Source organism: Triturus cristatus, chromosome 10 (genome assembly GCF_964204655.1).
Source record: "Triturus cristatus chromosome 10, aTriCri1.1, whole genome shotgun sequence".
Classification (NCBI taxonomy): Eukaryota; Metazoa; Chordata; class Amphibia; order Caudata; family Salamandridae; genus Triturus; species Triturus cristatus.
In genome coordinates this window covers 608,514,025-608,586,113 of record NC_140593.1, presented here as the reverse complement: position 1 = coordinate 608,586,113, position 72,089 = coordinate 608,514,025, and positions in this window count along the sequence as shown.

The following is a 72,089-nucleotide window of genomic DNA, read 5'->3' as shown; positions in this document are numbered from 1 at the left end:
CACTAGGTCGAGACACATGAGTGTGGTGGAGTTTCATCGTGACAGATGTGAGAATACTACTGGGTGGTAGGAATTGTTTCGATTACTGCAGATTCTGGATGTTTACGTCACAGAAATGGAAGGAAAATGCATGATGTTAGGCAAAGCTTCAGGTTTGCAGTGCTTTATAAGTAAGGAAAAAGTTATAATATCTGCACAAGGCAAACCACACTGGACTCCCATCAATGTCTAGTTTTTAGAAATGTGTGGTTTAGGGGGTTTCCCAGGGAAGCAACCGTCCCAAGCCTGAAAAGTCATTCAGCATGGCAAGTGGGACGATACTTGGATTAAACCCCATTCTGCTGGCCAAATGTGAAAACAATACTCAAAATGTCCTCTTTTGGAATGATAAACCAAGCAAATACAAGGAGAGGATGGACAGAGCGCTGAAACTTTTCAAACACTCACCCCCAGTCACAAATCTGGGCTGAATCCATCATTGTTCTTTAGCTCCCTTCGCCACCCCAGTTCAGACCCAGCTATAGGCAAATCAGTCTTACCCTGTTCCTCATGGGAACAGTCCAGCCCGAACTGCTAAGCCAGGTCTTCCCTGGAGTGGAAACAAGCATCCTGGGACCGGTTTCGGGGTAACAGTGGCAAACTGGGCAAGGGACGCACGTCTGGGCATACCCTGCCAACTTAGGGCAAACAAAACAAACCCAAGGAGATGATGGACGGAGTACTGAAACTTTTCAAACACTTACCCCGAGTCACAGATCTGTGCTGAATTCATCATCGTTCTTTAGCTCCCTTCGCCACCCCAGTTCAGACCCAGCTATATGCAAATCAGTCTTGCCCCTGTGCCTCATGGGAACAGTCCAGCCCGAACTGCCAAGCCATGGCTTCCCTGGACCAGAAACAAGCTTCCTAGGACCGGTTTCTGGCATTTCAGCCGTCTTCAGCCAGGCTAGCTTGAATCCAGTGGCAAAGTGAGCATGGGACCCACGTTTGGGAATACCCTGCCAACTTAGGATAAACAAAGCAAACACAAGGATGGACAGAGCACTGGAACCTTTTCAGACACTCACCGCCAGATTTTTTATTCCGAAGAGGAACAGAAAGACTGTTGAGGCTCTAGGGGTAAAGGTGGAGCCTGATGTCAGGATAGACCAGACACACTCCATTATATTATAAAAAAATATTGCTGGCATCCAATCTGCTTTCTGGGGGCAAGGGGGGCAAATCCCCTCTCTGCCTCCCAGTGGGGGCAGAAACACTGCTTTGCCACTTTTGCAATGGCGGTATGGCCAAATGCCAGGGTGAAATGTCCGCATAACTTTCTTTTGTCCCAAATGCAGGCCCTCCACTGCCTCCAAGGGGGCAGAAAGACTGAATTGCCCCTATGCCAGAATATGCTGCCCTTCCCCCTTGTTTTCTGTAAAAAAGAAACTCTCTGGGGTCATGTGAGCAGTCTTGCCCCCCCAGGAGGCACATTGTGGGCAAACCCTTCAATCTGCCTCCTGGGGGTGTAGTAAAGCTGGACGGTATACTTTGGGATTGGGGACTAGCCCTGTACTGGGTTAGCCCACCTCGCCCCTTTAAAAAAAATATATATTTTCCTTGGCATCTAGTGGGCTTTCTATTGCCCCTCCCGAGGCAGGAGACACTGGGAGTAAACCACCCAAACTGCTCCCCAGGTGGACCGAAAGATTGAATTGCCCCTTTGTGTTGGGGACTTGGCCCTATGGCAGGATGAGCTGCCCATTTCCTTTTATTCTTCATTAATAAATAGATACCCCGTGGACTAGTTGGCATTTTTCCTGGGGGGGGGGGGGGCAGATTGAGGGCAACTCCCCTATTCTGTCTTCCAGGGGTGGCAAAAAGACTCTATTGCTTAGGGGTGGGGACATGGCCCTAGGCAATGGTGGGCTGCCCCACCCCTTTTTATGGCTTAAATCTTTTATTGACATTTCAAAACACACAGAGAAACACCAACAAAGGAAATTATCAGCACCCTGTGGATTCAAAATGAATGGCCGGGCCCCTTACTACTACGATTGAAATCCAAACTGCACAATGTACACCCAGAAGATGTCATAAGGAGTTCCAGCAAGGGTGCTGTCGAACAGAAAATTCTAAACCCCCCCTACACCCCCCCAACCCCTACCCACCCCCTCCCCATGTTCAACGTCTATCAGCCCCACTCCCCCACTGCCTCTACAGGTCTTGATCCCTACTCTTCCTTCTGCTCATTGAATAAGTGCAGCAAGCGCAAATAGCGAGGAGAGGTGACCTCTCGAAATTCAGAGGACAACAGTGCCAGAAAGGGTTTCCACAGCTCCCCGTATTTGGAGCCCTCCCCTGCCAGTGTTAGCGTAAGTTTTTCCATGCCGAGGACATGCCACAACCGGTATAGCCAGCCCATGAAAGTTGGAGTGGTGGGGGTGCGCCAGTGAATAAGTATGTTCTGTGCCGCTGAGCCCAGTGCTATGGCTATCTGTCGACCCCTACGCGATTTAAGCGGGTAGGTCAGAGGATTTGGGAGGCCCATCAGTGTGTACGCCGGGAAGCGCGGTATCGCTGTATTAAAGTGCTTGTCCACCTCATCTAGCACCTGGGACCAATATGGCTGGACATGCTCACATTCCCAGAGTAAATGGGTCAGGGTGCCTATCCGCTCACAGCCCCTCCAACACTTCGCGTCCCTCGTCCGGTCCATAGCGTGTAAACGTTCAGGGGTGTAATACCAATATGTCGCAACCTTTCTAAATGTGTCGGTGAGTCCCATATGGTAAGCTGAATGTGGGGCCCTATAATAAATTCCCTCCCACTCATTGTGCGTCAGAGTTCTACCCAGCTCCCTCTCCCATCACGTCTTGCCCGAGTTGTAAGTATGTGCGAATCGAACCTGCATCATCCTATACAGATCGGAGATTAACTGTTTGTCCGATGTGCGCGTCACTAACCATCGCTCATACTGGGAAAGCCTTCGATCTGCAAATGGACGGACCCGCTCGTTGAGCGCCCAGTGCCGAACCTGAAGGTACCAGAGCCGTTCCGTTTCAGGCAGCTCGTTTTCCTGCTTGAATTGCTGAAACGGGCACATACCGTCTGCATCATACATGTGATAGAGAAAACGGCATCCGTACGGTTTCCACCCGCCGAATGCCACCGAATCCATCCCAGAGGCAAATTCTGGATTATCTAACAGGAGAGTAAGCGGGGAGGGAAAGGTAGTGAATTCACGGGGGACGTTAGTGCGGTCCCATATCTCCAGAGGGACACGGGTGATATAGGAAGCGTAGAGATTAGGGGGCCTATGCTGTTTGCATAGAAAGGGGATTTGGTTCAAAGGTCGTGCTGCTACCGCTTGATCCTGGAACAGCCAATGTTTTCCCGACTTCCAGCGGCTCCATCCAACCAAGTGACGTAACTGGGTGGCCCGGAAGTAGAGCTGAAGGTCAGGAATCCCGAGCCCCCCATTCTCAGGTGGGAGAGTGGACAACAATCGCTTCATGTGCGGCTTACGCCCGTTCCAAATAAACTGGGCAAGCTCTGATTGTGTCTGCTGTATCCATCCGGTAGGCGGCTGCAGGGGAATGGTGCGGAAGAAATATAGGATCTGCGGCAATATGGTCATCTTGACCGCCGCAATCTTGCCCAGCCAAGAAAGGGGATAATACTTCCACTGCCCGAGTTCCCTGCGGATCTTCCGGCGCAAGGCTGTATAATTGAGAGCCACCACCCGTGGAAGTGTAGAGGCCAAATGAATCCCCAAGTATGGAAACGAGTCCTCCGCCCACTGGAAGGAAAGTGATCTCTGCAAGTACTCCCGGGTGGGAGGAGACAGGGAGAGACTAAGTGCTAACGGCATTCACCTTGAACCCCGCGACCTGCGCGAAGGTGTCCAGGTCCGCCATGCAGGACGGCAAAGACTCCCGCAGATTAGATAAGGATAACAACACATCATCCGTGTAGAGGCTGATGGTATGAACATACCCCCCCAAACTTTATTCCTGAAACCTCTGGGTTTTGCCTAATCCGCTGGGCGAGGGGTTCCATATAGGCGGCAAAAAGCAGAGGCGACAATGGACACCCTTGCCTCGTGCCCCGCTCTATAGGGAAGCTGGAGGACGTGTGGCCATTCACCCGAACCGAAGCTGACGGGAACTTGTAGCAATTAAAAATATGGGTGCGAAACTTCTCTTCCAGACCCATCCGTATCAACACCCGCTCCAGATAGGGCCAATGGACGCGGTCAAACGCCTTTTCAGCATCGATCGTGAGCAGCATATATTCTCTCGTCGTACGTGAGGCCTTTTCAACCAGATGCAAAACACGTTTCGTGTTGTCAGGGGCTTGACGCTCTGGGCTGAACCCCACCTGATCCGGATCAATAAGACCTGGCATATAGGGTGCTAGCCGACTGGCCAATATTCCCGTATATAGTTTAAGGTCGACGTTCAACAGCGAAATGGGGCGGTACACCCCACAGTGGATCCGATCTTTCCCCGACTTGGGGATAACTGCTATAAAAGCCCCCGCGGCTGAGAAGGAATTGAATAGCTGGGTGAGGAGAGGCGCTAACAGATTGCAAAACTTCTTATAAAAAATGGCAGTGAAGCCATCCGGCCCAGGGGCTTTCGCCAATTTCAACCGGGAGATAGCAGCAATTACCTCCTCCGGACGAATGTCTCTGTCAAGCTGATCCGCCTGATACTTGGTCAAAGCTGAGAGCGTGACAGTCAAGAAAGGCGGCTCCATTATCAGCGTTCAATTGGGAGCTTGCGTACAGGTTAGCGTAAAATTCACGGAATGCCTCGGCTATGTCCCTGTCTTCTGTAACTCGCGTGCCATCCTCTTTACAGATCTCACGGACACCCTGGCGTTTTTGGACCTCCCGGAGCTTATGGGTGAGAAGGCGCCCGCACCTGTCCCCCCCGGTGTAGTAGGCATGCCGCAAATGCAGGGCAGCGTACTCTGCTCTATCCTGATCGAGAGCCGCAAGTTGCTGCCGTACTGCTTTGAGCTGGCGCCACACTCTGGGGGCTCCCGTCCTGTGATGTATTTGCTCCAATTCCCTAGTTTTTTGGGTGAGCTCATCCCACTTACGTCTACGTTCTAAATTGTCAGCGTCCAAGATAGCAATAAACTCTCCCCTGAGGACTGCCTTCAACGCCGCCCACTGTGTCGCTAATGTTGTGTCAGTATTGGCATTGTGCGAGAGAAAATCAGTGATGGAACGTCGGATCTGCACTATTACATCTTCCCGGTGTAGCAGAGTGTCCCTGAGGCGCCATACCCTGTAAGGCCACACCACCGGTGGTAGAGTCAAAGTAGTAAGCACCGGAGCATGGTCGGAAAGGGAAGCCCCTGATGCCATCGCCCTGACCGAAGAAGAGACCAAGAGGTAATCCAGCTGAGCATATGTCTTGTGTGCATGAGAATAATAAGAGAATTCCCTGCTCTGCGGATGGAAGCTACGCCACAAATCACACAACCCCAAGTCGTGTAGACGGTCAAGTCCCGCCGTCGAGAGCGCGCCAGTCTGGTGTGTATGTTGTCAAAAACAAGATTCAAATCCCCACCCAGGAGAATATTGCGATCACTTGTGGCCGTAACCTCCGTGAGAGCGGACTGCAAAAATCGACCTTGACCCTCATTAGGGGCGTAGAGAGAGCCAATGGTGAAGGTCAAAGCACCCAGAGCAAATCTATAGGCTAATAACCGACCTCTAATTTCCGCCTCTTTCTGCAGAACATCCCCCCTGAACCGCTGGGTATGGCTCTGCGCTTTACTGGGTTATTGAGACCCCGAACATTGAGTGTTAATATTTTAAGCGTGTGCGGGGGCATTCACGTTATCCAGAAAACCCAGGGATCGCAAGGAGAGCAGCGCATTACGTGAAAGGGGGACGAACCGTGAGCGAGCGGTGTGTGTTCCCTGCGCCAGTGAAGCCGCAGCAGCCCCATACAGTGATGGACGTGGAACCCCATAACCCCCCCAACCAGATCCCCCAAACCATACCCAAAAACCCCAACATTTGAGCAATGAAAGTCAAAACCAAGTGTCCTCCACCTTCCGGTGAATGGTAAGTCAGCAACGTGGGGTAGAGTACCACAATAGGAAGGCCACCGTCCTGCCGACGGCCGGCACAGGAACCAAGGAACCAAACAGTCTGTAAGCGCAGCCGAAATCAGCCGGATGGGGATTTGTTCAGCCCCGCGAAAACAGTCTCTAGAGCTGCTTGCTGGCCCCTGAGGATCTCCGCCACTGGAGGTTTCTTGGCGTGCCGACGGCGTCCCTGCTGGCGCCACCCGGGCCTGGTATCCTTTGCGTCCACCGGGGAACCATCATCTCCGCTGTCCTCCGCCGGTAGCTCCACCCCTAACAGTTTAGCTGCCTCTGACACAGAGCGCAATTGATATAGTTGTCGATACGGAACACCAGGCGAAAGGGATGGCCCCAGCTGTATGGGATGTTGCGCTGCTGAAGATGCGCAGTGATAGGCTTGAAAAGTCTACGTTTATGGAGCGTGAGGGCTGAGAGATCCTGATAAAGGACCGGCGCATGGTCGCGGAACACCACTGGATGTTTTTGACGGGCTTTACGAAGTATGTCCTTCTTGGTGCGGTAGTCTTGTACGCACACTAAAATGTCGGACGGAGAGGCGGACGAGGGCCTCTGGGGTCCCACTCTATGCACCCGGTCGATCCGCAACTCTGTCTCGGGTGGTCGATCCGGTATATGATTAAAGAGTTCCCTCGTGAAGCTAAACAGATCTTTCGAGTCATCAGCTATCTTTACTCAGCGTATTCATATGTTATGGTGCCAAGACCAATTTTCCAGGTCCTCGACATGGGTCTGGAGGTCAACCTGCTGATCATGGATCCGAATGATCTCCTGTTGCAACGCCGCCAGTTCCGTGTCGCACCCATCACTTTTGTCTTCTAACGCGGCGGCCCTCTCCCCGATGCCGTCCACATCCCTGTGAACTTCTTTAAGCTCCGCCGTGAATTCCTTCTGAAGGTTTTGAATGTCCGCTCTCAGGGCTGTGAACATGGATTCCAGGAAGGTCTTGGTGATCTGCTCAGCTCCCTCCGTCTGCGCGGGTAGGGGATGGGTCGCACTCGCCGCCATGTCGCCCGGCGAGGGGCTAACCTGTACCTTTGCGAACAGTTCCTTCAAGGTCTTGTCTTTGTGACCCTTAGGGGGGACCATAACTTGCCACAGGCCAGGCCAGTAGGAACCCCAGTGAGCAATGTCCTCTGGTCTCCTGCTCCTTTTGTCGCCACCGGCTCGTCAGAAGAGGAACACCACCCCACCTAGGCAGCTGTCCAACGCAGGTGCCCCATCGGACTCAGCCAGCACCGCCACCCCTGTTGACCCCCGGCTCCTCGTGATTACCGGCCCGTCTCCAGTTCAAATGTCACCAGGGTCAGGAGTAGGGGAGCCCCTCTCGAGCGGCAATGCGTCCTCCGCCCCCACTCATTAAGGCTTGACAGTCCCCTGCCGGCGTTCCGGTGCCTGGACGCGTGCTGATCTCCCCGGGCCCTCAGCCCGTCGCTCTCCTCTTCAACCGATGTCGCAGAAGCGTCCAGTGTGCGTCCCCGCTCCGTCCGGGAGGTCACCCGCACCTCCGGCTCGCACCGACGCCTCTCCGGAGGCCCGCCGTAGTCCGTCCTACTCAGAGCGTCCGCCACACCCCAGTGACCAGGCCACCCAAAGCAAACATCCCGCAGGGCAATCCTCCTCGGGGGTGGTGTAGGCGCTTCTCAAAAAGGCCACACAGGAGCGTCGTCTAGCCTCTCCACGCGGTAACAGGTAGGGTGTATCTACAGATGCCGCTCCCTATGTGCCAGGGTCTGGGGCTCGATGGCGCCCCACCCCTTTTAAAAAAAATATATATATATTTTCCTTGATGTCTTTCATAAACTGCCGCCCAGGTGGGGCAGAAAGACCAAATGGCCCCTTTGGGGTGGAGACATGGCCCTATGTGAGGGTGGGTCACCCCACCCCTTTTTCATTTTGCAAAAAAGAACTCGCTGTGCTCTAATGGGCTTCCTGCTCCGAACCTGCAGGTTGGAGGCAAATACCTCCTATCTTGTCCCCAGAGGGGTAGAAAGACGGTCGTGCCCGGTGGAGGGAGGGACCACTGACCTATTGCTATAGGGGTTATTCCTCCCTCAAAACAAATTCCTTGTATCTTGTGTGTGGATCCCTGCTTGGGGATCGCACTCCTGTGGGAATCCCCAAGCAGGGATCAACTAGGAGGGGATACATTGTTCCCATTTCAAAGATACCTCCCTCAATTAAATCGGTGCTCAAAGCACTGAGATAGGCTCCATAGCACTTATGCAGTGAAAGGAAAACGAGTCAATGTTAAAATGACATCAAAGGATCGTCAATACAAAATAAACAGCATTTGCAATGCAATAGGTCTCAGACTTACAAGGGTTTGAACTATTGACATTGTAAATGACAATAGCTTAAAGTCTCACAAATGCGAGTCCTATTGCATTGCAAATGCTTTTTTTTTTTTAAATCGCGCTATACCACGCTTTCACGTTAATGGTGACCACGCCCCTTTCTTTAGACAAGCCGCATCTAAAGAAAAGGGCATGGCCACCATTAAAGTGAAAGCACTGTATGAGGCGCTTTTACAAAAAAAAGCATTTGTCTGTCAAGTTGACAAACAAATGCTTTTTTTGTAAAAGCTCCCAATACCGCGGTGTCACTTTAATAGCTGCTGCAAACCATTCTTTAAATGCGACTCGTTGCGCGGCCTCCATTAATGTGAAAGTGCGGTATGGGGAGCTTTTTTTGTAAAAGCACCCCATACCGCGGTTTCACTTTAATAGCAGCCACGGACCTTTCTTTAGACGCGGTTCATCTAAAGAAAGGGGCGCAGCCTCCATTACTGTGAAAGCGTAGCATAGGGTACTTATAAACAAAAAAAAATAAAAGTGAATAAATTGAATAAAAAAACATGTAGCCGCGTTCGGCGCCGCAAATAAACCAAAGGCGCGGCCATGCTATAAAAAATAAATAAAGCATTACGAGAGAGCGTGTCTTGCCTGCAACAGCAGGCAGGTGAAAACCATTTAATGAAATAGTGCTCGGAGGCTGTAATTAAAGCCTACCGAGTAACAACACAAATAAGAGGGCCAGTCCTTATGGGAAAGTTACAAGATGAGACAAGGCGGTACCAAGGAGGAACTACTAAGCCTATTGACCAATAAAAAACCACAGATTACAAAGGACAATGACATAAGTCAATTTAAAATATGGGCGGAGAGTGGGCATAGATTTAAGTCCATACCTGAATACAGCATGCCTCGCAGAGCAGCGCATGCGCTGCCCAGGCTCGACCTAACAAGGGCTGCTGGGGAAGCTCTTTCCCAGCAGCCGAACATGAAAAAAAGAATTCCCTCTAATACTAGCAAAAGAGGGATTCCCAGCTTTTGGCACTTGAACGTGACCCCATAGAGCCCGTCAACATTTAATACTAAAAATATGCGTATGTATGCGGATGTCTCCACCACTGTGGCAGCGGACTATTAATATGTGTAACACTGTATTCCAGCCTCCTGCTTTTTAATGTAATGTTGTCCTATGTCCAGTAGCACCCAGAGATTTATATGCATAAACAGCATTTTCCAATTTCTGTAAGGCATCAATATATATATTGCAATGTATCTGTTGTTGTTTTGTCTACGTTATAGACAAAAGATGCATCTATAACTCACGTAAGAAGATGAGTGAGTGGGCTCATCTATGAAGAAGGGTAAGTGAACAACTTACTCTCAACTCCCTAGGGCGAGGTAGCCTGTTACAACTTGATCCTGAAGAAGGTCGGCAGATCCGTAGGGGCACCAAAGGGCCAAAACATGTCGACCAGTCATGACCTTCACTTGGTGCTGTGGAACAGTAACTCCTCCACCCAGTACCTCGTACTCTTTTAACCTTACCCAGTCCTTGAGAAATTAAAGACCCCATTGAAGAATGGAGTTCATTTTAACCACACTCCAAACACACCCTCGCACTTTCTAATCACAACTTTTGAAAAAAACAGTTGATCTCTCCAGGTGGAAAAAAGCATATCACTTGGAGAACTGAACACTCAAGTGAATGAAAAAGACTCAATGATGATGCTTTTCACGTAACCAACAGGGCGGAGAACCAAGATATACCGCACCGTATGTTTAATGTGAATGAGGGTCTTTAAACTATGAGAACCCAAGACCCTGGCAATACACAGGACATGTGATTAATTCTCCTCTGATATCTAGTATGCCTGACGGAAACCACATGAATCTCTGCTTCTCCCTCCCTCTCTTGATTTAAAGAGAACCTATAGATTATCCTTAAGGGTAGGGAAGTGGACCTATTTAGGTCAGCAGCCTTCAACAGTTGCTTGAGCATGAATTGGCTTTTATCCTGCTATATGCAAGGAGAGTAGTCATTTTTGAGAGCCCAAGTGCAATGTCACAAGGCTTCTGCTGTATCCCAACCCAGTTTTTAAAAAATCTCCCTATAGATTGTGGTTATATATGCCTTAGAGGGTGTATCTGTCTACAGACTGGAGTTATACACAAAGGTTGGTTTTGTGGATAAGGAATGGTGTCCCCAAGAATTAAGTGAACTCAGTGAAGAGTTATCAAAATTTTTGCAAAGTTGAACTTTTTTCAAGATTGTTCCACCTAAGACATGAACGTTTCCATGGGTTGGTAAATATTCCATCTATGGGTAAGGAATAGTCTCTCCAATAATTAGGTGAACTCAGGGAGAATTCTCACAGTTTCTGCAAATGTGCACATTTGTCAGCATTCTTAAACCAAGGACATGACAATATCCATGGGATGGTTAGTATTCCATCTGTCTTTAAGCAAGTGGCATCTGTGAGCAAGTCCTACTAAGTTGATACTTTTCCATTTTTATTCTCATTGTGCCCTCTAAAACACAAATTTTCTGAAATGCAATCTTACTATTTTATGTCTCTCCTGACACCATCATGTCTCTTTGAAATAAAAATAATACTTTGCTATTAAATTTGAAAATGCACTCTCAACTAACATATGACATGTAATTTAGTCTGATAAACTCAAATCTGCAAATGTATGTGAGTTGCCTATATTAGTATGACAACATTTGACACATGCAATAATATATACCTAATCTAATACCAAGGGTTTTATGAGTCCCAACCAATCAATAAAGATGAACTTATCCCACAGGTTGTAGCAAGCAGGTACAACGAAATTATGATTTGCCTTGACACAAACCGTGAACCCTCCAGTGTTACGACTGCCTTTGAGTTAATTCTGCAGGATGTAAGGAATAATGTAACAAAAACTGACACATCCTGAATTATAAAGGGCCAGGGGTAGCTTGATCAACATTGCACCAAAACGTTATCTAACCTTCACCTAGCCCTTAAGAGGAATCCAAGAGATATGGTCCAGGTCAAGCTTACCTGTCAACAATATAACATTGCAAGGAAGACTAGACTAAATATACTAAAGGAGGGAGCCTGGGAACAACTGTATTGCATCTCCGCCTCTAACAATTCTAGGGACTTTTGGGCAGTAATTAATGCCCCTTTTTAAAGTCATCCCTAGATCCTAATCTAGACAGTCATGTGGACGAGGAATCATGGGTGGCTCACTTCACAAAAATATATGAAGGTAACAGTGAGGGAACTCATTTACCCCTGAAAGACACTATGGTATTTTCTAACCCCACTCTGTCCTTTAATCTCTCTTTGAGATTAGGGAAGCCCTTTCCCAGTGCACATCTTGGCCTGTGGCGCCCTAGTTCTCACTAATATCTTTAACGTGACAGCCATCGTGGGCCTGCCCGAGTCTTGGCAGAAATCAATTTTAATTCCTATTTTCAAAAAGACTGACAAATCTGATCCGAAAAACTATAGGCCTAGTTCGCTTTTGGACAGCACTGCAAAACTCATTGGCAGAGTCTTATTGAATTTTTAGAGGAATGGGCGTCCACCAACAAGGTCATGATCCCGCCCAGTATGGTTTTAAGAAGAGTAGAGGCACCCAGGAACAGTGCCTAAATTTGAGCTTGCTCATTACTAAACACACTCAAGCCAAACAAGATAAGCTCTACCTAGCTTTAATGGACTTATCCACAGCCTTTGATTGCGTCGCCCATTGTCATCTATGGGGATCATGAAGGAGATGGGTGTCGACGGAGCGATTATCTCCTTCATCAGACAGCTATACATGAGGGCTGCTGCTTGTGTCCATTACGGGAAGCAGGGAGAGTGTACAAGGTACTTTGCCATCAACATGGGGGGGTGGGCAGGGTTGTGTCCTTGCCCCTTTTTTGTTCTCCCTATACACCAATGGAGTAGAGGCCCCCAACCTTGCGTTGACCCTCAACGCCCCTTCCATGAATAAGGTTCGCATCCCAATACTATTCTATGCTGACAACGCAGTTTTAATTGCACGCACGGGATGGGCCCTGCAAAAGTTACCAGAAACATATGTGAATTTTATGGAAAAATTGGACCTCCAAACAATCGAGGCAAAGTCTTTTATTTTAGTGACAGGCCACAAAGTTAAGAAAGCCTGCCTGATTTTTATGCTTTGGGCCACATATCATTGGCTCCATTGATGGAGCATGTATGGTCCATAGTGTCATGCAGACATACCACCATGGCATTTATGGAGTGGCAATGCTTGTGATTCCTGTATGTTTGATCATTGACTTGTGGTGGTATCAAAGCCACATGTGTACCATCAATGGAGCCAATGATATGTGGCATGTGGCCCAAAGCATAAAAGTCACTCTTGATGTCAGCAAACTGTCCGGTTGTTGGGAACTTGATGTAGCGGTTCAGAAAATGTAACATTGCCCCACACACATCACGAAGCACACGGCTGAACATTGTCTGTGACATCCCACCAGCAGTAGCCACAGCATTCTGGAAGGATCCTGTGGCAAAGAAATGTAGGGCCGCCATCACCTTCACCTTGGGGTCAGCGCAAAAGGATATGTGCATCCAGGTTGCAAATGTGGGGACAACTGGTCTGCCAACTCCTCAATGAGTGGTCTGGTGAAGCGGTATCGTCTGATGCTGTCATGTTCTACCATGGTCTATAGGTAGGGGAAGGGTCTGTGGACAGCTGGTGTCCTGCGGTACATAGGTAACAAATCAAAACATAATTTAGACACTTTCCAATGTAGTAAGGAACATGCAAAAACTCATATACAAAACTAAAGCAAGACTCAATGAAGTCAGATGTGTAAGGTTGAGCCTCGACACAAAGGACAGCTATGTAACCCTTACCTGACATTTCCTTTTATAGTGGTTTGTCAACAATTACAGTGCTGTACTGTGACTAATCACTGGTGTCTGTCGCTGCCCATGTTATCAAACATCACATACTCAACATACACCTAATAAAGTATCAAAGATAGATGTTTGTAACAACTATCACGTGGTGGAAAGGTACACAGACATGGCTCATGTAATGCCACCTAGGTAGATACAGACAGTCAGCGTGTCACCATGCACACCACTGTCATAGTATGGACACTGTCATGATGTCATGTCTGACATACATGTACTATCACATACACAAAACATTTATGATGTGTAGCACATCTATATTTGACAAGCATACATGTATGTCTATGACATAAAGACACAACAGCAACTCACATGCCAAATACAGGATGATGTCTCAGATGAATATCATTAAAAACATCAGCAATGAAGTGTCTGCGTTGTACAAGACTCAAATACTGTGGATTCACTCAAAATACCTTCACACAATGCACTTTCTCACACACAGTCCAAGAAAGCAGTGATTATGTGTGGATAACAATGATACCCTGGGACTGTGTCCAAGCCTAGGAGGGTTATCTGTGAAGTGGTCACTCACAGTTGTGATGTTCCTCACAAACAATGTATTTGGTGCACATCAAGCTTGTCTCATCATGGGAGTGTGAGCTATAAAGTACTATGTCCAATATGACATGTGAATCACTGTACCAACACATGTAATGCAGCAGAACATAAAGATTTTCTATACTATCTGCCATGCTATAAAGCTGCAAATTCCTGACGGATCTCTTGAGCCCCAGAGTTGAGTGCGTCATCAAAATGCAGATTTAAATCACCCAGCACTAATAACTTCTCATATCGTAGTGCTGGTTGTATGAGGCACTCAATCAGACTAGGTGAGAACCGTGTAGAAGGTCCGGGAGGTCTATAGACCAGAAGCCCCTTAATGATGTAATTGGTGGCTGTCCTAATCGTAAAAAGACCTGCCTCACTATCTACTATGTCAACCGGCTCGAGAGAGCACTGGATAGCGTGTTTATAAATGATCGCCGAGTCCTAATCCAACCAAGTCTCTGTGAGGAACAACACGTCTGCCTGACCATCTGCCAGATGGTCGCAGATCTCCACTCTATGTTTCCTCAGTGACCTACAGTTAATTAAAGAAAAACTAAGTGATGGGCCTACCTCCTCATCCTCCACCCGAGCATTCGCCATAAATGAGCAATGTCTACATTTCCAGCTCTTGCTCTCTGCCATTATGCTATGTCTATACTGCTCACCCGTAGTGGAACAGAGCGCGTGTAGCTGTTGGGAGCTATAGTAAAACCTAAATCCAAAACCACCAGGGGTTCTGGCCTCGGGCCCCGGTCGGCCACGGACGGGCACAGACGGGCTTACCTTCGGCGCGCTGGTGGCGCTCCCACTGCGTGCGGCCGCTGAGGCATGTGGCTTTTAAAGGAATACTCTGCCGGCAGCTAGACTGCTGACGAATATCCCCCACCCCTCAAGGTCGGATGACAATGTTAAACATTCCATCGCTAATCCAGCACCATTGATGTCCTTTCCCCCTATCCATCGAGAGGAGACTATTACATTACTACATAATGTTACCTCCGGCTCTCCTGCTGATGTTATGCCGGCAAAATTAGGAGTATCTCTGGCACACGTACTTGCGGATTCTGTTTCCACGCTGCTTAACGTTTCCCTAAGTACGGGCTCAGTTCCCCTCTCTTGGAAAGCTGCTCAGGTTATCCCTCTACGAAAAAATAATAAGCTTCCCATGGAGGATCTTACAAACCTTCGACCCATCTCCCTCCTCCCTCATTTGAGCAAGGTCCTAGAGAAATATGTTAAGAAACATATCTCTAACCACATTGAATCCACCGGCTACCTGGATCCGTCACAATCTGGCTTCCGTGCTAATTATAGCACTGAGACGGCCTTGGTGGCAGTGACCGACTGTATCAGACGGACGTTAGATCGGGGACAGTCTGCTATCTTGGTCCTATTAGATCTCTCAGCCGCTTTTGATACGGTGGACCATCGGACCCTGCTCGAAAGATTAAAAGGGGCAGGACTTGGAGGTACGGCGTTTAGCTGGGTAGCCAGCTTCCTCACTGACCGTACTCAGACATTGAATTTTGGCCCTTTTCGTTCACCCACCGAGTGTCTGTCCAAGGGTGTCCCGCAGGGCTCATGCTTGAGCCCTATACTGTTCAATATTTATGTGGCTTCCCTTGCCTCTCTTCTAAGATCTCTTGGGTTCATCCCCATTTCTTATGCGGATGACACTCAACTAATCTTTCCATTTGACACATCCTCATCTTCTGCTCAAATCCGTTTCTCACATGGTATGCTTGCCATCTCTGAGTGGATGAGTAGTAATTTTCTGCAGCTCAACACCAGTAAAACAGAAATTATTCTTTTTGGAGACGCTACCATTTCGTGGTCTCCCACCTGGTGGCCTACTGAGCTGGGGCCTGTTCCATTACCTAAACAGACAGCAAAAAATCTGGGCATCCGTCTGGATCAGGCCTTGTCTATGAAGGAGCATGTTTCTCACACCGTCAGCATATGTTTCTTCACCTTGCGCCTTCTGAAGAAAGCCTTGCCATTTCTTCCAGACCCTTTTCGTAGGACTCTGGTCCAGGCCTTGGTATTGAACAGGCTGGATTATTGTAATGCATTACTGGTTGCTGCCAATGATTCTGCTCTTAACCGTCTGCAAGTGGTACAAAACACCGCTGCACGACTGGTTATGAAAGCTCCTAGCAGATCTGCTTCTATTCCGCTACTCCAGCAATTACACTGGCTGCCAGTGAGGAAGCGTGTGAAGTTCAAACTTTGCTGCTTGACCCACAAAGCACTGTGGGGTCCCGGTCCGCTCTACCTGACTGATAGGCTCCATAGGTACATTCCAAACCGTGATTTGAGGTCTGGATCCAAAGCGTTGCTTCTTGTTCCGAGGATTAAGAGAATACGTTTGGGAGGAAGATCTTTTTCCTACCAAGCTCCTGCGGTATGGAATCAATTGCCTCTCCCTCTCAGACAATGTTCCGACTATCTCGGTTTTAGAAAGGCTCTTAAGACCACTCTCTTCTCAGAATGACCATACTTTACCTCCTTTTGCACTCGGTGTCCAGCGCTGAGAGACCCCTGCGGGGGTGATTCATGCGCTTTATAAACTATAAACTAAACTAAACTAAACTAAACCGTGCCGAGCGGAAATGCCTGGCTCTACCTTCTCCGCCCTCCGCGCAACGGTACTAGTTACCACGTCGGACAGAGGCGGGAAGGACCAGCAATCGAGCCCAGGCCTCCGCAATCAGGTAGGAACCACAAGCACCCCTAGTGCTCCCCAAAAAAGTTAAAACAGAAATAAACAATTTAAAAGATCTGAGCCCAAGATTATGTATTTAAAATGCCTTGGTATGCCGTACCGCAAAGCGGGTCGAGGAACACTGCCACTGTCCGCCTAACCGCAACGTGGCCACCAGCCCTGCGCCCTTTAAAGGAATACTCTCCCGGCAGCTAGACCACTGACTGTGCCGAGCGGAAGTGCCTGGCTCTACCTTCTCCGCCCTCCGCGCAACAGTACTAGTTACCGCGTCTGACCGAGGTGGGAAAGACCAGCAATCCAGGCCAGGCCTCCGCAATCAGGTAGGAACCACAAGCAAGTAAAAACAGAAATAAACAATTTAAAAGATCTGAGCCCAAGATTATGTATTTAAAATGCCTTGGTATGCCATACCGCAAAGCGGGTCGAGGGACACTGCCACTGTCCGCCTAACCGCCAAAGACCACCAACCAAAGTTGGAGAAAGGAAGGAAAGAAACCAGGAGAAATGGGTAAAAGACTACTGTAAAAAAAATGTTTTGAGTGGATTGAGACATGAATTGGGTGGAGAGGAAAACGAAAGGGAGAGTGAGGGTCACACATAATGTATTGTAGTGTCCCACATAAGTACCCTGAAAACAGAGTAATGTCACCCACAAGCAAACTGAAATCTTAGCAGCAATGGGAGGATCATCGGGAGACTTACCTGCCGCACTGGAGAGGGAGGATTGTCCTTATTTAGTGGTTGGACTTTAGAAGGCAGATCAAGTGTTGGAAGCAGTCTTTTGGTCAGTCTGCCATATGTTCTCCCTGTAAGCGCACTGGTGGTGCATAGGCGAAAAAGAATTACAAAGCAAAAAAGCTCTTACTGTCTCTGGGCTGGGGACTCGATTAAATATTAATCTATTTTGCTTTCCTTCTCTGTTCAGTAGAGTCAATACTTTTCAGAAAATGGATGCTTATTCTGTCTTTTTTTATTTTGCTTGTGTGGCTGGTATTGCTGTTTTGGCAGTGCTATGACAGAATAGCTGTTATCTCACACCACACAATCTAGGGTAACCACACCTTTCCTGATATCCTGATAAATAAAGTATTCCTCTGATATTTTGTCTACCATTTGGGTTTGTTGCTAGTTCACAAAGATCCTGTTATGTTTCTTGTGTTCGTAATAAGGATCAAAAACAAAATCCAAATTTTCCAGGTTCTGTCTTCTTAGGTAATCCGCTATCATCCAGTTGACAAGCATTAAATGGACTGTAAGTGAAGGAAGCGCTGTCAATCATTCAGCCTCATCTTTTTGAGCTCCCTTTTGCATAAAGTATCAGTAAAGGAATTGAATTAATCTGCATATACATAACTGAGCCATTTCTTTATGTTTGGGTTAGTAAATGTTGCTCACAGCATTCATTTATCGCATTTCTTTTTTGGGACTAACAAGGATTTCATAATATGGTGTTATGTTCTCGGGTTAGGCCCATGTAGCAAAGCAGCTAATTTTTTATATTGTAGTATTTTTCAGCAGTAACCTTTTGCACATATTGCGTGCACGACAACGTTGGATTTGTTTCTCAGAAACTAACCTTGTTTACACATCTAGCTGTGCACAACATTATCACAATACCCTGAACATCATGTACAAGGTCTCTTTTCTCACTATGTACAAATACTGTCTGTATCGTCATCCATGGGGTGACAGGCTATCTACATATACATAACATCACTAATCCATATGCACATTGCAAGGTAGCTTTCTGTTATAAAAAGATGAGCATCCCGATAGATTGGTAAAGGAGGCACTACAGCTGACACGAAGGGTCCCTGCATGCTGAGACTTCACCATGCAGCGGTCTGACATCTCCTGAGGGGTGTCCAGTTTGTGACCAAGACGGTGTCCTTCATTCTCTCCCATCACGTAATGGGGTTGGATCATCCCTTTGGGGAACTCTTGGCTTCACACCTATACCCACTTCTAGGTACACTTATTGTAGGGTTCGCATAGTAGGAGTTCGCTCTATTACTGCCTTGTTTCATATGCCTGCATATATAGACTATTTTAGCACCATGGTAGAACTATATCTACTATTTACGCGTTTGGTGCTTTTAATCACTTTTATCTCCTTCTGTCTATTAATCATTGCAGCACACGTATTTTCTACAAGAATAACATTGGTTCAATAAACTGATTGAAAGCGTCCACTTGTGTATTCTCTGTATACTTCTCTGAGAATAAATGAGCACGAGTGACTGAGCGAAAGGTTCTGTACTGTTCCCATGATCCCTGAGGGGTCAGGGTTGTCATGTTCAGTGGTTGCCAGGAACCATTTGCTCCCTGAGAAGGTTAGGGGGGCTTGCGGTGGCACTGTGATGTGAGCTAGCTGGTCTATAGGCCAACATATCCTGTGGGGGTGTCCGTAATCAGTCTAGACCCCAGGCCCTTAGTTTATGTTGTAATGATCCTATGGATTAGTAGGAACTACACGACAATGGTATATGGAATTTCTGTAATGTAATTGCAACTAGTTGTGCCAACATAACTTTGTCTTCTGGTATATAGAATGATGTTTTTTTTACCATTACAAGTAAGACCATAAAATCTTAGCAAGCAAAATGCTTTTGGCCAAATTCTCCACAGTGGCTGAGGATATCACAGATGACATACGGTCACTAGGCAGCTCTACTGATGAGTACATGTGTTTGTGTGTGTTTGAGTTTTGTGTGGCTGCATGTGTCCCTCTCTTTGTTGACTTCATTCATACAAATACTTATAGGCCCTGATTACCATTGCCCCATTAAATTGCAATGGGTCCGGTCAAGCAGCGGAAACCTCTATGTGAAAGATCAGTGGGAGGCAGGAATTAACATGCAGGAATCAAACAATGTTTAATTTGTAAAAGAATGGATGTCGGTGCCCAAAGCTCTGCTCCGTTGCGTTATTTTCAATTTACCTTGATCCTCTTTAATTCATTACCAGACATTGCTCCCCCTTTATCTCAATTTTTCTGGTCCCTGATTCTCCCTTTGTTCTGGTTTTTCTATCTTTCTCTTCTCCCTTCTTTCCCAATTCTGTATTTACCCCTCTTTTGCTCACCGTCAACATCTGATGAGGAAAAATAAGTGCCAGTTTCCAAAAATGAGTGTGCGTGGACCCCACCGGCAACCACCAACTCAAATTAAGCACTGGGAATCCACACAGAAACACCGATTCCAGCATCGTATTCCTGCCAGCTTTGTGTGCATTTTCCATTTAAGTGCAAAAAATAACTACAGATTTCTTTAGATAGTCATGGGGATGTGGACATTATTGAATTATATGAGTAATTTCCACATTGAATGATAAGAAATGTTGTGCCCGATTAATATATATTGGTGGTTAGCATACTCCATTGCAAAGGCGATGGAGCATTCTTGGCTCCAACATAATGGTCCGCCTGCAAATTTGGAGTTGGACCATAGGTTGGACATGGTGGAGACTACTCCGTCTCTGCCTTGGCCAAACTTCTCTGATAGTCCGATGGAGTAAGGGCTGTCAGAGAATTGGCAATATGTCCACCCTCACAATGTGGATGGGCGGATAATATAGCTGTTTCTTTTCTATGCCTCACTGACAGAAAAAAACTGGCAGTAAAGGTCAGTAGAAGTGTGGATTCATGGCAGGAAGACATGTTTTCTTATATTTTCAAAACAAAAAAACACTTAGGGGTATTGTTTTTGAAAATAAAAAAACTTTGGAAAGTTTGCGGTACGGCTCAATCATATTTGACAGAGTTGTACAGCAAAATTCAAATGCATCTACTGGAACTGCCTTGATGGTAGTTCAAGGGAATGCTTGAAATGCCTGTCGGGCTGATGGACATTTCATAATTTCACAGTCCGGACCTACGCCAGAGTAATAGAGTAAATCACTCCATCACCCAGGAGGACGATGGCCCGACTACCAAATTATAAATTGGGCCCTAAATCTTCTAACAATAACAATCAAACCTGATCAAAGAGGGCACTAAATTCTTTCAACTTCCTGAGTGGGAGTGGGAATTCATTATATACCCCACCAACAACCCTTCATATTTCTTAGGTATTGCCATACTCATACTGGCCCTGTCTTTTCATTTATTACAAAAACCGACCTTCAAATTAACAGTCACTGTGTAGTACACAAATACCCTCTACTTCAACAGGTATATATAGAACACAAACTTGTGAACAAAATTTGTACAAAAGATTTGTGAAAAACTTTTGTGAAAAAAATTGATAGCACCTCACGTGCACAACACCACAGGAGCTTACTGGTTAATTAACACCAGTTGTGCCCACGTTTTTCATCATCAGTCGCTATCTTGCTCAAAACAATATATGAACATTGGTGTCCAGAAAACAGTGACAAATAAATGTGTGTCCTTTAACAACAAAAATAGACCCCGTGAGGTTAAAATTGAGATAAGCCACACAGTCACCAAATAACCACTTTATTCTCAACTCGTGTGCCTATTCAAAATAAAAACAAACTGCATGCTTGCAGCCTATTTAATGATGGGCCGACATGTTTCATTGCCTGTATAACGTAGTGGCAATTTCTTCAGGGCATGAGGTCTTAATCCACCTTTCTGGACCCTTGTTACGTACACACAGTGACAGGTAGTAGCCACGGCCCCTCGTACCAGCTATCCACCTCGTCACGCAGGAACTCAATTCTATTGTGAGCCCTGTCTCATTAGAAAGACACTTGTGTTGTCCCAACTCGCGTTTACCGCCGGACGAGCATTTTCTCGTTCCCGTGTCAGCGGTGGGTATCATCAAGCCATCTTGTTCAAGGGAGAAATCGTTCCTAATTGAAGAGATACCTGTGATCTCTTTAGGACATAGCACTTAATATATCATTTAATTGTTTGTATTTTGTAGATATTTGTCCTTTGTATTTGCGTCCAGGTTATAATTGCTACTCTACTTTGACAAGGTCCTTGGCGCAACATTTACTTTGTACTACACCATTCTTGGACACTACCATTGCCTTCGGGCGATTTTTAATAAACATTGTACAAATTTTAGTTTGTTTTACAATGCACATTTTATTATGTATGTTGTACCTTTCACTGTTTGTGCATTAAGCAATTTTCCTAAATAAACTTATTTTAAAGCCTGTGTGCAAAACCTATTGACTTTGACAATGATTGTTTCGTAATCATACACTATCCTGATAAATATGAGCATGTTTGTTAGTTTTGCAACAAAAGTAGGGGCTGAGCTATCAATTGTGCAGCAGGTGCAGTGGAACCAGGGCCCAGGTGGGAGCGTTTCACTCTTCGCTCCAAGTTTGACTATTTTCATCAACTAACCAGGGGCTAGGGGATCCATTTTTTTCTTGCTCATATTAGGGCTCCTGGCACAGTTGCTACGCTACTGAGGAAGGGACCAGGTATAATAAGAACAAAGCGTAATTTACATTCGCAGCTAATCACCAGTTAAACCTTTAAAGAGATAGACCAAATATTTGTCTTCTATGACACATGTTTAGTTAGTGACCGTGACTCAAATGTACTGAGTGCAGTTCTGTGGAACAAGGAACCTCAAAGAGGAAGGAAGCAATTCAGCTAATTTTAGTAAACTGCAAGTCACACAAAGAACAGAAATGACAAATTTTAATGCAAGCAAGTCCAAATGTAAAACACATAGGGAAGTGATACACCTCAGTCGAATGTAGCGGAATGATAAGCACATTTTCATTGGTCTCTTGAATTTAGTATTGAATTCCTAGAGAAAAAAATAGTGCTAAAAATAGTAAGTCAAGTTTATGTACCGTACATATCTTAAAGATAAAGTGCATTGCCTCATGAACAAATGTAACATATTGTTAATTTTTAATAGGCATCTACAGCTTGAGGTTATTACTGTTTTACTTATGCACTGAGTAATCTGCATACATATTGTTAAATGTAAAAGTCAAATTTGTCTTGGTAGCATTTGCCATTTACATCAGAATGGATGTTTATACATTATTGAATTTATTTTCAGAATTTTGGTAAGCTATTATGAGGTCAATATTCTAAGCTGTAAAATCAAAAATTGATAATAATCACACAATCAACCCTTTTCTTTTAATCCATTTCCTTTTCCGGTGATGAACATGACCCTTTTCATCAGAAATGTATCACCCTTACATGTGTTTATCACTGTCATTTATTTATCTGTTCAGAAAATTGTAATTTCAGGTGATATCAAGACAGCAGGAACAGAAGAGATCACAGGAAACTGCAAATAACATGACTCGGTGTCTGACTTGCTTAAGCATGCTGTCCCATTTTTTTGGGAACAGTAACCCGAGTTTCCTTTTTAAAATAATATCGATCTGTTATTTTAGTAGGGTTCCTTGATGTTCCACACCTGCTGTTTTCCCTTTCTGTAAATAATTAAATTGAATGATATTGTATATATTTCTCAAATAATATTTACATACAATTGCAATTAAAACCTTCAATGTACAATGAATTGTAAAACTAACAAAAATAAAATTATTTCCTTATAAAGGTCCGTATTATTCTCTTAACTTGCAAATTGTGACAGCTAACTTCTCTCCAGAGAGGTACATTTCCCATGAAACCTGATTCAACCAGAATTAGACTGAGTTGATATTCTGAAATCCATGATAGATCCGTTCCTCTGTGACGTTTCATCTGATGATTTGATCTGACAGGTTAAACACACAAGATCAATGAGTATTTACCAGGAAATTGTGACCAGAAACACTGATTACCAAAGTAATTTCTCATTCCTTAAGGGACGCCTGAAGGTCCTACTGGCAATCCCTGGTTACTCCACCCCGGAGTTATCTATGGCCCCCGGCTTAGTAACTTTGGTGGGTGGAGTTACAAGGGGAAATGTTGGACCTCTAAATGGGGCCCATAAAATCCTTTGTGAAAGTACTTGGCGGTAGACAACTGCTAGCCAGACTTTCGTATGTAATGTGTCCTTTTGAGCTGCTCTGTAATGTTACATGAAACTGGATTTCTATAATTTTAGCTCAGAACACGAGGGAGTGAATATGTGTGTCCCCTCTGCTTTCGTGCAAGTCATCGCCTTTTCAGAAACTCATCCTAAAAAAATCTTTAAATTGTTTTAAAATGTAACTTTTCGCCATGCTCACACTGATCGTCTGGTCATCTATCAAGGAGCATGTCCCATATAAATATCACTTCCATGCATGAATTTATGAAAAAAATAATTTACTGTTTGTCCATTTTATAAAAAAGAAAGGCATCCATTATTCTTTTCATCCCAATTTTACCCATTTTTTAATTTCATATACGTTTTTAATGTGTTAGTTATCTCACTCCTATTCTCTGTATTTACTTCCATTTACGCTTTCACCTCATCCCTAAAGCAGATGCACTTTGCCACTCTGTATCAGTATGCCCTTTACACCCACTTTAATCCTATTTCAGTCAAATTTAGGGTTATGAAATTAAATTTCATCCATGCCAGTCATCCAATTTAATCCAATCCTCTTGAAGGCACTCCAATCCTCTTGAATGCACACCAAACAAATTTGTGTCTATCCCATTTCATCTCACCCCATCTCATCCAGTCGCATCCCATTCCCCATCCAGACCAAGCCCCATTTTATTCAAACCCAAACTAGTTCAACCCTATCTCATCCCATCCAAAGCAGTGATATTTAAGAATTAGAATCAGAAAGGCATACTTCAGCTCTATGAAAAGAAGCAAGTGTTTACTGATACAGATGCATTGTGCTTTAGTAGAATTTCTGTGTGCCGATTAAAGTATGAAGGTCAATGGCCTGCATGCCGCAGTGCATCTGAAATCCTACTTTCATAAATAGGGTAAAGTCAGTCTTTAGGAAGATAGAATATACGAATGAATGGCCTTGTTAACAGCTTGATGGACAGGGTTACGCCATCACAAACGTGGTGGATGTCCCATTCGCCATATTTCAAGCGTATTTTAACCTACAATACTTGTACTATGGTGGACAGGATATCCATCACGTTCTAACAGAGTATCCCATCCCTCGCACTCTAAGTAAGGCCCTTAGTTTGTGAGTCAAAAGATCAATAACACAGAAGCTAAGGAAGTGCATTAGAAATGTTCAAAAGACCCCTGGCCCCATCACGGGTTGCCCATTTCTCTACCCTTTTCTCCCCACTCAGACAGCTGGGCATGGAGAATAAATAGATGAGTGGCAACGAAAGCAACACCCGATTCAACTAAGTGCCACAATTTACTAAAATAAAAGCTGGTTGACTCTGAAACCCAGGTTGAATGAAAGGATCCCCCCAAACCTGTGTAGAAACATACCACAAACCTACAAAGCTCATCTTGTCCATAGCTAAGGACATTCAACATATCACCTCAAGTAATTTAGGGAGACATATCTGTGCCACTGGAGGGTAGGGAGATGTATTTTCACATTTAGGATGCTTGTGGAATTAAGCTCCGCATTAACCAAGCACAGTGCATAAAAACGGCAAAACTTGCTATCCAAAAGTAAAGTTCCTCAAATCTGAAATTTCTGGTTGGCAGAGGTAAACTTGTCCAAAGTCAAAGGCTGTGTCTTGTGGTGCAATGGACTAATGCATCAACTCCAAGCAGCTGGGGCTAACCCCTTTGACAGAGGTTTGACTGCTGACGTGCCCAATAACCCTTTCATCTGAATGTGGTTGATAAGATTTGTACCATCATGTTGGGTAGCAATAATTATCTGTTATCTGTCATTAGCACTAAGAGATCTCATTGTGGCTGAATATTGTGCTCTAAAAATACACATATTACATTACATTATGTTATTGGGATGATGGTGGTCAGTGAATGAGCGTTCACACACCAGACAGATTAAGGGGCTGAGTTAAAGCTTGATATGGGTCGACATTCAAAGTTATTATTATTATACCTAAGAGGGTTTCCCAGCGCTTGGTAAACAGAGAAGACAGAAAAAGTAAGAACTAGAAAAGCCATGCCTTCAAGAGCTTCCTGAACATACCAAGAGATTTACAAGATCTCAACGAGGCGGGCAAAGAGTTCCATAATTTAGGACCCAAATAGGAGAACAGCCTACCACTTAATCCTATGGACTATTGCAAGATTCAGATTACTAGAGGGAGCGATCAACTGGAACAATAGGATACCACCAGAGATAGAGTGGACCAGAATTTGCCAAAGATAAACACATAACATTGTGCTTTGAATTGTACTTGTTTGCTAATTGGGAGTCAATGAAGATCTTGAAGAAGGTAAGAGGATTAAGAGTGTTTAGGAAGATGAAAAAGCTACTGAGCAGTAGCATTCTGAACCACCTGTAGGCGTCTAAGTGCAGCCTTTGATGGCCCCAGGTAGAGAATGTTAACATAGTTGAGCCTAGAAATGAATAGAGCATGTACTATCATCCTTTGAGCTGAAGGATACATAGAATTTTCTAGGTGGCTAAGGATACATAGAATTTTCCTTAGCCACCTCAGGACACCAAAACAGGTGGAAGCCACCTTGCTAATTAGATGATCCATCGAGACCTTGTCATCTAGCCCAAAACACAGGTTTTTAACCACCTGAGCTGGGGTGGGAGCAATATCCAGAACATCAGGCCAACAATGAGGGTCCCAAAGACAAGGTTGATTATCAATCAATACAATTGCAGACTTACTCCTATTTCACTTAATAAAATTAGTCTTCTATTAAGGACACCACTTTAGTGAGGCAAGAATTTAGGGTAGCAGAGCTACGATCTTCATTGGGGAAAAAGAGATACAATAATCTGGGTATCATCATATAATGTAAGACTGCAATCTTCCACCACTTCAGCCAAATGCCGCACATAGTTGTTAAACAGGGTTGGACTTGAAGCCAAACCCTGCAGCACCCCAGAAGTGAGAGGGATTGAGTTTAGTTTAATGAGATTAGTGAAAACTTGGAATGAACGATCAAGTAGAAAGGATCGTAGCCAGGCCAGTGCCAGGTCTTGTGTGCCCAGATCCTCCAATTTTTGAAGAAGTAACCTTTTGAAGACGTTGTTGAGAGCTGCGCTAAAATCTAACAAAATCAAAGCCACCATACCTCCGCTGTCAAGCTGGGGTCTAAGCTATTCGGTGACTCGCAGCAAGGTGGATTCAGTGCTATGATCAGCCTTGAATCCCAAATGTGAAAAGGAAAATACATTTTTGCAAGCATTCCCTATGTGTTCCTGTGGGCTACCAAACTCATGGAGATGTCCCCCTAACAAATGGCTCATTGCAGTCAACAGTTTGTGGTGGTGAATGTATAAATAGAATGTTGCCATACACTGGACTGTTTGGTATCCATCAGAAAAAAGCACAGACATTGATTTATGGTTAGGTTCCTAACCATACCTCTGAACAGCAAACTCCCCAGAGCCATAAGTATAAAGAGGTTCCCACAAACTCAAATGAGTTGAGAGATAGTGCAGTCCAAACAACACAGCAGTATTTCGATGTTTCTACATGTGTTAGACCCTTAGATGATCAAGATGTAGTAACTTCAGGTTTGGTTAGACTCCTGCAGGTCGTCATGGCTTCTTGGTAGGGTCTCGTCCTCAAGTCTTCCTCTATGCATGTCACAGTAGCTAGAATTTGTGTTTGCCATCAGGCTAAGGAAACTCCACTCCTCTCTTGACAAGCTTTTCAACACATTTTGAAGGCATGGAAAAGATTCAGTGCTCCGCTAGTGTCTGAGGCCTTGTGCTGGCTTTGCTGGTAAAAGTTCTACAAATCCATGGTCAAATGCAATGTCTGGGATGCACAGTACAATCCCTTTTGTAGGACAGTCATTTTTTTCCCCCTGATCAATCACATTTGTTGACTGATTTTGGTAGTTACTGACTCTGAAAGTGCCCTGCTCTCAGCCAACCAGGCCCAGGGCCAGTGCTCTGCCCTCTAAAGGTATATAGTAATTGGTATAAGTGTAAATGACGAAGACAACTTTAAGAAATTGGGTTTTTGGTTGAATGGGCTGTGAACCCAGGTCAAGCAGAAACCACACTCCTTTTCAGGGTAAGCAACAAGCAACCCCAAATTAACCTGTGCGTATCGCTCTGGTAGCTTGACATAGATAAGGCAGGCTTAACTTAAAGGCACTTTGTAAAGATTTTTCCTACACTTCAAACAGTAAAAGAGTGAGAACACACCACAAAAGGAGCTTACAACAGATTCAGAAAAATAGAGTAATATTTAGTAAATAAAACAAGACCAAAAGGACAAAAATTCAACCAGTAAACCACAGTTAATACATTTTAAAATGTTTAGAGGAAATTGCGCCAAAAAGCACAAAACACCAAATATGGAAATCTGTTCACTCCAGACCAGGACAAAGTCCTACATTCGGCCCAACCCCAATGGCACGTGGGCTGGCTACAGGGATCCAGTACGGCTCGCTGAAGACAGTACCTTAAATCATGGTTGCCGGGCATTGTTGGGATCCTCGTTAAAGATGTGCCACGCAGCCGAAGCGATGTGAGAAGCGGCGAGGTTGTGGTGTGAGATCCTGTTGCATTGTCGTAGAGGATCCCGTCAACGGGGCTTGCAATGCAAAATTTGTCATCAGGGATGTGGAGAGAAGCTGGTGATGCTTTGGTTCCAAGGAGCTGCGAGGCGATGCGGAGCTTTGCGACGGGTCAAATCCACGAAGAAACAGCGATGCGTTGATTCTGCTTGGGGATGTGCCGCTCAGCAGAGGAGATGCATCAGTTCTGCTCGGAAATGCGTTGCTTAGCAGAGATGATGCATCAATTCTGAAGGGAAGCACCATAGGCTCACTTCCAAGGGTCCAGGACTGGGGTGGCACCACTTTGAATGGGTTGACTCACATATGGCAGAGTCCAGGTACAGATACAAGTTTGCTGGAAGCTTGTTATGTCCATGAGGCTTCATATCAGAAGGACAGCTAACTAGCTCTTGGATAACTTCTGGGTTCAAGAGATGTAGGTCCAGTTCTTCTCACCCAGGCAAGAGGGCAGCAGGTCAGTACAGCAGGGCAGCAGTTTCTTCAGAGCAGCAGTCCAGCAGAGTGGCAATCCTTCAGCAGCACAGCAGTTCTTCTTCCCGGAAGAGTATCCACAGAAGTGTACTGAAGAGTTGGTGTCTGAGGTCCTTCTTTTTGTACCCTGGTGCCCTGATTCTGGAAGGTGGGAGAAGCTTCTATACAGTGGCTTTTAAGTGCACAGATGCCCTGCTCTCCCTGCCCTTGCTCTAAGCTGGCTGATGTGACAATGCATAGTCGTTAGGCCATTTGCGTGAAGACAGGAGAAAGGAAACAGCCTATTTAAGTGTAAGTGAGGCTTGGCCCAGCTCCTCCCACCAATCTTGCCAGTAATGGCCCTACCAGTTATATCTAAGTTCCCATTGTGTGTTGCTGTCTTGAAGGATTACAAAAAGCCCAGCTGCCAATTACATCCAGTCATGTGACCAGAGACAGGCTGCAGCCACAAAATGGTTGAGGCAAGAAAATGCAAGCTTTCTAGAAGCGGTATTTTCGGAATTGTAATTTAAAATCAAACTTAAGTTAGGATTTTTAATTATGATTCCAGAGACACCAAACTTGAATGGGTCATCTCTTCCCATTTGGAAATTACACTCGTACACATATAATAAGGCAACTCCAATGTTATCCTATGGGAGACAAAGGCCTTGCAGTAGTGAAAAACAAATTTAAGAGCTTTTCACTACCAGGACATGAAAAACTTAAGAGTATATGCCCTATTTTTTTAATACATTGCACCCTGCCCACTGGGCTATATAGGGACTACTCTAGGGGTCACTTATATGTATTAAAAAGGATGGTTTGGGCATGGCAGACATTTATATTGCCAGGTCGAAATGGCAGTTTACACAGCACACAGAGGCTCTGCTATGGCAGGCCTCAGATATGTTTAAAAGAGCTATTTAAGTGGGTGGCACAATCAGTGCTACAAGCCCACTAGTAGCATTTAATTTACAGGCCCTGAGTACACAGTGTACCACTCTACTAGGGACTGATCAGTAAATTAAATATGACAATTGGCTATAAGTCAATATTACCATGATTAGAGGAGAGGGCACAGATACTTTAGCACTGGTTAGCCATGGTATAGTGCTCAGAGTCCTACGGCCAGCAAAAACAAGCTTTGAACCAATGGAGGAGGAAGGCAAAACAGTTGGGGGTAGACTAACCTAAGACTGACAGGTCTAACAATAACCTACCTGTAAGTCCCTAGTATATAGTAGGGCATGTAGATTTAGAAACCTTGGTTGATTTAATGCACTTAAGTATGCACTGATGTAATGTCTAACATCAATTTGAAGCCAGGCTGCCTTGAAAATAAAACCATGTCCAAATTCAACTTTCGAATTAAAAGTACTTCCAATGCCTTTTTATCACTTATAGGTCACCGCTAAGGTCTGCCCTAGGTGCTCGAGGGTAGGATGCATAGTTATAAAAACAGGGACAATATAAAAGATGTTTTATATGTCCTGGTAAGGAAAAACAGCCAAAGTTGTTCACCCAATTGTAGAGCTGCTAGCCCCAATAAGGTAACATGGGGTAGACTTTATTACATTTATTAAAGTCTATCTATGCATTGGAGCTTGCTAGCAATACCATTCAAAGTACCACATTAATGGAAACATTAAATCCAACAGCTTGCCAAAATTGGATTAAACGTAACTTTTAGAGTAAAGTAGTTTTAGAACTCACTATCCTGAAGTTACCTATAGCAGCCCTGTAGACGCCTCTTCTGATTGGTCAGCCTTCAACAGCCTCAGGCAAGCTCCTCCCTGAGTTGGTGTGAAGAGGCCTGGGGCTGAAACAATACAGCCATTTGGTGGGAGGAGATTTGCTTCTTGAAGAAGCCAGGTAGAGGGAAGGGGGTTGAGGACATAGTCGGGATTCAAAAGCAGGAGAACAGATGTCATAGGACCCAGGCCAGCCCCCACTTTCTTGATCCCCCGCTAGATTGGAGCCTGCCCAATTTGAATAGGAGAGGGGCTGGAAGGGAAGAGTAGTCACTCGTCAGGCCCACCTTTGGGTTTGGTTATACAGACACACATACTAAAAAGAGATTTTCTCCATTTTGAATTTTGGGAGAATAGTGCATTCTAGGTCATAAATATGCCACACTTCCGATTAAGTGGTCATAGCAGAGAGAGGTAACTTCACCCCTATTGGTTAGGGTGTTCCTCCTCCTGCCATCTCCTAATGGAGGCTAAATATGGGAGAGCTGCAGGAGGTTCTCAGAACACTGCATGCAACAAAAGAAGAAGGACTTTCCTGCTGGAATCTAGGACTGCACCACAGAAGGCTTGCACTTAGAAAGACTACCCTTTCTGCACTCACCTGCTGCCCTCACAAGGCTCCACAAAAAAAGGACTTTGCCTGACTCAAAGGAAAAGGAGGGGACTCCCTGATAAGCAACAGGTACAACAAAGCTGTCACCTTCAAAGCCAAAGAGAGGATCATCTCAGCTTACCAGTTACAACTGGATTTTTCCTGGACTGTGCACCTACATTGTTAGAAATGTATTCCTAATGCCCAAGAGGCAAACCAGAGTCGCTGAACACTTGCTGGTGCTACTGCAGCCTTGTTTTCCCCAAAACCTTTCTGCAAAGTTCTGAATAGCTCCAGGAGAAGACCGTCTCGACACTGAGAGTCAAGCCGCCGACGTGGACTCACCAATCGCATTAACCTTAGTGGTTCATCCTGCTGAAGGATTCAAAGCCTGTCATTTCACCAAGCTGCGGAGCTGCAGCAGGCTGCTGTCGTCCTCTCAAACTTAGGATGCAACAGGCCAGAGGACCCACTGACCAGCCAGGCGTCGAGAGAAAAGCTCCAAGAAAAAGACTTAGGGCCTGATTACAACATCGGCGGTCCGTCTGCCGGACCGCCAATACTGCAGTTGGGAGAACACTGCAAAGCTGTATAACAAGTGGACCTACAGGCTGGCGTTCCGAATCGCCGGTCTCACGGCAACAACATGGCTCGCCCATTGAGATGAGCCGTAGCAGATGCCGCCGCATTCTAGCGCCTTCTGCCCGTCCGTGAACCGCGTGCCATGTTGTCCACGGCACTCAGTGCACGCACGACAGAGACAAGAGAGAAAAAGAGACAGCATCATGAAATCTGAACATGTTGTAGCAGAGGCGGAAGAGAGGCACCTTGTGTGCAGTGTGATGGTATGCAGAACTATTGACAAGAGGAGTAGCAGAAAAACACCTTGAAAGTGGAATCATAGGTGAAGAGAACTGCGGAGACAGATATAATGGTATGTAACCATGATGGCAAGAGGTCTGAAAGAGGAATTAAAACTTTGGCCCATGTGGGTTCTTGGTAAAGCAGCATCTGAGACAAGGACTAGAAGAATATTCAAGTTCTTGGAAAGCAATGTGAGAAATTTTGCAAAATTGCGATGAATGTAAGGTGATAAGAGCACTGGTGTATGAATGTGTAGCATACTGAACTCCCCTGTCACAGGCAGTAGTCAGGGATTTGTTGACAGAATGTTTTTTCTTCTCTGCCTAGGGACAGAAAAGAAGTGCAATAACCTGAGTGTGTCAACACCGGAGGGCGAGAAAGCAAAACACACTCAATTGATGGACGGAATGCAGAACAAATCAAAACATTCATCCCCAGTCAAGAGATCTGGGTTAAATCCATCATTTTTTTGCTCACCATGCCACCCAGGTTTGCCAGGTTGCCAATTGACCTCCAAGAGCGGTCACAGCGTTCAGAGCGCGCTGCGTTTATTGTGGTCTTTGTGCCGTTTTTTTGGCGTTTTTTACAAAATTCCTGTTTTCTCTATTTTGTTTTATTCTTGAGTTCGTTTTCCCCTGTTTTTACTCTTGTCCACTTACCTGCACTGTAATCTTGTGGAATCACCGCGCTTTGCGGGTCCTGTCCCTGGCTACTCGGCACTCTGGCGGCCATATTGGGTGAGTCAGAGTCTCGGGCGGCACTAGCCTCTTTCTAGCTTTAGCGTCATAAGGACGCTCGCCCTCTACTTAAGGAGGATAAATCAGAGGGTCAGTCTTGCCAGGTTGCCAATTGACCTCCAAGAGCGGTCACAGCGTTCAGAGCGCGCTGCGTTTATTTTGGTCTTTGTGCCGTTTTTTCGGCGTTTTTTACAAAATTCCTGTTTTCTCTATTTTGTTTTATTCTTGAGTTCGTTTTTCCCCTGTTTTTACTCTTGTCCACTTACCTGCACTGTAATCTTGTGGAATCACCGCGCTTTGCGGGTCCTGTCCCTGGCTACTCGGCACTCTGGCGGCCATATTGGGTGAGTCAGAGTCTCGGGCGGCACAAGCCTCTTTCTAGCTTTAGCTTCATAAGGACGCTCGCCCTCTACTTAAGGAGGATAAATCAGAGGGTCAGTCTTGCCAGGTTGCCAATTGACCTCCAAGAGCGGTCACAGCGTTCAGAGCGCGCTGCGTCTATTGTGGTCTTTGTGCCGTTTTTTCAGCGTTTTTTACAAAATTCCTGTTTTCTCTATCTTGTTTTATTCTTGAGTTCGTTTTTCCCCTGTTTTTACTCTTGTCCACTTACCTGCACTGTAATCTTGTGGAATCACCGCGCTTTGCGGGTCCTGTCCCTGGCTACTCGGCACTCTGGCGGCCATATTGGGTGAGTCAGAGTCTCGGGCGGCACTAGCCTCTTTCTAGCTTTAGCGTCATAAGGACGCTCGCCCTCTACTTAAGGAAGTCATGCCTACGCGCAGCGGTTGCGCGCAGCGGTTGTGCCGGATCCCCGCCGGAGTCACGCCAGAGTCCAGCCCGTCTGTGCCCGTCCGGGCCCAGACGGGCCTAGGGCCAGACCCCCTGGCCAATCCTCGAGACAGTGTACATATATATTCGCGTGAGGATATCTTATTATTACGCCCTCCTAAGGACACTTCATGCAAGTATATTTACAAGGGCCCTAAGCTATTCACTGGATGCAAGATATGTCAGTCGACTCACTCAGTGAAGGGTAAGAATGTTTTGGCCATGGCCCTATTGTCGATCACTCCCGAGCCATTCATTAGAAATGTATTTCCTCTTACAAGACCATGACCTGGATGTTCTGTTTCTGACGGAAACGTGGATAACATCTGGCTCTGGGGTGGATATAGTTCGTGCCCTCCCACCTGGCTTCCTTATATTCCATCTGGATAGGCCTCTGGAGCGAGGGGGCGGTATAGCTATTATATATAGAGACACTTTTGTATGCAGGGCTCAGACGGGGGGGATGGTAGACTGCGAGAGCTGTCAGTTTTCCCTACGGATTTCTAGTACGGTGTCGGTGTCGATCCTACTGGTTTATCGTCCGCCAGGCGGCGTTGGGAATATTGTCGGCTCGTTGATGGAAACAATTACGCTACTGGCATCCTCCACGGCCAATTTTATGGTACTAGGGGACTTTAATCTCCACTTTAATGATCCAGCTGACTCTGTGGCAGTGGATTTGCAGTGTGACTTAAAAACCTATGACCTGAGTCTAATCAACGCGGGAGCCACGCATAATAGGGGTCATTTGCTGGACCCCATCTTCTCCAACATATCCCGTCTCAGAACTCTGCCCTCTTATTCTCTTCCCTGGTCTGACCATTTTTTGGTTCCGGTAATGTGGCAAGTGGATTCATTGGCCACCCCCCTCCCTAGGGTTCACACTCTAGAGAGAGTTTGGTCTAGGTTATCAGTGGATGACTGGACGATTACTCTTGAAGAGATGCGTCCTCCCCTTGTGTCAGACCCGGTAATCGCAGATACCAACTTTAATCAGTGGCTGACCAGCTCTCTCGATGTTATTCTCCCCAAAAAGAGATTGCATAAGAGGGAGAAGAGAAGAGGTTCGGCACCTTGGTACACATCCGAGTTGAGATCACTTAGGAGGGGTTGTAAGAGGAGGGAGAGGGCGTGGACAAAGGAGGGGAGGGAAGACAGGCGAAAGGAGTATCGCTCTGCAATCAGGCTGTATAAAGTTGCTCTTCGCCATGCTAAGGCCCAATTGTTTGAGGAAAGAATAAAAAGTGCTTCAAACTCACCCAGAGAGACCTTTAGAGTGGTAAAGGAACTTCTTACAGTTCCAGAGCCCTTGGTATCTCATGATAGCCCTGGTGAGAAATGCAAGGAGCTGGCTAACTATTTTCATAGGAAAATTGAAAATATTCTAAGTGCCCTCCCCCAGGCTCGCCAGAGTACAATCACTGGCAGCCAGGCTCTAGGAGCTTCTGCCCATCTGGACTCCTTTGGGGCAGTTTCAGTGGACGAAGTCCTTAAGGAAGTGGGCTCTATGAAGAGCGGATCACCTAGGGATCCGGTGCCAATGAGATTTCTTAAACAGGTAGCAACTACTATTGCGGCCCCGATTGCACATCTGATCAATGCCTCCCTTGCCCAGGGTTTGGTGCCATCCAGTTGGAAGAAAGCAGTGGTAAAGGCGCTTCTAAAAAAGCCAAATCTAGATCCAGCTGACTTGGCAAATTTTAGGCCTATATCCCTGCTTCCTGGACTTAGTAAAATCGCTGAAAGACTAGTAAATCGTCAGTTGTCGCACTTTATGGAAACCAATGGCCTGTTGCGTGATTCCCAAACTGGGTTTCGACCTGGCCAGGGCACCAATACCGCTTTGCTGGCAGTCGTTGAGGAAGCGAGGAGCATTCTCGATGCAGGAGGATCAGTGGCAGTGATCCTCCTGGACCTGAGTGCGGCCTTTGATACTGTGAACCATCAAGTGCTGATCCAGCGGCTGTCAGCTATAGGGGTTACGGGTGTTGCCCTGAAGTGGCTTACATTATTTCTTCATGACCGGACGTACCAAGTTTGGGAAGGCAGTGCTCGCTCGGCCTCTATCCCCCTCCAGTGTGGTGTTCCACAGGGCTCTTCGCTTAGCCCTACATTGTTTAATGTATACATGGCCCCCCTGGAGGACGTGGTGGCCCCATTTGGTTTCAAAATCGTCAGCTATGCTGACGATACGCAGCTGGTGATTGCTCTCTCCCATCTTAACGACAACCCAGACTCTCTGCATTCCTGCATGTCCAAAATTCACACTTGGATGTGTGACTCGGCTTTAAAGCTGAATGGCTCAAAAACGGAGCTAATAATGCTTGGGAACAAAACCCCTTCTCTCCCTTTGACCTGTTGGCCTAGCTGTATGGGAGCTCTTCCGAGCCCCATAAAGGAAATCAAGAGCTTGGGGATTTGGCTAGAGCAAGATCTCTCTTTCAGGACTCAGGCAAAGAAAACGGCGGGAGTTTGCTTTGGCCTTCTTCGTTCTGCGCGTAAAGTTATCCCCTTGCTTCCCTGGGCTTCTAGGAAGTTGCTCATTCAGGGGCTTATTGTATCCAGACTAGACTTTAGTAATATAATTTTTCTAGGCGCCCCTGAAGCGACTCTTAATAAACTCCAGCAGGTTCAAAATACTGCTGCAAGGCTGCTTATGAACACTCCCATGATGCAGTCAGCCAAACCCGCACTGAAGGCCTTGCACTGGTTGCCGGTGTGGGAAAGGGTCAAATTTAAGGCTTTATGCACAGCGCATAAAATTCTGCAGGGTAAGGGATCCCCCATTTTGAGGAACCTAGCTGTGCCTTATAAGGCTAATAGAGATATCCGTTCTAACCAGAATTATCTGCTCCAAGTTCCTAGAGTGAGAAGGGCGCGGGCGGGTGGACGCAGATTTTCGGTTAACATAGCCTACTTATGGAATGCGCTTCCGATGGGTTTGCGCTCTGAAACGAGCTTGGACCGGTTTCGGAAACTTCTGAAAACTCTTCTTTTCCCTGCCTGACGTTGTGGACATCTTTAGCTGTTTTTGTGGTTGTTTGCCCTGGACAAGCGCTGGGATGCCCTAGGGTAACTATGCGCTATATAAAAATCGCATTCATTCACCCCAGTTTAGACCTGGCTATATGCAAATCAGTCTTGACTATGTGCCTCATGGGAACAGTCCAGCCCGAACTGCCAAGCCAGGTCCTCCCTGGACCGGAAACAAGCATCCTAGGACTGATTTTGGGGTTTCACCCCTCTTCAGCCAGGATAGCTTGATTCCAGTGGCACAGTGAGCCCAGGACTCACGTCTGAGCATACCTGGCGCACTTAGGGCGAGAAAGCAAAAGACACACAATTGATGGAAGGAATGCAGAACAAATCAAAACATTCACCTCCAGTCAAGAGATCTGGGTTAAACCCATCATTCTTTTGCTCACCATGCCACCCCAGTTTAGAACTGGCTATATGCAAATCAGTCTTGACCCTGTGCCTCATGGGAACAGTCCAGCCCGAACTGCCAAGCCAGGTCCTCCCTGGACCAGAAACAAGCATCCTAGGACCGGTTACGGGGTATCACCCCTCTTCAGCCAGGATAGCTTGATTACAGTGGCACAGTGAGCACAGGACTCACGTCTGAGCATACCTGGCGCACTTGGGGCCAGAAAGCAAAAGACACACAATTGATGGACAGAATGCAGAACAAATCAAAACATTCACCCCCAGTCAAGAGATCTGGGTTAAACCCATCATTCTTTTGCTCACCATGCCACCCCAGTTTAGACCTGGCTATATGCAAATCAGTCTTGACCCTGTGCCTCATGGGAACAGTCCAGGCCGAACTGCCAAGCCAGATCCTCCCTGGACCGGAAACAAGCATCTTAGGACCGGTTCGGGGTTTCACCCCTCTTCAGCCAGGATAGCTTGATTCCAGTGGCACAGTGAGCCCAGGACACACGTCTGAGCATACCTGGCGCATTTCAGGCGAGAAAGCAAAAGACACACACAATTGATGGACGGAATGCAGAAAAAAAATCAAAACATTCACCCCCAGTCAAGAAATCTGGGTTAAATCCATCATTCTTTTGATCACCATGCCACCCCAGTTTAGACCTGGCTATATGCAAATCAGTCATGACCCTGTGCCTCATGGGAACAGTCCAGCCCAAACTGCCAAGCCAGGTCCTCCCTGGACCGGAAACAAGCATCCTAGGACCGGTTTCAGGGTTTCACCCCTCTTCAGCCAGGATAGCTTGATTCCAGTGGCACAGTGAGCCCAGGACTCACGTCTGAGCATACCTGGCACACTTAGGGTGAGAAAGCAAAAGACACACAATTTATGGACGGAATGCAGAACAAATCAAAACATTCACCCCCAGTCAAGAGATCTGGGTTAAATCCGTCATTCTGTTGCTCACCGTGCCACCCCAGTTTAGACATGGCTTTCTGCAAATCAGTCTTGACCCTGTGCCTCATGGGAACAGTCCAGCCTGAACTGCCAAGCCAGGTCCTCCCTGGACCGGAAACAAGCATCCTAGGACCGGTTTCGGGGTTTCACCCCTCTTCAGCCAGGATAGCTTGATTCCAGTGGCACAGTGAGCCCAGGACTCATGTCTGAGCATACCTGGCGCACTTAGGGTGAGAAAGCAAAAGACACACACAATTGATGGACGGAATGCAGAAAAAAAATCAAAACATTCACCCCCAGTCAAGAGATCTGGATTGAATCCATCATTCTTTTGCTCACCATGCCACCCCAGTTTAGACCTGGCTATATGCAAATCAGTCTTGACCCTGTGCCTCATGGGAACAGTCCAGCCCGAACTGCCAAGCCAGGCCCTCCCTGGTCCGCAAACAAGCATCCTAGGACCGGTTTCGGGGTTTCAACTCTCTTCAGCCAGGATAGCTTGATTCCAGTGGCACAGTGAGCCCAGGACTCACGTCTGAGCATACCTGGCGCACTTAGGGCGAGAAAGCAAAAGACACACAATTGATGGACGGAATGCAGAACAAATCAAAACATTCACCCCCAGTCAAGAGATCTGGGTTAAATCCATCATTCTTTTGCTCACCATGCCACCCCAGTTTAGACCTGGCGATATGCAAATCAGTCTTGACCCTGTGCCTCATGGGAACAACACCGGAGGGCACATAACTGGATTCAGGTAATTTATTAAATAATGGCAAACATGTATAAGTCTTTGGCATTCGAAACTCTGTGTTTTCCGAGTCTTTTGTTGGTCTCTTTAGTCACATTGTAGTCTCAGTATCTGCCTCTGGAAAATCTCTTAATTTGTACCTCTTCTTTGATTGAGACAAAGGAAAAGAGTGCCTCCAATTAAACCTATCGCTCTTACGTGCAAAGACATTATTTAAAAAAAGAATATAGCAGTTGTCAGAATATGTTCTGGTGATTTAGATTCTGCCACACCCTCGGGGGGAAGCAACGACACACAGGGAACTCCAGCCTGACTCATGCAAGCATCTCTACCAGAGGTCCCATTAACTCAGAACCATGATCCAATGCATTTGCTCGATCATGCTTGGTCCAGACACGCAGTCACGCATGTACCCTACTGACTACCAGATACACTACATAACCACGTGTGTTTAACCATGGTGAATCTACTTGTAAGAAACAGATACAACTAGCTTTAACTTCCATGCCCTGTCGGCCCTAGTAAGGTACTGCTATTAATGGAAAATAATGAAGCCAGACAAGAGTAGATTGTCTTACTGATGCGTGGGACAGGATTGGGAATATTAGACTAGGGAAATCAGTCCATGTGAGCATGCAACATCACAGCCCTCTATGGCCCGCCCGAAATACTGTCCAGAATTCCGACACCATGTCTCCTTTATCCCATAGCTTGATCGTTGGGACCGTGCAGCAGACGTGTCACAAATCAGGAGGGATACTCACCAGAGGCTCACACAGTGTACCCCCTGTGACTCACTGTAAGACATGCCCCAGCCCTGGTAGAAACATATGCACTGGATCCTCCTTGCTTTTTTTACAGTCATGGCACAAATGCTTGGGTGGCATCATCTTTAAGACAGGAGATGTTCCCCAGAGAGCACAAAGAGTAATAGTTGCTTTGTCTGTCATCATTTTGAACCATTTGTAATTTCTCCAGGCAAGATCCATTCCATCTTTTTAGCCAGCATATGTCGCAGGTCAGACCTGCCTTTTTCAATTTCTCTCATCGTTGAACTACATTTGACTTACTGCCCACAGTCGACTCATCCAGTAACCCACTCAGCTCACATCAGCTCTATATGCTACCAACCAGGTTATACAGCACAAAATCCTCAACTGATTTCTGAATAACGCACACCTTTTCCTGGAGAGAATTTGTGTCTACAACCAGGAAGATCTCTGTCTAGTAGTGTCTTGCCAGCCTCTGTAGGAATCAGTGGCAGCCACACAAACAACATGTAGTGCTGATTACATACATCACTCTTCCTATCGGTAGATACCCAGAAAACCTAAGAACATTCTTACTAAAAAGGACTTCGATAATTAGAGTGTGGACCCCCAGGATTGTCTGACACAATGTTTGAAGCCAAAGTCTATTCATAATTCAAGGCAAAGAATCCACACTCATGGTATAAGGAGAAGAGTTGGCTTTGGCATGATGAAGACAAATGAATTACTCTTGGTAGCATTTCTCCCTACTGGCTACCTACATAGGTTGTATATGCTGCCAGATGTGCAGACAGTAAATCAGATGGTTTCTTTGTAGATGATGTGGCACTGGCCCCCTCTGTATCATGCCATTGACTGATTACACATGCAGATTTTAGAATGGCCGGGAGGAGTGGGAGAGTTCTATTCCTGTTTCAGTATTAAATCAGCCAAAGGGCTAAACAATTATGCCATTTCCTTTGACTTTTGTGCTGCTTAATTTAGCCAATCCTGTTGCCTCACTAAGTCCCCCATTGCCACATAATTGCCACATGATTCCAGTCATCATGTCGATAGACTATGAGGTGGACCTTTCAAATGTACTGTCACAACACTTGTTAGGAAATATTTTGTGTTCAGCCTTGTGACCACTTTTAACTGGTGGTTGTGTTGTTCAGCTTATAGTCACAGGAAAATGGCCATATATGCCTAAGAAGTGTTATCTGTACAGCTGCCTAGAAAGAAGCGTACCAGGAGGCTAATATCACACCAATGTAATTAGCAATCATTTTTCATTGGCTTATTTGTGACTTAAAGTAAGGTTTTTAACGGCATTGAACCGAAAAGCTTTTGTGGATCCTTCATTAACTGTCCAGAATTGGCTTCATGGCAGAATAAAAAACCATAATGCATTGTTACATGCATGTGACAGATTTAAAGCGAGCAGACTACTAAAAAAGTAATGAATTAAAAGTCCTAGCCTATAGACTAATGGGCTTATTTTTGAGCCCCTTGCACTGCCGGTACGTCACTTGTTCCCCATACTACCAGTGACGCACTGGCGGTGCAACGGGCTTGTAAATAAGCCCCTAACAATGTAGGAACATTTCTTACATTTCTGAAATTCATGAACTTGAATGAGCCACCACCAGTTACAATAACAGTTTATGTGTAAAAATTACAAAGACTTCCCTTGAATGTCAGGTTGGTTGGTTTGATCAATCTATCCCGTTAGGCCATATGGTAGGAGTTGCGGTACTAGCACCTTTTGGGGGCAACTGCAAATATTGACAAGTATTGAAAGCACATGCGAGACACAGCACACCACAGGCACTGAGTGCATCAAACATTGAACCTGCAAAGGGAATGTGAGTGGGATGTTACAGGTTTTTGAGCTATTTTGAATGCATGTTGGTGAATAATATTCAACATAAGCTAGTCAGACATATTTTTTTTGTGTGTTTAAAAAGCTTTATTTGAATAATAACAGAAAATACAAAAAGCCAGCAATACAGAGAATAGCATATTGAAATAAGCATATAATGATAAAATGGCTAGCAGGAGAGGAAAAAGGAAAGCTGATTAAGTTTTATAAGGAACTAAGAGAGGGAAGGAGGAGGGAGGACAACTCTTATGTATTGGTAAAATATGAAAATTGCATATCTACAAAAGAATGTGAACAATGAGTATAATATAATATACTCATTGTTCACATTCTTTTGTAGACCCCTGTGCCCCACACAGCCGGTCGCTCCTCGCCCTCTCTGCCCTGCTAGTGATGCCTGCCTGACGCTTCCTGCTGCCTGCTTCCCGCACTTTTTCGCCGCCGACGCCGCCCAGTGACTTCTTTCCCGCCGCTGACCCTGCTGACCCGCCTCCCCTTCCGGCCCATTGGACACCCCGCTCCCGCCTCCCAGCGGCTCCTCCCCCCCGGCTCCTTACTTATGACGCCCCCAGAGCGACCGCGCAGCGGACGCGCGCAGCGGGAGCACCGATTGAGCGCCGAAAGTGCGCCAAAGGTAAGCCCGTCTGCGCCCGTCCGCGCCTGGACCGCACCCAGTGCCAGGACCCCTGGCCCCCGCAGTCACCCGCCCACCCGCCGGACCTACGACGCCACCGAACTCAACGCACTCAACGCCGGCCGAGTCCCGAGCTGCTACCAAGCCACCCCGGGAGGCACCCACGGACCCTTCTACTGCAACGCCTGCAAATTCACCTGCATCCAGACCTGCACTACACCAGCACCAACCAAGACCAAGACGAGCAACAGCCACCTGAAGTGCATCCTGCTCAACACCCGCTCCGTCCACCGACACGCCATCGAACTCTGGAACCTGCTCGACACCGCAGCCCCAGACGTCGCCTTCCTCACGGAAACCTGGATGAACGCCTCCTCAGCACCCGACATCGCCATCGCCATCCCAGACGGCTACAAGATCATCCTGTCATGATTCGAACCGCGCCCCGCACCCAAGCGGCGCTAGGACACCAACATCCAGAGTCCCCGGAGACCGCCGACAACACGTGGTCTCCAGAATGCACATAACGCGGCTCCTCCCAGGAGGCGGGGCCAATGATTCCATTCATCGAGGCTGAACGTTTTGAACACGGACGCTTTCTTGGCTACCCGCTTTCCTCCGTTTCCAGAGTGACTTCCCGCTTACTAGTGAATCAGGTAACGTTAGCAGTTTTCGGAAAGTGCAGCGCCTCGTGGCCCTCCCTCGCCGAAGACGCTGTCTGCACTACCGAAGACCTGTCTCTGCGAGGCTTCCAGTGCTGTGACCGAGACCTCCTCCAGCTTTCAGGTGAGAAGCCCTCACAGCGCTCCTCCGCCCCTGGATTCTGGGCGTGACGTAGTAGCGCCGGGCTTCCTCACCGTATTCCCTGCTGATTCCATCGCTCCCGGCTCGGGAGAATCCCGATCCGGCTCCTAGCGCTCCTCCACCCAAGGATTGAGGGTGTGACGTCGTAGCGCTAGGAATAGACATAGTGCACTCTGGGCTTCTCCGTGACGGAACGGTAGAAAACCAGAGCACTCCCAGCGCTCCTCCGCCCTTGGAACTCAGAGAGGCGTAGAGTGGCAGCGCCTACCTCGACTTATTTCGAACACCTCGTCGTGACCCTTGACCCACCACCCGGCTACCCGTGAAGTAACGAGGTAGACACCGGACCCAGTTCCGCGTTCCACGGAAGGCCTGGAGACGATCCCCTATCCACGCACGGGACTGAGCAGTCCTGGTGTGAAACGTAAATACCACGCAGGGGGAAAATAGAGCTCAGGTGAGCCGTGGCCTCAGGCACAGGGTGGGGGGAAACTGTACCCGAAAAGACCGCCTTGGAGTAACCGGTCTTCTTCTTCTCTCTTTTCAGATCTCCTTCCCCGCGGTCCCTACCCTTCCTTCCCTCGCCCACCTGTCTCTCAAGTCCGAGAGTGCTATACATACACCGGACTGGGGACGGATGGGAGGTGGACCCATAACTAGCATCATCGTCATCCCGAGGAGAGGATCCCAGGGCAGCATAACAGAATCATTGGCCCACGAAATATCCTCCTCCTGATTTCGGTGGTGTTGGTCATGGCGGCTACCTTGGATGACGTGTTAGCCGCGTTGGCCCAAGTGCAGCTGGAGTTAGCAGCTTCTAGAGCTGATTCCGTAGCCTTACATTCACGATTGGATCGCTTTCAGCGCAACCCTTTTGACGCCGGTCCAATCCAAACGGCCCCTGTCCCTCCGGTAGTGGTAGAGATGCCCACACAAATACCCCTGGCCCCACCGGAAAGGTTTCAAGGGGATATACAGAAGGTGCAGGTCTTCCTAACCCAAATACAACTGCACTTTCATTGTAAACCGAAACTATTCGCCACCAACCAGGCTCGAGTGGCCTTCTTGATATCTTACCTAACCGGAGAGGCAGCCCAGTGGGCAGTACCTCTAGTAAGAAGAGATGATGCACTCCTCTACGACTGGGAGGCTTTCCGGCAAGAGTTTGAAAAAACCTTCGAACGCCGGGCAGACACCTTCTCGGCTGATCGGGACCTCCTTAACCTACGACAAACCAGCTCGGACTATTTGGGGTACGTGAACAGCTTTCGTCGGTTGGTGGCGGAAACCGACTGGCTGGAGTCCAAACAGACCGCGATTTTCTACCGCGGGTTGACGGAGGACCTCAAGGACGTCATCGCCCAGATCGACCCGCAACCAGTCCATTGCGCTGCCATGATAGAGCTGGCCTCCCGCCTGGAATACCGGCTTCGGGAGAGAAAAGGGGAGAATACGCGAAGGGACAAGCACCCCTTGCAACGTGAGACTCCTCGGATGTCGGAGTCACCAGTGTCCCGAGGTGATCCCATGGAGATCGGAACGGTGAGAGCGTCCCTGACCCTGACCGAGCGTGATCACCGCCGAAAGCAAGGCCTCTGCCTCTACTGCGGCAAGAAGGGTCATTTCTTGCGTGAATGTCCGGTTCGTCCCAAGAACAACAGGCCTAAAGCCAGCCTAGCCACAGTCGGAGTGGGAGAAACGACGTCGGGAAACCTACGTGCTTGAAGGATCTGGGAAGGAAGCCTTCAAGCTGTCACTTCATTCCTTCCCTGGAAGCAGACAGTACCAAAGAACCCGACCACCTGTTTCTCACCATACAGGTAACCCTAGACAAGGATCCTATGGCGGTAAGGGCCATGATCGATTCGGGAGCTACGGGCTGCTTCATGGACATAACCGAGGCAGAACGGTTGGGAATACCTTTGCGCAAGAAACCCGTGCCCGAAATGGTATATGCGGTAGACGGCAAGGAGCTGGACTCCGGTCCCATTCGTCAAATAACCCCGTTATTATGGATTACCATAGGAGAAGACCATGGCGAATGGATGACCCTAAACATCATCCATGCACCTAGATGCAAGCTCATCCTAGGGTTACCTTGGCTGCGGCGACATGAACCAACCATCCACTGGTCCTCCAACTCCATCGCTTTCGACTCCTCTTATTGTCAGACCCAGTGCCGCTTCCGAGGAACCCCGGAAGAGGAAACAACCAGGGCCTCCCAAGTCGTGGCCACCGCGGCAGAGAAGGAGGTGGCTCTCCCAGAGTGCTATGCCAGGTACGCGGCGGTCTTTTATAAAGTAAAGGCCGAGGAGCTACCACCCCACCGGGAGTATGACTGCCGCATCGACCTGGTTCCCGGAGCCGAACTGCCCTGCAGCCGGGTATATGCCTTAACGGGCCCGGAAACCGACCACCTAAGAGCATACCTGGACGAGTATCTCCGACTGGGGTTCATTCGCCCCTCAAGCTCACCAGCAGCTTCACCCCTGTTTTTTATTCCCAAGGCGAACGGCGAACGGCGATGCTGTATCGATTACCGCTCGCTCAACGCCCAGACCGTCAAGAACCAATACCCCTTGCCCCTCATACCGGTACTACTGGAACAAGTACAGGGGGCGAAGATCTACACGCGGTTGGACCTCCGGGGGGCGTACCACCTGGTTAGGATTCGTGCGGGCGACGAATGGAAGACTGCCTTTAAAACACGGTTCGGCCTGTACGAATACCTAGTGATGCCTTTTGGGCTGTGTAACGCCCCGGCCGCGTTCCAATACTTCCTCAACGAAGTATTGAGGGAATTCTTGGACCGATATGTCGTAGTTTACATCGACGACATCCTGATTTTTTCATCTAATCAGGAAGAACACGTCGGTCACGTCCAAAAGGTGTTGGCGGCTCTGGAAAGACACCGACTGTTTTGCAAGCTCACCAAGTGTGAGTTCCATGTCACCACGGTGGAATTCCTTGGGGTCCTCCTTACGCCAGAGGGGCAGGTCATGACGGAGCGTAAAGTACAGGCGGTAGCCGAATGGCCCCGGCCCACAACAGTGAAAGACGTTCAAAGCTTCCTGGGTTTCTCAAACTTCTATCGAAGATTTATACTTCAGTTCTCGCACGTGGTAACGCCACTCACCAAGCTAACGCGGAAGGGAGTTCCCTTTACATGGTCGGTAGAAGCCCAAAGAGCGTTTGATCATCTGAAGAGAGCCTTCACCAGCGCTCCCCTATTGCGACATGCAGACCCTGATCTGCCTTTCCTGGTCGAGGCGGACGCTTCGGACGAGGCAGTCGGAGCAATCCTGTCTCAACGACAACCCGACACAGGAGCACTCCACCCGGTCGCCTACATGTCCAAGAAGCTGAGTCCAGCCGAACTCAACTACAACATCGCGGAGAAGGAGCTCCTCGCCATTAGGGAGGCGTTTCTGGAATGGCGACACTGGCTGCTGGGGGCCCGACATCAGGTGACGGTGTATACGGACCATCGAAATCTGCAATTCCTACGATCGGCCCGACACCTCTCCCCCAGGCAACAGAGGTGGATGCTCTTCTTTGCTGAGTACCACTTCTTGGTCACCTATCGACCTGGAGCGCTCAATCGAAAGGCCGACGCCCTATCCCGCCTAAACACCCGGGACCTTCCCAGGAGCACCCCCGAACAGTCCCTTGTCTCTCCTGACCTGGTCATAGGTCGGGTAGAGACCGACTCCTTCCTCCAGAAGGTGAAACAAGGACTCCGCACCTTCGCCTGGACCACATGGTTGAAGAGCCATATGGAATGGCGCCTCCATCAGGGTCTTCCCCTGTGCGGATCCAAACTCTTGGTACCCACGCCCCAGCTTCGCAAGACCGTTTTCTCCTGGTGCCATGAACAGCCCTGTGCGGGGCACGTGGGAGGGACCAAGACCCTGGAAAGAGTGCTAAGACAATTCTGGTGGCCCTCTGTTAGACCTGACGTGCTGCGATGGGTCCAGCAATGCACAATATGTGCGCAAATGAAATCCGACCATCTGAAGAAGCAAGGACTCCTGATGCCTCTCCCCACGCCGATGAACCCCTGGGAAAGGATCTCGATAGACTTCGTGGTGGGGCTACCCAAAGACCAGGGATGCACCGCCATCATAGTGGTGGTGGATTACCTCACCAAAATGGGCCACTTCATCGCTTGTAAACGAGTACCGTCAGCCGGGGGGTTGGCATCTCTTCTCTTGAGACACGTGGTGAGACTGCATGGACTCCCGTTAGGAATAGTGTCTGACCGAGGCTCCCAGTTCACGGCTAGATTCTGGAAGGTGTGGTGTGAACAGCTCGGCATCCGCTCTTCCCTCTCCACAAGCTTCCACCCGCAGACGGATGGCCAAACCGAGCGGCTTAACCAAACGCTGAAACAATACTTGCGCTGTTATGTGGACCGGGCGGCGAACTCATGGGTGGATTTGCTTTGGGTGGCGGAAGTGGCATACAACAACGCACAACACTCCGCTACACGTCACACCCCCTTCTTCCTGGCCTCAGGGTTCCACCCTCGCTTCATCCCTTTCCTGCTCCCTCGGGAGGGCACGTCCCTTCCTGATCTCCAGGAACGACTTGGTACCATCCGCACTGCTCTCCGCCAAGCTCGGTCTCACCTCCTTGTGGCAAAAGGGAGGTATAAGGCCCAGGCCGACAAACATCGCCGACCTGCCCCGGTTTACCACAGAGGGGACAGAGTGTGGTTGTCCACCAGGAACATCCGATTCCGGAGGCCCAGCATCTTCAATCCTAAATTCATCGGTCCCTACCCTGTGGTGCGACACGTGAACCCGGTGGCGGTGCAGCTCCGATTGCCTCCTCATCTGCGCATCCACCCGGTGTTTCACGTGTCCTTGCTCAAACCGTCGCTGTGCCCCGTTCGGAAGGCGCCGGCTCCAGTGTGGGTCCACCAGGACCAGGAGTACGTGGTGCGACGTGTCTTGGACTCCAAGGTGGTGCGGGGCAAGCTGTGGTATCTCTTGGCCTGGAAGGGGTATGGCCCAGAGGAGGACTCCTGGGAACCAGCTTCGGACGTGCATGCTCCTCGTCTGGTCGCGGCTTTCCACCGCCGCGCGCCCTCTAGGCCGGGGGGCCCTGGCGGTCGCTGGGGCGCCGGTGTGAGGAGGGGTGTGCTGTCATGATTCGAACCGCGCCCCGCACCCAAGCGGCGCTAGGACACCAACATCCAGAGTCCCCGGAGACCGCCGACAACACGTGGTCTCCAGAATGCACATAACGCGGCTCCTCCCAGGAGGCTGGGCCAATGATTCCATTCATCGAGGCTGAACGTTTTGAACACGGACGCTTTCTTGGCTACCCGCTTTCCTCCGTTTCCAGAGTGACTTCCCGCTTACTAGTGAATCAGGTAACGTTAGCAGTTTTCGGAAAGTGCAGCGCCTCGTGGCCCTCCCTCGCCGAAGACGCTGTCTGCACTACCGAAGACCTGTCTCTGCGAGGCTTCCAGTGCTGTGACCGAGACCTCCTCCAGCTTTCAGGTGAGAAGCCCTCACAGCGCTCCTCCGCCCCTGGATTCTGGGCGTGACGTAGTAGCGCCGGGCTTCCTCACCGTATTCCCTGCTGATTCCATCGCTCCCGGCTCGGGAGAATCCCGATCCGGCTCCTAGCGCTCCTCCGCCCAAGGATTGAGGGTGTGACGTCGTAGCGCTAGGAATAGACATAGTGCACTCTGGGCTTCTCCGTGACGGAACGGTAGAAAACCAGAGCACTCCCAGCGCTCCTCCGCCCTTGGAACTCAGAGAGGCGTAGAGTGGCAGCGCCTACCTCGACTTATTTCGAACACCTCGTCGTGACCCTTGACCCACCACCCGGCTACCCGTGAAGTAACGAGGTAGACACCGGACCCAGTTCCGCGTTCCACGGAAGGCCTGGAGACGATCCCCTATCCACGCACGGGACTGAGCAGTCCTGGTGTGAAACGTAAATACCACGCAGGGGGAAAATAGAGCTCAGGTGAGCCGTGGCCTCAGGCACAGGGTGGGGGGAAACTGTACCCGAAAAGACCGCCTTGGAGTAACCGGTCTTCTTCTTCTCTCTTTTCAGATCTCCTTCCCCGCGGTCCCTACCCTTCCTTCCCTCGCCCACCTGTCTCTCAAGTCCGAGAGTGCTATACATACACCGGACTGGGGACGGATGGGAGGTGGACCCATAACTAGCATCATCGTCATCCCGAGGAGAGGATCCCAGGGCAGCATAACACATCCGAAGGGACCACATCAACCAGATCGGAGGAGGCATCGTCATCATCCACTGGAACACCATCCGTATCACGACCAACACCGACGACACCCTCACACCCACCGAGCACCTGCACTTCCAGATCCACATCAACCCCAAGACCACCCTCAGAGGCACCCTCATCTACAGACCCCCAGGACCACGCACACAATTCAGCGAAGAAATCGCCGAGTTCATCAGCCCGCACGCCCTCGCCTCCGCTGACTACCTCCTCCTCGGGGACCTCAACTTCCACCTGGAGAACAACAACGACCGCAACACCACCACCCTGCTGGACAATCTCGCAAACCTCGGACTCAAGCAACTGGTGACCACCCCCACCCACTACGCGGGACACACACTCGACGCCATCTTCTCATCCAGCAAGGACATCTCCTTCAGCCACGCCACCGGACTCCACTGGACGGACCACAGCTGCGTCCACTTCAGCTTCAGAAGGACCACGATCCACCACCACCAGCAACAGGTTGCACGCCGCAGCTGGAACAAGATCACAGCCGACCAGCTCGCAACCTCCCTGAGCAAGAACCCACCCACCAGCGCAACGAACCCCAGCCAAGCGGCCACCAACCTCACGAAGTGGATCAGCGACTGCGCAGACGACCTCACCCCTCTGAGGACCTCGCCTAGCAGACCCAGCAGCAAGAAAGCCCCATGGTTCACCGACGAACTCAAGAGCTCCAAGAAGAACTGCCAAGCCCTCGAGAGAGACTGGCGCAGAGACCCAACACCTGACAACATGACGGCCCTGAAGCTCACCACCCGAAAACACCACCAACTGATCCACGCCACCAAGAAGACAGCATTCAAAGAACGACTGGACAACAACGCACACAACTGCAAGGAACTCTTCAACATCGTTAAAGAGCTCTCCAACCCCAACGCCGGAAACAACGACATCACCCCTTCGCAAGACCTCTGTAACTCCCTCGCCTCCTACTTCCACAACAAGATCGCGGACATACACAACAGCTTCAGCACTCTACAGTCGCACGCCACATCCGAACCACCGCCCCCCACCACCACCCTCCGCGCCTGGACCCCGATCAGCTCCGAAGACACCGTCCGCACCATGAACACCATCCACTCCGGGTCTCCGACCGACCCCTGCCCCCACCATGTCTTCAACAAGGCCGACGCTGTCATCGCACCCCACCTGCGAGACATCATCAACACCTCCTTCGACACCGCTACCTTCCCGGAGAGCTGGAAGCACGCCGAACTCAGCGCTCTACTAAAGAAGCCATCAGCCGACCCCACCGACCTCAAGAACTACCGCCCCATCTCGCTGCTCCCGTTTCCAGCAAAAGTCATCGAGAAGACCGTCAACAAGCAGCTGTCCGCCTTCCTCGAGACGAATGGATCCCTCGACCTCTCGCAGTCTGGCTTCCGAGCCAACCACAGCACCGAGACCGCCCTGATCGCAGCCACCGATGACATCCGAACCCTGCTCGAAAACGGAGAAACAGCGGCCCTCATCCTCCTAGACCTCTCCGCAGCCTTCGACACGGTCTTCCACCGTACCCTAGTGCAGCGCCTCAACAACGTCGGAATCCAGGAGAAGGCACTGGAGTGGATCATCTCCTTCCTCACCGGAAGGACACAGAGAGTCTGCCTCCCACCGTTCAGATCAGAAGCCACCGAAGTCATCTGCGGCGTTCCTCAAGGCTCCTCGCTTAGCCCAACCCTCTTCAACGTCTACATGAGCCCCCTCGCAGCCATCGCACGCCAGCACAACCTCAACATCATCTCTTACGCCGACGACACCCAGCTGATCCTCTCCCTCACCAACGACCCCGACACCGCCAGAGCCAACCTACACGAAGGGATGAAAGAGGTAGCCGAATGGATGAAGAACAGCCGCCTGAAACTGAACTCGGACAAGACGGAAGTCCTCATCCTGGGTTCCTCACCCTCCGCCTGGGACGACTCCTGGTGGCCCCCCGCCCTAGGCAACGCACCCAAACCAACAGACCATGCTCGCAACCTGGGCTTCATCCTGGACGCCTCCCTCTCCATGACCAGACAAGTCAACGCCGTCTCCTCAGCGTGCTTCAACATCCTGCGCATGCTACGCAAGATCTTCCGGTGGATCCCCACCGAGACCAGGAAAACGGTCACCCAGGCCCTCGTCACCAGCCGTCTGGACTACGGCAACTCCCTCTACGCCGGAACCACCGCCAAACTCCAGAAGAGACTCCAGCGGATCCAGAACGCCTCTGCACGTCTCATCCTGGACATTCCCCGCCGCAACCTCATCTCCGGACACCTGAGAGACCTGCACTGGCTCCCGGTCACCAAGAGAATCACCTTCCGTCTCCTCACCCACGCACACAAAGCCCTACACAACCAAGGCCCAGGATACCTCAACAGCCGCCTCAACTTCTACGCTCCCAAACGCCAGCTTCGATCGACCAGCCACGCCCTCGCCTCCGTCCCCCGTATCCGAAGAGCCACCACAGGAGGAAGGTCCTTCTCCTACCTCGCCGCCAAGACCTGGAACTCCCTCCCGACTCACCTCCGCCTTACCCAGGACCACCTCGCCTTCAGGAAGCAGCTCAAAACCTGGCTGTTCGAGCAGTAGCGGACCCCCTCCCCTAGCGCCTTGAGACCCTCCGGGTGAGTAGTGCGCTATACAAATGCTTTGATTGATTGATTAATGAATAAAAAACATTAAGCCAACGAGGTTTTGAAGAAAAGAACAGAGAAGATAAATATTTAAGGAGGCTTAAAAGTTTCCGCATTTAAACGAGAACTATATGTTAACGCCAGTTTGTCTAAGAAAGCAGTAAGTGGCAGCCAAAAGAGTTCCTTGTTATTCATCGGCGTGCAAGAGGAGGCAAAAGCAATATCAAGTCGGAGAAAATAGCATAGACTATTCCACCAATGTTGGATAGAAAGCATTGCAAGTGTTTTCCAATTTAGAGTTATGTGTTGAAAAGCTAAAGCTAATATAAGGTCAAAAAGACCATGTTTATGAATAGGAAGGTGTAAGTAATCAGGCAAACTTCGAGAGAAGAGCAGAGGAATAGAATAAGGAATGAGAATGTTAAACAAGTGAGAAATGTAAGACCATATCTTACCCCAAAATAGAGTAACTGAAGGGCAAAGAAAAAGAAGGTGCATGAAATCAGCGTTAGGAGAGCCACAAGTCCAGCAATTTGCATCAGTAGAGTGAGTAAACCTAGCTATAGAGACAGAGTGAAATAAAGCCTATGAAAAAGGAAAAACATAGATTGAGTAAGAGAGGCAGAACAAGAGATTTTGAGAGAGCGGGACCAGAGTTTGTCCCAAATGTTGATAGTCCATTCACATTCCAGGTCAGATTACCATGCACGTTCCAATTTAGTTTTAGTACGATCAGGATTAGGAGCTAATGAGAGTTTATAGATAAGAGAAGCTTTGGGTAGAGCAAGAAGAACTTTGAGAAAAGGATTTTGATCAGCGGGAGGAGGGAGAGAGGTAAGAGAGTAGTAGTAGTAGTAGTATCAAGAACAACCATCATTAAAATAGAGAATTTCTGGAAGAAGGAGCGGGGAGAATGAAAAATAGTTTGAAATTGGGGGAATGGGCACGGAGATAAGCCATCAAATAGGTCATTAACCCAAATTATTCCCTTTAGTCTCCAAGATTTCCAAAAGATGGGTCTATTTTTGATAGTAATAAGGGGGTTATGCCAAATTGGGGATTCTAAAAAGGATTTGGTTGGGTTAAAGGCTTTAACAGGGAACAAGTGTGTTTGATCAAAGGGGAGAGAGGTGTGAGGGGTTTTGACAGAAAAGGCTAGAGCTTCCCTTAAAGAGAAGGGCAAAAGCAGAGCACATTCAATTGAAAGCCACGGGGAGTAAAATAAGAAGGTTTGATCAGGAGCAACTTTGAGGCCTGACGGAGGCAAAGGGATTTATGGTAAATACGAAAATCAGGGAAATTCACACCTCCATTAGATTTGGACTTGCGAAGAAAAGATAAGGAAATCCTGGCTTTTTTGTTTTTCCAAAGAAATTTAGAAAGGCAAGAATCAATTTTCTTAAAATAGCAGGCAGGAATATGGACAGGAAGCATGGGAAGAACATAAATCAATATAGGAGTAATCATCATCTTAATTGATGCCCTGCCACGAAAGGAAGAGAGGATTCCAAGAGGAGAGTAATTTGTCAATCCGAGAAAGAACCTCAGTCATATTTAATTTAACAGAAGAGGCGATGGAGTTGGAGAACCACACACCTAAACATTTGATTTTGGAATTATTCCACGTAAAAACGGTAGAAGAGAAGGAATGTGGAAGGCAAAATTTCGTAAGAGGCAGAATTTCTACTTTGTCTGAATTAATTTTATAGCCAGAAACTAGGGAAAATGTAGTGAATTCATGTAATAAGGGAGAAATAGAGATTTCGGGATTAGAAATTAAAAGAAGGATGTCATCCGCATACGCGGAAAGTTTTAAATGTTGCTCACCATAGGAAAAAACAGAAATAGAGGCATTGTTACGAATTGAGGATAAGAAGGGTTCAAGAGCTACGATAAAAAGAAGGGGAGAGAGAGGACAGCCCTGGCGAACCCCACGTTGAAGGGGAAAATAAGAAGAAACACATCCATTGACTAGAACCGAGGCTCTGGGGGCAGAATATAATAAAGAAATAAGTGAAATCAACTTGGGACCAAAACCATGCCATTTCAAAGATGCAAATAAAAAAGACCAGTCAACCCTATCAAATTCTTTTTCAGCATCAACAGAAATGGCCGCCAAGGATGTGGAGAGAGAAGGTATTTTGTTCAAAACGTTCAGAAAGAGACGCGAGTTATCCGAAGTCAATCTACCTTTGACAAAGCCACACTGTTCCTTACCCACCAGATGAGGCATAAGAGGGTTGAGGCGTAAAGCAAGTATTTTGGCTAACAATTTATAATCTACATTGACCAAGGAAATCGGGCGATAATTTTTACAAAACATAGGGCCTCGGCCTTCTTTATTTATGAGGCAAATTGTGGCCTCTTGAAAAGTGCCCTCTGTCTTACCGGAAAGAAAGAATGAATGAAAAAGATGTAAGAGTTTAGGAAGTAATAAGTTAGAGAAATGTAAATAAAATTCAACTGAAAAACCATCTGGACCGGGGTTTTTCCCTTTCTTTAAAACATTTAAAGCATTAGATAATTCATTAAGGGATAGATATGATTCAAGTTCAGAAAGATGAAGATCATTAGATGGGGTAGGGAGTTTACTGAGATAAGATTGAATAATGGTGGAGGAAGGGGGAGTTTCCAGGGTATAGAGATCTTTATAAAATAGCATACACTCATTAAGAATGTCCTAATCTTTGTGCATGAGGGTACCCTCAGAGGAGTAGATAGTATCAATTAGAGTGCGATCTTTACGGAACTTGAGATAATTTGCTAAAAGTTTACCCACTTTATTATGCCCACCGTAGTATTGAGCACTACGAAGAAGAAGTATGGAAGATGCATTATCAGTCGGGATTTTGTTAAAGGCTAACTTAGCACGGATAAGAGGTGGTAAAACTGAGTCTGGTGACGAAGAATAGAATTTATGTTCTAGGGTTTTAATGTGTGCTAGGGTAGCTTTTTGTTGTCGGAGGAAACGTTTCTTTTTTTTTTAGACAAAGTCTATAAGAAAGCCTCTTGCTGTATCCTTAAAGGAATCCCATAGTATATGAGGAGGAGAGCTGGGGTCACTGTTTAGATCAAAAAATTCATTAGCAAAAGTAATAAAAGAGGAAGAAAAAGGCGGGTCAAGGAGAAGAGAATTATTAAAACGCCAGCGGGAGGTCCTGGGATGTGGAAGGAGCAAATCAAGATCCGCTAGTATTGGGGCATGATCAGAAATAACAATAGGTTCAATAGAGGAAGATAATAGATTTTGAGATAAAGATTGAGAGAGAAAACTATAGTCAAGATGGGAGAGAGAGTTATGAGGAGGGGAGGCGAAAGAGAAGTCAAGAGCATCAGGGTGGGAAAGTCTCCAAGCATCTACAAGGTGTGTTTGGGAGATAGTGTCAAGAAAGTGTTTATGTGTTTTATGAGGAATAAAGCGTACCTGAGATTGGCAGTCAAGAAAGGGGTCAACAACTTGATTGCAGTCACCTCCTAGTATAAAGAAATCATCTTTAAACTGAATACATTTCACTGTAACCATAGGCCAAAAGGAACAGTCAGGATCGGTAGGGCTATAAACATTGAATACGGTCAAAGAAATGTTATCAATTAAAACTTTCTGTAACAACCATCTACCTTCAGTATCAGTCTCTTGCGAAATAACTTTACAATGCAGCTTCTTGTGACATAAAATCACAACTCAATTTTTCTTCTTGGAAGTATGGGAGACTAAAACTGAACCCACCCACCCTTTTTTTTTTAGTTTTAATGCCTCGGGTTCTGTCAGGTTTCTTGTAAGAAAACCAAATCAGGATTGTAAGAGGCAAGATGGGATAGTATTCTCTGTCTCATAATTGGGATAATAAGACCTTTCACATTCCAGGAAATAACTCTGAATGCAAAACCATAAAAAATGAGGATGAGAAGCGGCAACGGACAATGGAGACAGCACACCCAACAAAGGGAAACACATCACACCAGGACATCAAATAAAACAAGATCAGGAGCGGGAACATGGAGAGGACCATAGTAAATTTGCAATAAACCTGTAAGAGGAAACAAAAAATTATACAAATAAAACAAAAAGAATAGTGGAGTCCAAACAGAATAAATTATACCATCAAATTCAATGCAGTAGTCTAACAAAAGGAACATTAGAGTCAAGATTCAGAGGAAGGATGAGTTGTCTCCATTGAAGCAGTAGAGTGACAATGAATAAATCTTGTGAGATCAGCAGGCTCCTCAAAGGTGGAAGTCTTGTTAAGGAAGGTGACCTTGAAGAGGCAAGGATGGAACAAACCATAGCGTGCACCCAAGGAGCGAGGAGCCGGACGAAGATCCAGAAATTCTTTTCGCCATTAAGCAGTCGTCGAAGAAACATCTTGGGAGATAAACACTTTTGTACCATGCCAAGATATTTGCTTTTGTGACTTAGTGGCATTTAGTACCAGCAGAAGGCCTGTGAATTGTAGAAATAAAATAATTATGCCACGAGGTTTAGATGGGGCGACTGAGGAAGATAGACGAGGACCCAGTCTAATTGCTCTTTGTAGATTTAATTTGGTTGTAGGAGGGAGACCCAAAAATTGTGTCAAAAAAGAAGTAAAGTACGCAACAGGGTCGTCACCTTCGAGTCCCTCAGGAAGACCATAAATGCGTAGATTATTATGACGATTTCTATTTTCCAAATCTTCAGTCGCTCTTCTCAGTTGTAAAACTTCCTTCTCCGAAGAGGAAATTCTAGACGATGAGTCCTTTACCTCGTCAAGGTGTTGTTCCACCACAGTGAGACGGGACTCCATAGATGACCATTTATTGTCCAAGGTTTGTAGACGAGAGTTGGTTTTCTCAATAAAGGGTTGGAGGGCACGTATTTCCTCCAGAACAATGTCCAAGGAAACCGGAGAGACAGATTTAGGAGGAGAGGGAGGATCTTGTTTAAGTCTCCTGCCGGTAGACGAAGGTAAGGGTGCCTTAGATTCCATGATTGTGAGATTCTGTGCACTAGCAGGACAAACCCCCTGTGAGGATATCTCAGATAGATATGAGAACTTGTTAGGGGTAGTGTTGTTGGTGTCACAAGTAGCAGGAGCGTTCAACTTCGATTTTTGGGTGTGGTGAAGTAAGTGTTTGCTTCTACCCATGTAGCGTGGCACGAAAAGCACAGGAAAGTACTGGCATCATATATCAGAATGTACAAAAGTACGTCACAAAAAAACAGCAAATGCAAGAAATAATGAAGACCTTCAATGGTAAGTAAAAGTCAAGAAAATGCACAAAATACGCAAGAATCATCCAAAAAAAAGAAAATGAATAGGAGGGCGCCATGTGAGGAAACACAAAGAAAAACGTCTGAAAGAAAAACAAAATGGTGGCTGTTAAGCAGTAAAAGATAATCACCTGCAGAACTTAGACAATACTCCATGAAGACAGAGGGTCAAAACGATACCCTTCTGAAGAAGAAATATTATGATTCTGAAATATGCCATTATAATGTGTGGAAGGGCGCTGGAACGCTTCCGAAATGAAAAACGAAGTCCGGCACGATGCGGAGCTCCGTCGTCAGGCGGCCATCTTGGGTCGCGGTGCACGCGACCTCCCGACACATTGGGGTTTAATATAACTGCGTGTGTCTCTGTCTGTGTTTAAGTATTTGTAATTGATGGTTGGTTTGTTAGTATATCTGCCATTCCTTGTATGTTTTCTTAATATTTTTATTTACCACTAATTTTAGAGGACAGTATACTGCTTTTTAGGCTTCCGGGAACTTAGAGAAGAGAAGTGGGAGATCACATTGGGTGCACGGAGATACCACACATGATTAAGTAAAAGGAGTCCGTGACTGATAAACACCACTTGATGTGGTTTTGGGGAAGCCTCAGTGGAGGTGGGCTTTCTGGGGCTCAGTTGACAACAGCGAGACAGCACATTCGAGCCACGTCTTAGCCCTATGGCTGGTAGTAATATCAAGGCCAAGAAAGAAGAGAGTGGGGCCCCCATGGGCCCTAGGGCTATGCTCGAACATTAACTGTGTAGGCAGAACGTTGCACAAAGTAGATCTTTGAACTTGCAAGAATCCCTCTTCAAATCATCTGTGTCTTTGTGTTTCTATGCTTGTGTCAAATGCTGGGCACTGTCGCACAAACTGTGGTTGCATAGCAGGGCCGGCGCTAGGCATGGGCAGTGTGGGCAGCTGCCCAGGGCCTCGCACTCAGCCGACCAGCATGGGGCCCCACACCGATCGTGTGTCCTGTTGTTTCCCTGACGATCCAACTATAAGAAAGGTGTCTCCTTGCACTTAGGGTCCATGGGAGGGGTCCCCTTTTCAGGGCCTCTCGGGGATGGTGTCTAGAGGCATAGGGGAGGGAGTTGCTTCCTCTTGTCCCAATTGCAAGGAGACCATTCAGAGACACTGCAGGACGCCCATTGTACAGCATTTTAGAGCCCCCACAGGTTTAACTTTTAGCCCACAAGCAATTCTCACACCCATCCGGCTGAAGGTGTGAGAATTGCTTGTGGGCTGAATGTTAAAACTGTGGGGGCGCTAAAATGCTGGACAATGGGCCTCCCGTAGTGTTATGTTATGTTATGTTATTTATTCATTTCTATAGCGCACGGCTACTCAAAAAGAGTGTCCCGGCGCTTTAATGGAGAAAGAGATAATACTGCAACATAAAAAACATAACACCAAATAGAACTAACAGAAGAATGGGCCAAAGATTCACGGAGAACAAGCTACTGAGAAAACAACCAGGTTTTAAGGCCTTTCCTAAAAGCTAATAGGCTGCTGGCTCCCCGCAGGGCCAGTGGTAAAGAGTTCCACAGCTGAGAAGCCAGCAATCCAAACGAGCGGCCTCCGAGGCGCGCTTTCTTGACCCGGGGGACGACAGCAAAATGCAGGGCTTCCGACCTCAGAGACCTGGTTGGATGGTAAAAAACCAGTCTCTTTTGGAGGTACTTGGCTCCCTCCTTGTGAAGAGCTTTATAGGCCAAGGTCAGCGCCTTAAAAGCGATCCTCTTACGAATAGGAAGCCAGTGTAGAGTTGCCAGCAGGCCCGAGGCCCTGGATCGCCTGCTAAGGCCAAAGATTGCCCTTGCAGCGGCATTCTGTACCACTTGAAGCCGCTGCAACAAGTACTCTGGAAGGCCCAGGTAGAGAGCGTTGGAATAATCCAACCTGGACCCAATCAGAGCCTGGACAGTCAGCGTCCTGTGTTCCATGGATAACAGAGGAAGAAACCTCCGCAGCATCCTGAGGACGCCAAAGCAAATGCCCGACACCCCCAGGATCTGGGATTTCAAGATAAGCCTGTTATCCATCTTCACCCCCAGATTCTTAGCAACCTGAGAGGAACAGGACGGAGGGAACATATCCCGTGGCCACCAGGCCTGCCAGTCTGGTTCTGTATCACACCCAAAGAAAAGTACTTCGGACTTGTCGGAATTGCACTTAAGGCTGTTTAGATGGAACCAATGAAAAACAGCCCCAAGGCAATCCCGAATGCTCTCCCCATCAAAGTCGCCTCCTCTCTTACAAGAGAAGAGGAGCTGGGTGTCGTCCGCATAGGATACGATCTGGGCACCATGCGACTCCACCAGTAGTGTCTCTGAATGGGGTCACTTATTTAAATTGGAGTGGCCTCCCACATTCCCTTTTGGCCCAGGGCCCCGCAAATCCTAGAACCGGCCCTGTTGCATAGTGTTCGCAGTGTTTGTGCACATGCTCATATGTGTGTCTTTGAGGTTCATTATTGGTGAGTGAATGAGTGCAACAGCTTGTATGCGGTTGCGCGTATGTGTGTGATTGTGTACATGTGCTTCTGTACAAGTTTAACTGTATCAGTGTGTGTAATTTTTTAAATGTTTTTATACATGTTTATCTGTTTATGAACTGGCGTGACTGTGTATCTGGGTTTGTTAACATGAACAGGTGGTTAAATTTAGAAACCCTTTGTTTTATAGCATGTGCTATGATATGTCTGCAGAAATGTGAACTCTTCAGCTGATAATTAATTTAATGTATCATGATTAGTGTATCAGTGAGCAAAGAAAACTATGCCATGGTAAGGAGTAAATCTAAACTTGTGCATAGAGCAAGATGTAGCACAGAACTGTAGGTACATTGCCAAGCCATTTTTTTCAAATGGATGCGCATTGTAGGCATATTTGGTAAAATGTGTCAAATGCCAGTCAGGCGCCTTCCTCGGTTGTAAAATATGTTCCAGAGTATGAGACGTTGCAAAGATGCGTGAATGGCTAGTGTCCAGACTAGGGTACCAATCAATAGCTATATGTCGATGATCAGGTGCGCAACGCCCATTGGGCTCAAAGGGCTTCAGCCAAAACCCCTGTCGTGTGTTTCAGCCCGGGCTGAGACAGCTTCCTGGGCACACACACAGCTGCAACTGAGTACTTCACAGGTCTTTAAATGACCATTAACTTGTTAATGAGGCTTTGTTGTTTTTCACCCCTTCTTAGAGCCCCTGCAGCTCCACTCTGCCGATTGTTTGAAGAATCAGGCCCCCCCGAATTCTTTTCTTAGCCCCCCCCAAAATTTGGCTCTAGTTGCGCCTCTGTCGTTGATCATGAAAAAATATGAGCAGCACGATGTACAGCTACATAAGGGTGCACGCAGAAGGCACTTCCTTCTTGCAGACAAGTTGCCAGACGTTCGTGGCAGATTTCACAGCTGGTAGTTCCTCATGTTTCCCACTGGGGCTCATTGCCCAGCCACAACTGAGGATTCGGGTTTAGATGAAGCCTAGGGCTGACATGAAAGTGTGCTCAGCAATAGCACTCCGCTGTCAACACTGGCACTTGTGACAGCCTTAATTCAATATACATTCAAAATATCTATGATCTGCCGCCCAAGCCATTCTTATAGCTTTGGGGCTGAACTAGTCAGTATTGTCACCACCAGTGGCTTAGCTAGCCCTTTAGTTGCCCTTGCCGACTGCTTTGAGGGGGTGGATTCTGACAATTGTTGCCCCTGAGGGCCGGGGGTAGCTGGTGATTGCTGCCCTGAGACAGCAGGTAAGAGCAGGAGGAGGCTGCCACCCCCAAAACTATGCCCCCGGGACGGACCGCCTGCCCCCATGCTATGCGATTGATTGTCACACCTGTAGGAGTGTGATGTTAGTAGTTGTGTTGTTACTATAATTGGCTGCATCACAGGGGCAAATGTGTGGTGCAAGCTGCAGTGGCCTCCTGACAAGAGCCCTGGCACTTCTTTTATTCAATTTACAATTTAAGCACTGATTACCCTGCACACAACCTTTGGGGAATCTAGGAGCATTTGAGCATTCGAACAGTGAGCCAGTCACCTGAAGCATAACTTCAGTCATCCAAAACTCTGCTCAATTATGTCAAATATTAGTATGGGTGCTTTGTTATTCCTCAGTTGGACTATGAGGAGGGTTCAGTAGAAGAAAGACCATTTAAAGGGACAGAGAGCATAAGCAGAGCCTGCTGTATTGGAAACATGTGCATTAGTGTATGGGGCTATCACAAGATACATTTATCAGAAGGTGGCATATGCATTCCAATATGCAATCCCTTACTGGTGTGTATATGCTACAATGCACGAGATCCACGTGATTTAATTGAGACTTAATATACTATGAGCTGAGTCTGGAAAACAAAACTAATCAGGACCCCATTTTATGGAAATGTGTTCTGTGAGAATGAATTTTCAAAAGTGGCTAGGGTGGAGATGGGTTGCAGACATTTTGAGCTAACACCACCCTTTAAGGAAAACATTTTTCCCTGTAGTTTCATCTGAGCATATATTGCTTCAGCGTAGTGGAGGAGAGGAAAAGGGGCAAAGAATAGTCACAACAGGTGACAGAGCACCCTTGATGACTCTGTCTACAGGGGTATGTCCCCAGCTCTCCATAAGAAGCTTGGCTAATTTTAGTAATAGGGCAACAATATGTGCTCAGATTAAATAATTTTGGGCATCTATGCCCAATTGTCTGTAGTAGGGAAAGGACAGCCAGTGTAGAATTTCCAGGGTCAGGTTATTAGTCCTGGTGAAAGTTTGGGACCCATAGTGGCTGATTGGGTGCAGTCTGAAACATGGTGCCTATACAGCGGGTGTAGGGACATTATTTCCCCCTGACACCCATATATACTAGTTTTTAACTATACCAAGGGTACCCTATATTAAAGGAAACCCCGGGTATACCTGAGGTATTTTTATTCAATAAGACCCAGGTTAGGAAATATCAAAAGTGCTCCCTGGAACATGGTTGAGCCCACCCTGGTTTACAGGGACCAGGATGAGACCTGATGATGAAGCATGCCACTAATAGAGTGGGTGAGGGTCTGAAAATAAACATCCATGGTGTCCCTTGGAATGTTTTCCGGTCATCCACTTCTGTGGGAAGGGGAAAATTAGTGATGAGGGTTATAATTTAAAAAAAATTTCAGCACACACTTAGATCAAGTGGTAGTTCATAATGGGACTAAAAAAATAGGTGTGGTCTGTTACCGTCTATTCTTTAGGTGACCTGTAGCATAGACAGAAAAGATGCCCTCTAGGGAAGTAGATGGCTTGCAGTCAGGACAAGGTAGCGTTTATTGTTACAAAATGGTGGAAATTGCATGGACTCAGCTATTTGTCATCTTGCTAGAGCTATACCTGGCCTAGGCATGAATTGGTAATAATCCTTCTGAAAGAAATTGCTCTAGATGTAATGATATGTGGGATGCTGCAAAATAGGGGAGTTCATTTAGCATACTTGCATGCAGAGCTGGGTTTGATTATGTTGATTGAGTTTCTTGGCTGTTACTTAAAAGAGATATCTTAATGAGGTGCAGATAAACATCTTCTGTGGAGACCTTCCTTGGTGAAACACAAAGAAGCAAATGTCTCAGCCACTGGTAATCATGAGAGCCTGATCCCGGTGTCTTATATCTAGTACACCCCTTGAGATAGACACCAGCCATATGAAAATCATCCTTGACCTTTCTCAGATAGAAGTCCATTCTGAACTACCAGAATCTATCTGAAAGAGAACGCAAGCAACCTGGGACCGGTTTCCCCCGACATATGCCTAATTAGTGAGGTGAAGCTTGGATTCTATAACACAGCAAGCAAGGGACCTAAATCTGGGCATACCTGTTATGCATAGGGTGTTGGACTGAGGAAAACATAAAAGCTATGGGTGGAACACTTTGCTTGGTGCTAGAAAACTACTAGGATCATACAATGATTTATATTGCTTATTTCATGATTAGCTTTAGAAACAGAGCTATATTTAGACCGCCTTTCCTCCTTTGAGCTGATAGGCTGCAGGGCCGGACTTGCCGTAGTGGGCACAGGGTGTTTCCAGGTGGGCCAGAAGGGTGGGGCCGTTGTTTGAGTTGTGAGGGCTGTTTGTGTTACTGGGGGCCAGTTTTGCAGCAGTGGTGCAATATCGTCCCTCTGTAACAAAAGCAGCAGAAATGCTTCTCTCTATCCCCACCCCCTCTCCAACCCCACCCTGGGGCCAGTCCAACGGAATTGCCAGGGCTGGGATGTGTTCCCAGTCCGGCCCTGATAGCCTGCCCTTTAACTAGTTATGTTAGTAAGAAGATACTACAAAAGATGAAATAGCCTGAAGCCTTGACTTGGGGCTTATGAGGTCTGGTAAGGAAAGGTGTTGGCAAAGAGATTGGTGAGTGACCATGAGGACTGGAGTAGGGTGTTCTAAGAGAAGTTCTGAGGCATGGGCAAAGCAGCCCATTTCCCTGGGATCCCGTCTACCGAAGGAGCTCACAGATGAAATGATTGGGACATTAAAAATGTCTGCTTTCTTTGTCTCAACAACGGACCCTCTTTCTGACTACCTCTGACCCTGTCTCTCTACTTATCCCCAACTCACCACCCTCTACATTTCTATTTGCTTCTCTTTCACTAATTCGCCAAACTGTTTTTCATTCTTTTCCTCTCTCCCTACCTTGCTCACCCCTCTTTCTCTACTTCTGACTCTGTCTAACATACTCTTACCTCCATATGTCTACCTTGCCTCGAAAGATCCACTCCCCTTGCATTGTCTCGCCTCAAGAGGATCGGCCCACCCTACTGGGAGCAGGCACCGCGGTTCTGCTTGACCTGTACATTAAATGTGCTGCCCATTTGGTGCTAGGTGAGCCAGAGAGTGACATGGATAACACAGTGAGTGATCTACTACATAATTAAGGGAGTAGGCACCAAATAGCACTTTGGGGAAGTGCCTGAATGATGTGCTCTGTCAGGGGCATAATCAATATGTGCATGCTTCAACGCTTTTATGTGTGTCGCCGTTTCTGACAGTTTAAGCTATAATTCTGTGGTTTTGCAAACATTTATTGTGCAGTGTGAATAACAATCAAGGGGATAAAATGTTAGAGACATATTTACAATGCCCCTGGGGCACTTTTACACCACCGGAGGCGCAGTGTGCCCGCCCATATTTACAAGGCCATGCAAAGCTATCCTATCTGTCTTTTTACGGCCTTGTAAATAGGGAGTAAGTCAATGACTTCCTCTGCGTGGAAGGAGCATTCCATGGGTGTTGCTGTGGGTGTTCCTGCATTACACCCATGGTTTTTGACACTGCCCCAGATTTACAACATATCGTAAATCTGGGGCGCGTTGTAAATATGGGGCAGCGCCAAAACTAACACCTTCCCAAAACAGGTGTAACAAGGAGAAATATTTACATTTCTCGTTTTTTCCTCTTTCCAGAGTTCACATTTCTGCAGCACACATAGAATAAGGAAAACACCTCCTTTGATTGATTTTGTGCAGGAAGATGTCCCTTCCTGCAAAAAAACAATCATGCCAACAATACAGACACCCTTGTACCATGGCGCAAGGGTGCCTGCGTTGGCGCTTGGCTAGAGTTTGTGCGCCCTGGCAGAAAGGACAGGGATGCGCTGTATCTTTCAGATACGGCACTGTCATGCCCTTTTCTTTTAGCGTAGGGCAGCACAGCTAGAGGGATTGTGGCACTGCCCTACACCAACATTTTGTAAATATGCCCCTTAGTTTTGACTTACCTCTCAAATCTAGTGGTCTTTGATCAGAAAAGCACACCTACCTTTAGCAAGCCTTTTGGAACGGTTACCCTAAAGTATGGACTTGTAATGGGTGGCTGTGATTTCTGAGTCTGTTGCTGTCAGACCCACTAACTAAAAGTGTCGATTACACTACAGCATTTCATGGTTTAAAGTTGTGAAGTCAATTATAGCCAAATGCATGATCTCATAAATCGTGCTACCTTTTTCAGAGTCCCAACTTAAAGCAGTCCGCTACCATTTCGGCAGGGCGTATCTATCAATGGTGCAGCAGGTGCAGTTGCACCAGAGCCCAGCGCTGTAGGGCACCCATGCACCACAACCAGAGATGTTATTTCTTTATCAGCATGGGAATACGTGGGAATAGGCAGCACGTTTTTATGCTTGCATTAGCAACTCTGGTGCCCTTGCTTCTACGATGCATTTGGTAGGGGATTTACAGTTGATGAAACCACAATTGCCACAAGAAAAAAATAAAATTCCATAATACAATGAAAGGTTTTCCAGGAACCAGGCGTCTGTCCGCTTTACTGATGAATGGCCTTTCTTGGAATAGTTACTGCGCCCCCCCTGACCCCCGACCCTATTCCTGGAAAAGCTTGATTTATCGTCACTCTTCTAACAACATCGGTTTGCACTTTGCAACTGGCAGGCCTATAACAAAACAAAAACCGAAAGAACTGAAACTTGCATGCACACACTAGAGCTGATAGTTATGACCCTGATAGCATCTGGACGACTTACGCAAGAGGTAACCTCTCCCAAGACGCTATCGGTTCCATCTGTGTGCTCATTTCCTATAACTCTGCCATTTCTTTGCAGTGTCCTCGAGGAAATGGCGCTTTGTGTTCAGTGCAGTGAGTGAAAGGCAGCAGTATATTAAACGAGCAGGCTGCAGGTGCCTTTACAACCAGCAGCTGAAGATCTTTCACAAGGATATTATTTAGTTACTGTGTTCTGAAATCACTCACAATTTATTGTAAAATTTGATACTGTACAAATAGACCTGGAAAGAACATAAACTGAAGCCAAGAGTTGTGACTGATTTGATTGGTATTTTGTGATGATGTAGCTGCTTGGCGGCACTATTATAAGAAAGCAGGGGGCACGTGCCGTGCTTGATTTGGAAAGAAAGTAAGAAAGAAAGAAGGGATGGATGGGAAGAAAGAAAGAAAGAGAAAGAAACAAGGAAAGAAAGAAAGTAAGAAAGAAATTAAGAAAGAAAGAAAGAAAGAAAGAAAGAAAGAAAGAAAGAAAGAAAGAAGGGAAAGAAAGAAGGGAAAGAAAGAAAGAAAGAAAGAGAAAGAAAGAAAGAAAGAAAGAAAGAAAGAAAGAAAGAAAGAAAGAAAGAAAGAAAGAAAGAAAGAAAGAAAGAAAGATAGATGTGCAGTGGACCTAAGTTTTGCTTAGTATTCCTCGGCCAAAGCCGCAGTTGCTGGGGGTTGCCTACTTTTGATTTCACAGCACCCCTCTTTTTTCTTTCTTCCGTTCTTTTTATCTCTCTCTTGAAAGTCCTTTTTTTCCTTCCCTACTTTTATCACTGTTTTTCTATCTTTCTCTTCCCATTTCCCCTTTTTCTCCCTTTCTCTCTCTTGATTTTGGTCAAACTAAGTCTTATGATGATAAAAGTCCCGGTCCATAAAAATGGATGCCGGACTCCACCACTAACAAAGACCTTCAGAAAATAAGCACTGGGCAGATGTATAATTTGTCATGACAAATTACAGATGTGTGGCTGCACGCATCTGTGAAGGTCCTTCACCATTTCTTTACCTTATCTGGGTTAGTAAGCGCTATATAAATGTGTAGTAAGCTGGCTCTTTATATAGTGGCCAAAATGAGGAACACTGTGTAAATAGTCCAGGCAAATCCCAATTGGTTTACAGAGGCACAAATGATATCCCAAATGCTCTCTTTTGTGATAGTGTGGGTGAGTAGTAAGCCATATCAGAGGGTAGTGCTAAGCATGTGTTGTACTTAAAGAGGCAATAAATGAGAAACACAATCAGAAATAGATCCGGGACTAATTTTGAAAAATAAGTTGTATATTTATATCTTTATTATCAAGTAAGTACTTTTGCAGTTATGAATTTATACAGGTAAGTGAGGGTTCTATATATTGGGGCTTTACACAGCAACTCTCCCTATGGGAGAAAAGGCATATGTTGCATACAGTTATTTGCGATCGATTTCTGGGGATCTCGTTTGGGACTTAAGGTCGTAGGGGGCCAAGGTCCAAAGTACCACCAGTGGTTAATTGTTACCTGCCCTGGGGTATCTGTTTGCAGAGGTGCTGGTTGAGATGGTAGTTGTGTATGCTAACCTGGTGGGAAGAAGGGGGCCACCAAGAAACAAGCTGCAGAGGATGACTCGAGAATAAGTCTGCGAGCTCCCAATGGAGGGCTCAGGTCACAATGGTCCTGGGAACAAGGGGGCACAGTTGGTTCGTTTGTAACTGGGCAGGGGTGCTCGGGTGCACAGTGAAAAGGTTGGCTGGGCTCGGTGCATCCTAGGGCCTTGCGGTTTTCTGTGTCACCTGTTGAGGGTGCAAAAATCAGGACAGCTTGGCCAGTCAGGAGGTGGGTCTCTGCGATGCTGATGTCCCTCAATGACTGCTCAGTCTTTGTGCAGTGGGAGCCCAAACTGGACTCCCACGGGCTTTGTTTGTTGCAATGGGTCCGGTACCCCAAGTATTGGTTCTGTACAGCTCTGGGTGTTCCTGGTGTCATTTCACTTGATGGGGGAACAGATCTGACCTTCAGGAGCACAGGGTACTCTTCCTGGGGACCGGCTGTATCGGGCTATCAGGAGCGCGTCAACTCAGTTTGACCGGACATTGTGTTTCGGTGCCTGCGGAGAGTAGCTCCTCTACTCCAAGGGAGATTATTTGGCAATTTGCGAAGGGCTGGCAGTCCCCCAGGGATCCTGGAAGCTGGTCAGGTGCAGGACGAGTCACTGGCCACGAATGTCGAGACTGGGTGCAAACAGGCAGGATTTGGCACCAAAAGTCCACACCAGTCTTCAATCTTTTCTCGTGGCTCTTCTTTGTCCACTCTTCTTGATCCATCGAATCTAAGTTCCTGGTGTCAGGGGTACCACCTAAATACTCAATTAGGGCAGTTACGGAGAGCAACAGGTAGTAGCCAATGGGCTACTTACCTTTAGTGTGTATCACCTCTATATGACCACTTCCTGTGGGAAGTGGGCATAACCCTGACCCAGAGTGCCTTATTCTGCCAAAACTAAAATGGTGAAATCCTAAAAGTCGTGCCCACTTCAGGTAGTCCACCTGAGGGATGGTACTAGCCAAAGAGGGGGGACTAGCTAATTTACCCAAATGTCCTGGTGCCAAATTTGCCCATTTACATGGGTTGGCATTTCCCCTGTCAGGAGAAGCGTTGGGTAGCATATCAGAGAACAATGCCAGAGCAGGCATTGTTTCTGCCCTCTGGGAGCATAGGCTCTCACCAGCAGGGGGCCAGAAACCTCTCTGTGGTGGCAGGCTGGTCTGCACCATGGCATGCATCCTGCAGTGGCAGTTTACATGTTGGTGCTGCATCCCTTAGAGACCCTCTATAGCTTCCCCACCCTAGGTACCAGGGGTACCATTTACTAGGGTGTTACAGGAGGTGCTAAAGATATAGCCAATTGGGGGAACCATTGTACAGTTTTAGGAAAAGAGATCTGGCACTGGGGACCTGGATAGCTGGAACTCAGTGCACTTCTGTCAAAATTGCACCAGATACCAGGAAACAAGATGACCATGTGAAAAAGGGTCACTTTCCTACAAAATGCAATTTGAATGCAGTGTGCTAGATGAATCAATCCAGTGCAGCACAAACAACCTAGTTGTAAGATTTTGGAAAAATGCTGCCTCCTTAATATTCATGAGGGAGGATTATGTTTGTGAATCCTGACAACCAGTTGCCAATACGGGGAGGGATGCTTGCAGGGTACAGTATAGCTCCATGGCTGCTTTTAGCTGTGTGGTAACCCAATCGATTAAGGGTTGCATTGTCAAAAAAGTGGAGCATTATGAAAGGGACAATGGACCACTGTCTAATTGCCTCTAAGGCCACAAATGTTATTTGCACAGTTGATGCAGTCCATCACGGACAGATTATGCTTTAAGTATGGCTACTGACTGCCAAGGGCAGTCACAAACCTTTCAAAGCTTTGTGATCATAGAAGCCATTACTAAGCAACCACACATTTTGTTGAAACTTGCATGGAAGGGGTAATCATCCTTTGCATTCAACTTTCCTTGCTATTTGCAAGGAATCACTGTCACTGTTAATGTATTGTGGCTAGTGAGCTGCCAAAACGTTGTTTGGAGGTGTGCCTAAATTATAAATTTAAGGTATAACTAAAACTAATGTTTGTGTGATTTAGGTTTGGTTTGAATAGAAAAAATAAATAAACTTTTCCTAACTATAACTAAATTTTAACCTTTGGTATTTTCATTGAATACGAATGGTTTATGTAATAAAAAAGTATTTCAAATCAAAGTGTCTACTGTCGTCGTGTGAAATGTTGTTGAGTGAAGTGTTATAGAGTGTTGTGGAGGATAGTGTCACACAGTGTACTGTTGTTCAATGGAGTGTCGTAGAGTGAAGTGGCGTACAATGGAGTGGCATAGAGTGGAATAGCAGACAGTGGAGTAGTTTACTTTGATGTAGAATGAAGTGGCATACAGGAGAATAGCGTACAGTGAGTGGCGTACAGTGGAGTAGCATACCCACACTTACTCACCCATACAGTCCCTCACAGATGCACTCAAAAACCCATACAGCCACTGATTCACCCACTCACTCATCAATGCAGGGAGTTACACACACCCTTACCCACCCACACAGACACTCATATACCCATACAGGTACTCAGACAACCAATCAATAGCTCATACAGCCTACTCACCAACCCATACAGCCAGTTACACACTGCAGGTAAGTAGAATCTGCTTCTTATGGTTACCCCCACTTTTTGCTTGATGTGATGCTGTTTTTGACTGGTCTGACTGGGATCCTGCTAATCAGGACCCCAGTCTATCTGCTCTCTCCTTAAACTGTTGTGTTATGTACACCCAAGATTGGATACTGGGGTACCCTTGCCAGACCCTAGTATATAGTACCCATGTACCCAGGGCATAGGTACCCCAGAGGTCTCCCATGGGCTGCACCATGTATTATGCCACCCATGAGAGACCATTCAAAATGGAACTACAGGCCTGCCATTGCAGCCTGTGTACATTGGTGCGTGCACCACTTACAAAAGATATAGGTTTACTATATTTAAGTGTCACTGCACATGAAACCTATAAATCACCCCTATAGCAGGCCTTTACAATCCTGAGGGCAGGGTGCTTGGTTCTAAATGAGAGGGTGGCCCTGCATGAGCAGGACACTCCTGCAGCCTACAGAGTCCATTCTCCCAGGTCATCAGTGCAGCAGTCATATACTATATAGAGGGGCACCACGTAATCACACGACGACCATCTCGAAAACACCTGCAACAAATCCTATCATGTTTCGCACTCTGCACCTCTCTGGACTTCTTTTGGGCCTGACTTTGTCTCCCTTCCAGTCTGCTGCATCGTCTGTGCCTGTGCATCATACAGGAACCCTCTAAGGCCTGTGATGCATTAAGGACAACCGAAGTAACCTCCCTTGGAGTGAAGGAGTCACTCACCTGCATTTGCAGGCACCACAACTAAGTCGACCAGTCTACAGATCCCGGGCTCCTCTGGACTCCGTGGGCTCTGCAACACAGGTGGTGGCTTTCCTCAGCTCCTGAGCCCTCCCCTCTTAACAAGTTTGATGGCAGTAGTCGTTGTGGGGTTGCAATAACTGAACCCCTAGGTACTTCGTCCCCGTTCCAGTTGCAAAGGCTTGTTGACATCTTTGCAAGAAGATCTTCAGGCTCCAAGTAGCCCCAACCTCGAGCACCTCCAGTTACCGGAATCTTCAGCCACACCTCACTGTGTGCACCGTGGCCTGCATCTCTTGGTGAGCTGCTTGATGTCCTCAGAAACTTCTGTGCCGTTGGCCTGTGAGTCCATTTGAGGGTCACCTTTGTTTTCCTTGGGCTCCCCTGATTGCTCAGGGCCTGCCTTGACTCCACTTCTTGTGGTGAGTCTCCTGGACCTTGCTGGTCCCCCCGGGCACCTTCTTTTAAAAAAAATCTTTTTATTGAAATTGAACAGAAAACATACATCACATGGTAAATAGTTTTACAGAAGGCACCACATTTATCACATCCACATGGTCAATAAATGCAATAGGAACTTAGATCTGTGTTCTGCTCTCAAATCTGACCCCTTGACTCATTTCCATATCAGCAGCTGGCGAAGTACACAACCCACCCCGATATACATTCCATTTACACCCTTTTCTATCCCATTTCTTAGGACAACCCAGAGATTTAAACACATCTTTCTCAGCTTTCATACATTTATCGAGTTCCTGCGCCCAACGTTTTGGTGATGGCTCCTCCCCCACTCCCCATTTCATTGCAACAGCCCTCTTGACTAGTGTGTATCCCAATGCAGTCATTTGTTGTTCCACCTCTGTTATATCTGTTGCCTCCCAAATATTAAGAAGTCCTAGGCGCGGCATAAGGCTAATCTCTTTATCCAACGCCCTCTGCATATGTCTTGTGGCTCGTTCCCACAGAATTTGTATACGGGGACATTCCCAGATAATTTGATAAAAGGTTGCCTCCTGGTTGCTACGATGAAGAAACATCAAGTCTGATCTGTGCCCAATTTTTTCTAGCGTGACCCCAGTGAGGTATGTTCTGTGAAGGACTTTTAATTGGATCAATCGGAGCCTTAGAGAAATGGCTGCTTCTTTCTGGGACATCAACGCTGTTTGCCACTCATCATCGTCAATCTGTCCCATATCGGCTTGCCACCTCTCCTGAAGAGTGTAAAACGGATCAGGCAGCGTATTGCATAATTTCTTGTATGTCAGCAAGACGGCTTTCTCTGACATAGGCTTCGATAGCAGTCGATCTTCTAGAGGGGAAGACTCTAGGAGATTGGCAAAGTCAGAAAGGGCTCCTGACAGGGCATGGCGATTCTGTAAATAATGAAATATTTCCCCTTGAGCTAGTTGATATTAATTCTTCAGTTCCGCGAAAGTTAACATTTTACCTTTTTTCACTAGGTGACCAATGGGCAAAATGCCAATGGTATCCCACTTATCGAATCCTGGTTAGTGACATAGCAAGGTAACACACAAAAAGAGAAAAGGGGGGTCCAAGGGAATGAGTTTAGAGACCTGCAAGAAGTTTTATCCCAATTAATAGTCACAAAACACACAAATAACCTCTCGGGTCTGAGCAACCTTGAACCATAGGCATGGATAGGAAGAATGTTGTGATTAAACTGTGTCTTAAATGACAGTGCCCTAATAAGGAAAGGAATCCCTTTTAAGGTGACATGCTTCATCATTTGGGCTTTCTCCTCTCAGTGGGAAAACCTAGTTCCACTGAGGGCTACAACCACCGCACTGAGAGGTGGGAGCTCAGGGATGTTTTACAATTGTGTGGAGAATAAGGATGCTAAAATCCCA